The sequence below is a fragment of the Notolepis coatsorum genome, assembly GCF_963971535.1.
Source record: "Notolepis coatsorum genome assembly, contig: SCAFFOLD_1135, whole genome shotgun sequence".
NCBI lineage: Eukaryota > Metazoa > Chordata > Actinopteri > Aulopiformes > Paralepididae > Notolepis > Notolepis coatsorum.
Window position 1 is genome coordinate 1 of NW_028169256.1, and position 62,500 is coordinate 62,500.

General features: G+C 45.2%; 5 protein-coding genes and 1 pseudogene across 6 annotated transcripts; 3 read left to right on the forward strand and 3 right to left on the reverse strand.

The window, feature by feature from the left end:
* Nucleotides 1-3,271: 3,271 nt before the first annotated feature.
* Nucleotides 3,272-4,318, reverse strand: LOC311248758 (neurofilament light polypeptide-like; the record flags this gene model as incomplete). The annotated part of the gene is made up of 1 exon (XM_084339588.1): nucleotides 3,272-4,318. A coding segment is annotated over one exon (1,047 nt), but the record flags the coding sequence as incomplete, so codon positions are not given.
* Nucleotides 4,319-5,368: 1,050 nt separating this feature from the next.
* Nucleotides 5,369-11,289, forward strand: LOC311248759 (annotated as a pseudogene). Its single transcript has 7 exons — nucleotides 5,369-6,394; nucleotides 7,440-7,564; nucleotides 7,779-8,952; nucleotides 9,250-9,432; nucleotides 9,640-9,822; nucleotides 10,330-10,793; nucleotides 10,974-11,289. The product of its transcript is annotated as an uncharacterized misc_RNA (transcript).
* A 10,121-nt stretch (nucleotides 11,290-21,410) lies between these two features.
* LOC311248760 (neurofilament light polypeptide-like) lies at nucleotides 21,411-23,864 on the reverse strand (the record flags this gene model as incomplete). The annotated part of the gene is made up of 4 exons (XM_084339589.1): nucleotides 21,411-21,688; nucleotides 21,793-22,121; nucleotides 22,461-22,585; nucleotides 22,812-23,864. 4 exons carry the CDS (start codon nucleotides 23,862-23,864, stop codon nucleotides 21,411-21,413), a joined length of 1,785 nt encoding a protein of 594 aa, XP_084195715.1.
* Nucleotides 23,865-24,954: 1,090 nt separating this feature from the next.
* On the forward strand, nucleotides 24,955-30,166 carry LOC311248761 (uncharacterized protein; the record flags this gene model as incomplete). The annotated part of the gene is made up of 5 exons (XM_084339590.1): nucleotides 24,955-25,983; nucleotides 27,055-27,179; nucleotides 27,394-28,456; nucleotides 28,637-29,926; nucleotides 30,017-30,166. The coding sequence occupies 5 exons, from the start codon at nucleotides 24,955-24,957 to the stop codon at nucleotides 30,164-30,166; spliced, it is 3,657 nt and encodes a 1,218-aa protein (XP_084195716.1).
* A 23,083-nt stretch (nucleotides 30,167-53,249) lies between these two features.
* On the reverse strand, nucleotides 53,250-55,763 carry LOC311248762 (neurofilament light polypeptide-like; the record flags this gene model as incomplete). Its single annotated transcript, XM_084339591.1, has 4 exons — nucleotides 53,250-53,527; nucleotides 53,632-53,957; nucleotides 54,292-54,416; nucleotides 54,714-55,763. The coding sequence occupies 4 exons, from the start codon at nucleotides 55,761-55,763 to the stop codon at nucleotides 53,250-53,252; spliced, it is 1,779 nt and encodes a 592-aa protein (XP_084195717.1).
* A 978-nt stretch (nucleotides 55,764-56,741) lies between these two features.
* On the forward strand, nucleotides 56,742-60,776 carry LOC311248757 (neurofilament medium polypeptide-like; the record flags this gene model as incomplete). The annotated part of the gene is made up of 3 exons (XM_084339587.1): nucleotides 56,742-57,767; nucleotides 59,034-59,158; nucleotides 59,381-60,776. 3 exons carry the CDS (start codon nucleotides 56,742-56,744, stop codon nucleotides 60,774-60,776), a joined length of 2,547 nt encoding a protein of 848 aa, XP_084195713.1.
* Between the last annotated feature and the right edge of the window lie 1,724 nt (nucleotides 60,777-62,500).

Below are 62,500 nucleotides of genomic sequence, written 5' to 3' on the forward strand. Positions count from 1 at the left end.
TAAACAACGCTTTTCCTCATAAGGTATTACGCTGTGTCGAAGTGTCGAATTCTTACGGAGGTGGAGAATTATTATGGTTTGCGGATTGTACTAACGGGGAGAGATAAGGATTATATTCAGCCAGTATCTGAGACGTCGGGACCATTAAAATGACACAACGCAGAGGAATTGGATGGAGAGCCAAACAGACGAAGACGTGATACTGGCCAGATTGATCAGGATCTAACAGTTGGTTGCCGATGACAGCCGGATTTGCAAGAGATAAAAACAACGGGAACAGTTGGTTGCCGATGACAGCCGGATTTGCAAGAGATAAGAACAACGGATAAAGACTTTTTCAATAATGGGGCGACAGTGGACAACAGTCATCGGGTGTGGGAGAATCATGATCGAGCAAGGCCGGCCAGCCCTGGGAGAGAGCGTCGAGTCGAGCGGTCATGAGGCGAACCAGCGCTGTAGGAGAAACAGCGCTTAGGAGAAAGATGTGAGTTCACTGTGCACACACGGTTGTTTTGATCTTTTAAGCCAAATAAAAACGAACAGATAGTGCATCCGTAAATAAGTAGCGACAGAGATGCCAGCTGTAATAATATGAACAGAGAGCCATGGTGTTTTGAAAATCGAGGGTGTTATCAACAGGATAGAATGAAAAACAAACGGGCCGGTGAAGGAAGGCAGTGTTCTAAGGGGTTAATTCCATTTTTGTTGGTCTGTAATATAAGGGTTGTTTTCCTCGCAAGGAGGCGGGAACGTGGGACTGTGAGTTGGGAGAATCTACCTACGTTTTTCAGACCTACCGTCATTTGGCATTCAGTCTATTTTTGACCTGTTCAGTACTTGCATGTTTAGTAGATCATCTATTGTCATGTGACCTGCAGACATCATTATGACCTGTTTGGCCGACGAGACTCTAAGAGACAGTTGTTTTGTTGTTAGGCCTTGAAAAAGGAGGGCAGCGGCCGTTTGTTTGAGAGAGTAGCCATTTGCACCGAGACAAGATGGCCGCAAAGGGCCACGAGGAGGATGTAGACAAGATGGCCGCAGAGCCACGAGGAGATAACAACAGATAAGAACCAGGAAGTGACACGTCAACTAAAACACCATAGAGGAGGAGTAGGTCGCCACCTAGTGGCGGAGGGGGGGTAGTGCTGGGGAGTTTTCATTACCCATAGGGGAATATTTAGATATAGGTCTGTACTACCATCTAGTGGCGGATTGGGGGAGTGATTCAAGTTAGAGAATCTAATGAGCACAGAGAGTGGATTATTATAATAATAATCTTAGATATACAGGTTAATTAAATAGAGTTTAATTATACAATGGATTAAATAAGAATTGCACAGAGAGGAGGTGCAGTTATTTGAATTGGTTAATTATGGAATAAAGAGGGAGTTTGATCTCCAGTGGGGCCTTCTCACACCTGATAGATAGGCAGGGTCTTCAGAAGACACGTCACCAGAAAGAACTGGCGCGCGCTGGGGGTCACCCGTGGGACAAAGAGATAGAGTTGCGCGGAGTGGGTATCGGTTAGCTGCTGGTGTCACGCCGGAAGACAACAAACAGGGAACAGCCCTGTAGGACAGATATGGGTGTGGAGAAGGTGGTAGACTAATAGCAAAAAAAGGGAAGTCGAATGTACAGACGACTGCTGGTGTTGTGTTTCTGCTTTCAGCGGGGGGAGACACCGACCACAGTGGAGACGACCAGGAGACAGACTGGAGGAGGAGGAAGCGGCAGGGGCCAGGCACCGCAGCCTGGTACACAGATCATCCACGACGAGAGAGAAAAGATGGCGGCGGTGGAGGAGCAGATGTGGAGAGGACAGCCAGAGACACTGAGCAGTAGCAGACCAGGGGAGACATTTTTGCCTAGGGGACCGCACCCTGGAAGGGGACCAGCTCAGGAAAGGAGCCGTCACTGAAAGGGGCCCTTGCCCTAGGAGACGGGACCGGCCCAAGATGGGAGGTGTACTGTAAGAGGGAAGGGAGCGCTCTGATTTGGACGTGGGGTGTACCTAATAGGGGGGCCGAAGGGTTTAGGGTGTGTCGTCTGAAAAGTTGCAATCTGTGTTTTTCTCTGTCTCTCTATCTCTCTCTCCTCCCTGACCGTTGTTTATCCTTTCTGGTTTGGGTGTGATGTGGGTAATGGAAAACAATAAGGCAAAACAGCAGACGGAGGGGCCCTCATTGTTATGAGTCTATTTTTGGGTATAATTAATTGAAAAACCAAGTAGTCTGTTGATTCTGAAGGTTGATTAAGAATCAAAGGGGGGAATGAGAGAAACGGGGTTTATTCAATGTATGTGATGTATAGATTGGGGGGAGATGACCACAGCTAAAACGGTGCCGGGTCAGAGAGATCGAAATGTGCATGGTTTGCCTTAGAAGAGGGTGATAGAACAGTGGTTCAGAGCAAGCAGGGTGATTGGGAGCAGCACACTGCCAGCGAGAGAATGTTTTGAATTCCTTGTAAGAACACATTGATAAGAGCAAGTGTGGGCCCATAGAGCGAGGGAGGGGGGTGACATCCTTAATGAAAACAGTAGAAAACTGCATTTTGATGTGTGTAAAGGTTAAACGCGGTTGTCATGACAGCGCGGCACATGACAACCAGAAAGGGGTGGGCTATCATAGCTATGACGAAGATCCTATAAAGCTGACAGTGGTTCCGGGTAGGGCAGACAAAAATCAGACCAAAGAAACGAATCCCACAGGAGGGAAGAGACCGAGATACTCTCTCCTCTCATCACAGAGAGGAGGGGGGGGGAGGAAGAATGACACATCATCATTTGCTTCGGCTAACGCGAGGAGGGTTAGGCTAAAGACCAGGCCTGACCACTTTTGGACTGAATAGCAGAGGGACAATAGACTGAACACACCGAAAGATCATTAGAATAGACTTTTCAAGGACAATAACATCTGTTAACATCTGAGCTGAGGTTTCTGTTTATAGAAATAAACAACGCTTTTCCTCATAAGGTATTACGCTGTGTCGAAGTGTCGAATTCTTACGGAGGTGGAGAATTATTATGGTTTGCGGATTGTACTAACGGGGAGAGATAAGGATTATATTCAGCCAGTATTTGAGACGTCGGGACCATTAAAATGACACAACGCAGAGGAATTGGATGGAGAGCCAAACAGACGAAGACGTGATACTGGCCAGATTGATCAGGATCTAACAGTACATTCTAAATGCTAATTCTAAACACAGAAAATACACATAAGTGTATTATAAGCATAAGTCATGCACCTGCAGTTCCACTACTGACCTGCATGTCGACGACCTCAGCGCTCTGCTTGTCTTCTACATCATGTAGCTGTTTCTCCAGAGACTCGTTGAGACCTCTGCAAGCATCGATCTCCAGGAGACAGGACTGTAGCTGACGCCGGAATTCTCCAGCCTCATCCTTGGATCTTTTAACAGTGTCAGTGTGCTGGGCAACGCTCTCTGTCAGGGAACCCACCTTCCCTCTGAACCACTCTTCAGCAGACTGCATGTTACTGGCTGCCAGCCTCTCATATTGGGACCGGATGTCCTTCAGAGCCCCAGAGAGGTCTGGTGCAGTGGCCTTAGTCTCCACCGCAACCTGAGCCCCCAGCTTAACCTGGGCCTGGAGCTCCACCACCTCCCCCTCGTGGATCCTCTTGAGGAACGTCAGCCCGTCCAGCAGACTCTCCACCCTCTTCTCCGTCTCAGCCCTGGCTAAGGCAGCATCGTCTGCCCCACGTCGGCCCTCCATCAGCCGGCCCTCTGCCTCCTCGCGAGCCAGTATCTCTTCCTCATAATGGGCCTGCAAGGCGCTGAGAGTCTGCTCCATGTGCTCCCTCTGTCCTAGGGCTGCCTGCTGCTCAGCCCTGGCCTCATCCACAGCGCCCCTCAGGGCCCGGGCCTCCTGCTCGTACAGCGCCCGCAGGCAGGATGGCTCAGTGTGCCTCTGCCTGAGCATAAGGAGTTCTGCCTCCAGCGCCCGGTTCCGATGTTCCAGGTCCCGCACACGCTCAATGAATCCAGCAAAGCGGTCATTGAGGCCCTGCAGCTGGGCACGCTCTTGGGTACGCACAGTGCGGAACTCAGAGCTGATCTGGGCCGCCTGGCTGAGCTGCAGCTCCACGGAGGAGGAGGAGGCCCGTGAGGAGGAGAGCAGCGCCCGACCGGGAGAGGAGTACTGCAGACGGGAGGAGGAGAGGGGGGAGGTGTGGGAGGAGTAGACCGAGTGGGACCTCCCCATGGTCCCCACCGCTCGGGGGGTGGCCTCTACATTCCATCGTCGGTATGAGGAGGTGGCGTAGTAGGGGTCATAACCGATGCTGCTCATGGCTGTGTGTGATGTGAGGATAGGCTGCTCTCCTTCTCCTCTCTGTCTGGATGTGAAGTTGTGTGAGGGGCTCAAGTTGAAGCCTGAACTGCTCGCTGCTGCAGAGGCTCCTGCTTATATAGGAGGAGGAGGAACTCTGACGCAAGTGTTTTATCTAAACACTGACAATGCAGGATCAATAGGCTTACCCTGCAACAGAGAGAGAGAGAGAGAGAGAGAGAGAGAGAGAGAGAGAGAGAGAGAGAGAGAGAGAGAGAGAGAGAGAGAGAGAGAGAGAGAGAGAGAGAGAGAGAGAGATGGGTGCGGGTGAGGGAGGGGCAAAGAGAGAAACATGGAGAGTGACAGAGAAGAGGTGAGTGGGTTCACTACGCCCCTACTTGCATTTATCTGTCAAACATGTTTAGCAGGCTCAAGATTCAAAATGTTGTTTATTGTCATTTCTATGTACTTCCATACATAGAAAAAAAAATGAATACTGTTCCTCCAAGTGCAGTGCAACAAGGAAGGTTCAGAAAAAATAAAACAAATTGTCTATGCACATAACATCTAAAATATCTAAAAACCATTTAGGCTGAGGTATGAAAGCCATATACTGTAGGTTGACATATAAAACAGTGAATGAAGGATTAAATCAAATCAGTTAGCAGCACAGTTAATTAAAGTGTGTTGGTGAGAAAGTGGGAGGTCATAGTCTGTTCATAATCCTGACCGTCTGTGGGTAGAAACTGTCGCATCCTGCTGGAATTGGCACAAGCTGTCGACGTATAGGTGCAGATACAGCTCTTCATAGGAGTGTGGGAGCATCTAAGGTGCTGAGTCACGCCCCTCCCCTTCGTTCAATCAATGGGCCAGACAACACTGCTCCTTCTTGCCGTGCTAGCGTTGGATCCTCAGATATATAAAGGAGAGACGGTAGCTATAGAGGTACAGTCGCTGTGAGAGCCATACACCCTGCACCTGCACACATACACTAACGCATAACACTCATTATACATCCACACACTCATCCACCTCCAGCACCGTCCCCCCCATCCCCCATAGTCTGACCGGATGAGCTACCCGGTGGACACCATAGGGAGCCCCTTTAGGAGAACCATGGATAGTAGGACGACCGGTTATGGCTACGGCCGCTCCAGCGGCACCCCCTCCAGCGGATTCCGATCTCAGTCCTGGTCCCGGACACCTGGCTCCACGATGACCACGTCTTACAAGAGGAGCGTTAACGTGCCTGTGTCCCGTGCCTACAGCTCCAGAATGCTTAGCTCTGCAGACAGTGTTGTTGACAGGCACTCCAACGAAAAAGAGCAGCTCCACGGGCTTAACGACCGCTTCGCCGGTTACATTGACAAGGTGCACTACCTGGAGCAGCAGAACCAGCAGATTGAGGCAGAGATTGAGGCGCTGCGGCAGAAGCAGGTGTCTCGGACCCAGCTGGGTGATCTCTATGACCAGGAGCTGCAGGAGCTGCGCTCCATGTTGGAGCAGATCCACCACGAGAAGACGCAGATACAGCTCGACACCGATCACATTGAGGAGGACACCCAGCGGCTTAGGGACCGCTTCGACGTGGAAGCCCGCATCCGGGAAGATACAGAGGCCATCATCCGTGTCCTGGGGAAGGAAATGGGCGACTCTGAGTTGGTTAAGTCCGAGATGGAGAAGAAAGTTCAGTCTCTGCAGGACGAGATCGCCTTCATCCGCAATAACCACGAGGAGGAGGTAAACAACCTCCTTGCCGAGGTGCAGGCGTCCCAGGTGACCATGGAGAGGAGAGACTTCCAGAAGGCAGATATCACAGAGGCGCTCCGGGAGATCCGTTCTCAGCTGGAGGGATACTCCAACCAGAACCTGCAGCAGGCGGAGAACCAGTTCCTGTGCCGCTACACCAAGCTCACGGAGGCTGCAGAGCAAAATAAAGATGCCATCAAGTCCGCCCGTGATGAGATAGCAGACTACCGTCGCCAGCTCCAATCAAAGACGGTGGAGTTGGAGTCTGTCTGTGGGACCAGGGAGTCGCTGGAGAGGCAGCTGAATGACATCGAGGACCGCCACAACAACGACCTGTCCAGCTTGCAGGTAGGAAAACAATTTAGAGATATTTTACAAGGTGAATGGAGCAGAGTAGTTAATTAAGTGTTGATATATTTTGTTATCATAGCTTATATATAGTAATAACTAGTATTAGTAATATCAACAATGATACTAACCTACTACTACTACTACTACTACTACTACTACTACTACTACTACTACTACTACTACTACTACTAGTAGTAATAATAATAACAATAATGATAATAAAAAGAACAAGAACAAGAAGAAAAATAGGAGCAGTAGCTGTGAATGTGAGGAACAAAAATTGTAAAGTGCTTTTGGATAAACGTGCTATATAAATGCACGATTTACCATTTTTTATTTTACCATTTAGTAATAATAGTAATACTTTATTAAATGTTCTCTTTAGTTTTCTCCAAGGCAGACACATTTCTGTCTAGATTGCTTTTTTTATTAATCATAATCCATATAGAAGCTTCTTCAATTGTTTCACACAATGATATTGACACAGTTTCTATTTGCTAACAGAAATGTGCAAACCTGCATGCAAATGTGTATTATGACATTTATACAAATATAAGAAAAATATCAAATTAAACATAATTAATTACCCCACTCAGGTCAGTGAGTCAGAAGACTGGATACAATTTCTTTTAACATCATGTGGCCATTTTTTTAATACCATCCTGTCTCTGTCACCCTATTCTGTTCTCCTGCTCTGTTCTCCTGCTCTGTTCTCCTTCTCTGTTCACCTCATCTGTTCTCCTTCTCAGTTCTTCTTCTCTATTCTCCTGCTCTGTTCTCCTCCTCTGTTCTCCTGCTCTGTTCTCCTGCTCTGTTCTCCTGCTCTGTTCTCCTCCTCTGTTCTCCTGGTCTGTTCTCCTGCTCTGTTCTCCTTCTCTGTTCTCCTGCTCTGTTCTCCTCCTCTGTTCTCCTGCTCTGTTCTCCTCCTCTGTTCTCCTGCTCTGTTCTCCTCCTCTGTTCTCCTGCTCTGTTCTCCTGCTCTGTTCTCCTTCTCTGTTCTCCTTCTCTGCTCACTAATACGTCACACTTGGTGTTTCCTCAGGAGACCATTCACCAGCTGGACAATGAGCTCAAGGGCACCAAGTGGGAGATGGCGCGTCATCTTCGTGAGTACCAGGACCTGCTGAACGTCAAGATGGCCTTGGACATCGAGATCGCAGCATACAGGTATACAGGTCTCAGACCAGCACTTATACCTCTCTGACAGTGGGAACTCACTCAATTATTTTGATTTGACTTTCAACATTTGTATTATCGTCATGTGGACGTAACCATGACATTTTAAAGGCATTTTAGAGCCAATCGCACGTTAATGTATTTTAAATGTAATGGTTGTTGGGGGGATGATTGTATATGACGTGTATTTTTGTTTTCCCATCAGGAATCTCCTAGAAGGAGAGGAAACTCACTTCAACACGTTCCCTTGCCGCCAGGCCGTCACCTCCACGGTCCATAAGAATGAGCCGCCCAAGCTGAAGGTCCAGCACAAGTTTGTGGAGGAGATCATCGAGGAGACCACAGTGGAGGATGACACAGATAACCTGGATGAGGCCCTGGCAGAGATAGCACAAGAGCTGTCTGCCAAACTGGGAGGTGGAGGAGATGGGGGAGAGGAGGAAGGCGAGGGAGATGATGCAGGCAGTGATGAGGAAGAGGGAGAAAGTGGTGAGGAAGGAGAGGAAGGTGAGGGAGAAAGAGAGGGCAGAGATGACAGAGACAATTATGAAGATGAAGTGGGAGGCAAGGAAGGAGAGGAAGAGGAAGTAGAGGAGGCAGAAGTTGAGGAAACTGTGTTATGCTCCAAGGCCCCAGAGTCAAAGGCCTCTCCTGACAAAGAGAAGGCAGGAGACAAAGAGGGCAGTGGAGGAGAAGAGGAGGCAACATCAGAGGAGGATGAAGAGGAGGGTGGGGATAAGGATGAAGATGCAGAAATTCAGCTCTTATCTCCTAAGTCTGAATCTCTTAAGTCTGAATCTCCTAAGCTCGGATCTCCTAAGTCTGATTCTCCCAAGCCAGGTTCTCCTAAATCTGAATCTCCCATGACCGGATCTCCTACGTCTGAATCTCCTAAGATGGGATCTCCTAAGTCTGAATCTCCCAAGCTTGTATCTCCTAAGTCTGAATCTCCCATGCCCGGATCTCCTAAGTCTGATTCTCCCAAGCTTGTAGCTCCTACATCTGAATCTCCCAAGCTCAGATCTCCTATTTCTGAATCTCCCAAGACCGGATCTCCTATGTCTGAATCTCCAAAGCTCGGATCTCTTATGTCTGAGTCATCTAAGGCTGGTTCTCCTAAGTCTGAATCTCCCAAGCTTGTATCTCCTAAATCTGAATCTCCGAAGCCTGGATCTCCTATGTCTGAGTCATCTAAGGCTGGTTCTCCGAAGTCTGAATCTCCCAAGCCTGGATCTCGTACATCTGAATCTCCTAAGCTTGGATCTCCTAAGTCTGAATCTCCCAAGCCTGGATCTCCTAAGTCTGAATCTCCAAAGCTCGGATCTCTTATGTCTGAGTCATCTAAGGCTGGTTCTCCTAAGTCTGAATCTCCCAAGCTTGTATCTCCTAAGTCTGAATCTCCCATGCCCGGATCTCCTAAGTCTGATTCTCCTATGCCCGGATCTCCTAAATCTGAATCTCCTAAGCTCGAATTTCCTAAGTCTGAATCTCCCAAGACCGGATCTCCTAAGTCTGAATCTCCTATGATCGGATCTCCTAAGTCTGAATCTCCCAAGCCCGGATCTACTACGTCTGAATCTCCCAAGCCTGGGTCTCCTATGTCTGAATCATCTAAGGCTGTTTCTCCCAAGTCTGAATCTCCCAAGCTCGGATCCCCTAAGTCTGATTCTCCCAAGCTTGGATCTCCTAAGTCTGAATCTCCCAAGCCCGGATCTCCTAAGTCTGAATCTCCTAAGCTTGGATCTCCTAAGTCTGATTCTCCCAAGCCAGGTTCTCCTAAATCTGAATCTCCCATGACCGGATCTCCTACGTCTGAATCTCCTAAGATCGGATCTCCTAAGTCTGAATCTCCCAAGCTTGTATCTCCTAAGTCTGAATCTCCCATGCCCGGATCTCCTAAGTCTGATTCTCCCAAGCTTGTAGCTCCTACATCTGAATCTCCCAAGCTCAGATCTCCTATTTCTGAATCTCCCAAGACCGGATCTCCTAAGTCTGAATCTCCAAAGCTTGGATCTCCTAAATCTGAATCTCCGAAGCCTGGATCTCCTATGTCTGAGTCATCTAAGGCTGGTTCTCCGAAGTCTGAATCTCCCAAGCCTGGATCTCGTACATCTGAATCTCCTAAGCTTGGATCTCCTAAGTCTGAATCTCCCAAGCCTGGATCTCCTAAGTCTGAATCTCCAAAGCTCGGATCTCTTATGTCTGAGTCATCTAAGGCTGGTTCTCCTAAGTCTGAATCTCCCAAGCTTGTATCTCCTAAGTCTGAATCTCCCATGCCCGGATCTCCTAAGTCTGATTCTCCTATGCCCGGATCTCCTAAATCTGAATCTCCTAAGCTCGAATTTCCTAAGTCTGAATCTCCCAAGACCGGATCTCCTAAGTCTGAATCTCCTATGATCGGATCTCCTAAGTCTGAATCTCCCAAGCCCGGATCTACTACGTCTGAATCTCCCAAGCCTGGGTCTCCTATGTCTGAATCATCTAAGGCTGGTTCTCCCAAGTCTGAATCTCCCAAGCTCGGATCCCCTAAGTCTGATTCTCCCAAGCTTGGATCTCCTAAGTCTGAATCTCCCAAGCCCGGATCTCCTAAGTCTGAATCTCCTAAGCTTGGATCTCCTAAGTCTGAATCTCCCAAGCCCGGATCTCCTACGTGTGAATCACCAAAGCTTGTATCTCCTAAGTCTGAATCTCTCAAGCCCGGATCTCCTACATCTGAATCTCCCAAGCCTGGATCTTCTAAGTCTGAATCTCCTAAGATCGGATCTCCTATGTCTGAATCTCCCAAGCGTGTATCTCCTAAGTCTGAATCTCCCATGCCCGGATCTCCTAAATCTGAATCTCCCAAGCCAGGTTCTCCTAAGTCTGAATCTCCCAAGCTCAGATCTCCTATTTCTGAATCTCCCAAGACCAGATCTCCTAAGTCTGAATCTCCCAAGCCCGGATCTCCTACATCTGAATCTCCTAATCTTGGATCTCCTAAGTCTGAATCTCCTAAGCTTGGAACTCCTAAGTCAGAATCTCCCAAGCCTGGATCTCCTACATCTGAATCTCCTAATCTTGGATCTCCTAAGTCTGAATCTCCTAAGCTTGGATCTCCTAAGTCTGAATCTCCCAAGCCTGGATCTCCTATGTCTGAGTCATATAAGGCTGGTTCTCCCAAGTCTGAATCTCCCAAGCTCGGATCCCCTAAGTCTGAATCTCCTAAGATCGGATCTCCTAAGTCTGAATCTCCCATGCCTGGATCTGCTAAGTCTGATTCTCCCAAGCTTGTATCTCCTACGTCTGAATCTCCCATGCCCGGATCTCCTACATCTGAATCTCCCAAGCCCGGATCTTCTAAGTCTGAATCTCCTATGGCCGGTTCTCCCAAGTCTGAATCTCCCCAAATCGGATCTCCTAGGTCTGAATCTCCTAAGCTCGGATCTCCTAAGTCTGAATCTCCCAAGCCTGGATCTCCTATGTCTGAGTCATATAAGGCTGGTTCTCCCAAGTCTGAATCTCCCAAGCCCGGATCCCCTAAGTCTGAATCTCCTAAGATCTGATCTCCTAAGTCTGAATCTCCTAAGCTCGGATCTCCTAAATCTGAATCTCCCAAGCATGTAACCAAATCTGTCACTGAGACACTGAAGGAGGTGGAAGACGTCGTACAGGAGAAGATGGTCTCCAGCAAGAAGCCAGAGAAGCACTCTATCAAGCAGGTGACAGAGACAGAGTGAGCACGCTTCAGCCAACCAACCCAGAGAAGGATGAAGAGGAGGGAGGGGCAGAGGAAGAAACAATGATAAGCAATCAAACCAGAACTACAGTAACATATGTTGATCATAATGTAATGTACAGTCTCACATATGCCAGTCAGCCACTGTATTCCTCTACTGCGCTATAAGTAGCTATTTTGGTCCTTGCGGGTATCCATACATGTGTGTATATGACTTCTGCGCATCTGCAATAAAGTTATCTCCCTGCCCCGCCAAGTACGTTGTGGACGTGTGTCTTTTGCTCCTGCAGTCTAACTCGACAAAAGTATATGACCATATACCTAACAAGTATGTAGCTAGACATCCGTGTCATAAATATGAACAGTGCAACCAGGGCCGCCTGGGAGAAATGCGAGGCCCTGTGCGAGATTTTATATATACAGTCAACATATTCTTAAATAATAGCGCTGCCCGAGGCGGGGCATGATACAGTCAACATATAGCAAAAGAGAGAGCGAGAGAGAGCTCCCGTTCTACAGTCAATATACAGTGTACAGAGAGAGAGAGAACATGTGTTTGTCATGTGTGTGTGTGTTAGAGAGAGACTAGAGCATGTATGACAGATTCAAAAGGACAAAGATCAAAAGAGAGAGAGAGAGAGAGAGAGAGAGAGAGAGAGAGAGAGACACATTGGAAAGAAATTGAAATGCTATTTGGCCCTAAACAGAGAGTACACAGTGGCAGAATACCTGAGCACTGTGACTGAAGATCCTTGAGCACAGCCTAGCCATCGAGAAAGGCCGCCATAGGCAGACTGTGTGTGTTAGAAAGAGAGAGAGAGAGAGAGAGAGAGAACATGTGTGTTTGTCATGTGTGTGTGTGTTAGAGACTAGAGCATGTATGACAGATTCAAAAGGACAAAGATCAACACTTAAATCCAACAAGAAGAGCAGGGTATACCAGAGAAACCAAAGCAAGGAGCCAATGGCCGACATCAGCTAAATAGGCTAGCCAGGTACTCTGTGACACCAGGCCACACACAGCTTTGGCCAATGGCCCAACGCTACACAAGCTACACAAGCTACACAAGCTACACCATTCACACACAGCACATGTCGTATCTCCAAATGTTGTGAAGTAGCATATGTTTTGCCTGGAAAAAAACATTGTTATTAACAAAACATTCGGGAGGGGAAGGAAGTAAGAGTGGGGTAATGTCATGACATTTTCATTAATCTTAGTTACCTGCACGAGGGCGCAGGGCGAAAGGCCGCGCAACACAGGTCTCCACGTTGACGAAAGGCCTCAGCGCGCCTCCCTCCACCTTCGCTCCCCACCCCTCCCTCCTGGTATAGTACGGGGGGCCACGGCTCCGGCCGAGGAGACTGGGTGTGGGGAGGACGTGGTGGGCCGACAGCCAGCCAGCCAGCCCACACATGGCGTCTGGCTAACAGTTAGCTCAATCAGGCACGTGGCTCTATGTAGCTGCATACAGCCAGGTGCTCTCACCACCAGCAGGCACACACCGTTAGCGTTAGCTACTAGTAGTATTAGCTACAGTAGTCGACCAGTTTGGCTCCAGAGAGAGAAAGACAGATCCACGGCGGGTATATAATCATATGTTGACTCACGGTCACTCACCATAACGCAGTATCAACGTCACGTGGAAGGAGACTTTCTTGGCCCCACGGTGTAATTTCTTCTTCTTCTTCTTCGAGTACTTTCCGGCAGACTGGACACCTTTCGGCGTATTGCTTCTTTTGAAAAGACATCCACTCGCCTCGCCTCGCTCCTCTGGATAGGTTAGCCGTTAGCTAAGCTAGCTACTAGCCGGCGACAGCATCATGGCGACTTGGCCCACGGTGTAATTCTTCTTCTTCTTCTTCTTCTTCGAGTACTTTCCGGCAGACTGGACACCTTTCGGCATATTGCTGCCTAACAGATTTATCTGCTCACAAGTTCTCTTCTCCTTCTTTTGAAAAGACATCCACTCGCCTCGCTCCTCTGAATAGCGCTGAATTATCTACCTCGTGTGTCTTCTTCTTCTATTTGGTATTACGGCGGTCGGCGGACGGGCCGGAAACACTATCCTAAAATCTGTAGAGCAGCAAATCCGCAGAAACCGGAAAACTGCAGTCTGCAGAGCCAGGAAGTCAGACACATTCTACAAACGTGTCTAATGTGAAATATATAAGCATATAAGCAAAACTAGATTTTAGGTCTGTGATGAAAAAGGGCCTCGCGGGAAGGGGGGCCTCGCAAAAAAATAAAAAAAAAATAAAAAAAAATAATAAAAATTAATAAAAAAAATAAATAAAAAATATTTTCTTTTTATTTTTTTTTTATTTTTTTTTTGCGAGGCCCCCCTTCCCGCGAGGCCCTGTGCGACCGCACTGCTCGCACACCCCCTGAGGCGGCCCTGAGTGCAACAACATAACAAACCAATCATAAAGCTAGAGTGATGTAATAAAGATCTAAAGACCACTGTCAAACATACATAACATAACATACACAACTAAGTATACAAAGAAGCCCAAATTATGCGAAGTAAAACAATTAATTCTAATAATAATGATAATAATAATAATAAAAATATATAAATGCATGTTGAGTGAAGGCTTTAAACGGGAACTATCTTATAAATGGCCTTTTTCAGTGTTTAGCATTGTTTCCTAGCTATGTGGACTTATATTAATAATTATGATCTATGTCTCTAATTCTCATATTGGCGCATTCTTCCAATTCTCCTCTCACAATATTCACCCTCACTGAACTGAGTCATCTGAAAATGTGCTGATTTGTGATGTCAGAGAGACTCAGCTGCATGATAATCTGCTGAGACTCACACACACTCCACACAGTTCCCACCGTAGTTGGAGCCCAGGCTCAAAACGGCTTAAGATCTTGAGGTAGAAAAATGCTGTTTTTGAGTAGTTGATTAGAAATACAAAACAATGAATTAAAAAGAATAAAAAATTACAGAGGTGTTCCATAAACTCACAGGAATTGTGTAAAAGTGCCCAAATAGTGAAAGAAATTGTAAAATAGTTCCCCTTTAAATGGGCTTCGCTACAGATGCGGTCAGGAGTGTGTGAGTGAGACATTCTAGTATATTCTTTCTTTCTGCATTCACAGGTGGGATGTGTCTGCATAGCTCAGTTCGGGGGAATCTCTTCCTCTCTTATACTATGTTTGTATCTATGGAAGGGAGACACTGTGCACATGTAAATATATATAGTATAGAAATATATGCAGATGGGTGTGAGAGTGAGAAATGTTGATGACGTTATACAGTATGATGTTTTTTTTTGCCTCTTAAATTATACATATTCTTAATCATTATATTAACTCCCATTTTGGAACTCAAGAGAAATGTTTTAGAATAAATCCTCAGGTGACTTAAAGGAAAACTCCAACATTTTGGGAAATTAGCTTATTTAACATCTTCCCTGGAGTTAGACAAGAAGATACATACCTTTTTTGTCTCTCTGCATGCATTAGGCTTAGGGAACGCCCGCACCGTTAGCGTAGCTTAGCTTCATCACTGGAAGTGGAGCAGTCCTTTACCCTGAAGTTCCCTACAGTCACGAAATACACTCCAAATACAACTCCAAAATGTTCCTGTAAACATGTTGTGACCTGTGTATTTACCACGTGGAGAAATAAAAAATAATTGAATTTGACATTTATGTTTTCTAAGCAAATATACTCGGAACAATTTTTTGCCGAACCACTCTTCTATGGGCTCAGTGATTTCACGCAACGTAGTGCTACTTTCTAACGTGACGCCAGTGTTTGTTTACATTTTCATTTCATTCAAAGGATCCGAACCGATTGAAGTTTATGGATACCATGACTGTGGTAAGATTTAAGGGGCTAGCGTTACACAATAAATGAGTTATAATAATACCACAAGTGTGGATTCACTCACCCAAACCCTGAAGCCATGCATCGCAGTCAGGAAAGGGGCTAACTAGGTCGATAGTCCAGCAACGTTATGTCCTATTCATCAATCTCACAATATTCGCTAACGTTAGACAGATGGAATACAGCCTTCCATCTAAAAACATAAATGAAAACTTACCACAGTCATGGTATCCATAATAACTTCAATCGGTTCGGATCCTTTGAATGAAATGAATAGTTGAACTTTTGTTGCACTTTTTTGTGTTTATTTCATGTTTTGAAAGATTGCGTATTACTGCAATATTTATTTTTTACATAAATCATAGTGGTTCAAAACTTTGGGTCGCGACTTAATGACTAATATAAGGAAAATGTTGGGTCCCGAGGCTAGACCAGTTGAGAACCACTGCCCTAGATCAGGGGTGCCCAAACTTTTCAGGCCGTGATCCCCAAATAACGGTGTCAGAGAGCCGCGACCCCCACTATTATAAAAAAATAATATATTATAATTTTCTTTTTTTTATATATAAATGGAAATGTATGGTTGAAACATGCAAACGTTCAAACGCACACACACTAATAAGCATTGGAGGCTTTTAACCAGGGCCGGACTGGGGAGCAGCGGCGCCAGATAATTGGCATTGGGGGAGCTACGGGGGGGCTGGATTGTTTATAGCAGGTGCTAATGAATTTTAATGCAACAAACAATAACAAACAAAATAACGGCATTCAATCATTCCGGGCTAATATTAGCTACATCATTGAAAATGCACGTTACTAAATGTTTAGCGTTATACACCAATGCAAGCACAAACAACCCAATAAAGCTCGACATTATATCGGGAGTCCGGGGTGGTAATCTGACGCTCGTGCATAAAAGGTCGCTCAGTCAGTAAGATTACATTTTAAAACAACGCTTGAAAGAAAAGTATAAAATAAGTCATATTTAAGATTTCGTTTCTACAAAGGGTATAGCAACTAAATATATATATCAGATAATGACAAATAAAGTCCAACAAACCACAAGGACAACGAAAACATAGCCTATAATAATATGACTACATTTCTGACATGCACCATTCACGGTACCAGCCATGAGAGCAGTAGTCAAATGGGCACAGCGACCCGACATTAAAATGGGCACAGCGACCCGACATTAAAATGGGCACAGCGACCCGACATTCCAGTGTGTGTGTGTGTGTGTGTGTCTGTGTCTGTGTGTGTGTGTGCTGTTCACCACGAACCCCTGCAGGTGGCGAGGCGGCTGTGCTTTTCTCCTCACCTGCGGTCGCTGCATTTCAATGCCCACCGAAGCGCACTGGTCACTGGCACACTCCCAGATTGCATTCCACGTTTCAACGTTGCGTTTCTCGTTGAGGGCATAAATCCACAGGTCCACCAGGCCTTTTGCCGCCAATGACGGCAGATATGGTAGCCAACGGTACCTCTTCTCGCCCCACTACACTCTCATTGTCATTATCTGACAATCTTCTGCCGAAGATTAACCCTCCGCGGGCCTCGCCACTACCCCTTGTTGTTCTTCCTCTTCTTCTTCATCGTCCTCCTTGTCCTCGTTATCTTCCATGGTTGGCATCACAATGTCCTCCACCACGTTAGCATTTCCATTGCTGGAATTAGGAATGTGTGGATCTCTCCACCATCATCATCCACTGCTCTCCCTCGCTTTTTTCCGATAACAAACGTAAAGCGGTCCATAATTTGCTTAATATAATGCACAATTAATTTCCAAACGTATTGTATTTCACCTAAATGTCACCTAACTTAATCGATGCTTGTAATAACTGTCTGCTGCTACTAACTACTAAGTGTAGAGTTACACAACAAGTGCGTCAAAGGTCAATGAATGGAATCGTCAGTCAGTCCGATGTCTTCATATATTATATTTTTTATTTTTCATAAATATTTTTCAGCAAAACATTACTGGGGGGAGGGGGGGCTTAGAGGGGGCTGAGCCTTTTCCAGAGGGAGCTTAAGCCCCTGCTAGCCCCTCCCCCCCGCCGCCACTGGGTCTGGGGGTCCCCTACCAGGAAATGTTTTGTTACAAAGACTTAATTTCCTGCATTCTGGTGCAGGAATTTTTTTATTTGTACCCTTTAAATGCCAGTGTTTGTGATGGCATCAAAAATTATTGTTAAAAAACAGGCTAGTCTATGTATGATTAGCAACAACACTTTTGATGGATTTTCTGTTTTTTTGTAATGTCAGATTGAAAAAAATACAATCTTTTATTCAACTTCAGCCCTGATCATAACACCACGTATTCATGTTATAATTCTAACCCTTTAAGTGTGTGTGATGGCATATAATTTGCAATATATCAAATGCAAAGTAGATTTTTCTGGGGGGGATTATTACAGGCTAGCATGTGCATACAACTTGAAACCATAGGGCCACCTCTCATTTCTAAATTTTTCATTTATTGACACCCTAGTGTACAAGCAAAAGTGAGCTCCATTTTTTATTAATAGTAACATATAAACATGAAAAAGGCATGTAGGCTACTTGAAGCCTCCAGTGCACATACACTGAGAATGGACTATATGGCGAAGTAGCTAGTGCTCAGCTAACATTTATCTGCTGTTTACAGCCTCACAGCCAATAATTAATTTACGATATAAATATTTGTTCCTTTTTCTCACCTGTCATGAAATGGGTAGAGAAGATATGTATGATTTGACTTGGGGGACCAGTGTCTGCTTTGATAGACTCTCCCGTCTGCCTCTACGTGTGCCCTCTTGATAGCTGCCAGCCACTTTTTCCTCAGTGATGGCTCAGCTGGTATTATTATAAAACTTGCGATTTCTTTATTTTTTATTTAGTTATTAGTACAAAACGTAACACAGCTCTTTGACATTGTGATGCACTGAAGAAAATTACCTTTGATTGTGTTTAATTTGCCGCTTTTCCGATCAGTTTTCTGCACTAAATGAAGCGTACACAATGTACCCGGGGTGAATGTTTCCCCTAAGCCGTAGTTGCGTAGCAACAACAGACAGGAAGTTGACTTCGAGAATTAATCATTATACTGTATGCTAGTCACTTACGTAGTAGTATTCATTGTTATATATGCTCTAACATTAGATTGTAATATCTGATTTGATTATATTGCATTTTCTTGGCCCTATAACTTTAAGTATCTGGCCCTATGAAAAGGATGCAGATGTTGCCCTGCCCTCTTTATGGCAGACTGGTATCTTACCCAGATGTTGCCCTGCTCTCTTTATGGCAGACTGAAGAAGGTATCTTACCCAGATGTTGCCCTGCCCTCTTTATGGCAGACTGAAGAAGGTGTCTTACCCAGATGTTGCCCTGCCCTCTTTATGGCAGACTGAAGAAGGTATCTTACCCAGATGTTGCCCTGCCCTCTTTATGGCAGACTGAAGAAGGTGTCTTACCCAGGTGTTGCCCTGCCCTCTTTATGGCAGACTGAAGAAGGTATCTTACCCAGATGTTGCCCTGCCCTCTTTATGGCAGACTGAAGAAGGTATCTTACCCAGATGTTGGCCTGCTCTCTTTATGGCAGACTGAAGAAGGTATCTTACCCAGATGTTGGCCTGCTCTCTTTATGGCAGACTGAAGAAGGTGTCTTACCCAGGTGTTGGCCTGCTCTCTTTATGGCAGACTGAAGAAGGTATCTTACCCAGATGTTGCCCTGCCCTCTTTATGGCAGACTGAAGAAGGTATCTTACCCAGGTGTTGGCCTGCTCTCTTTATGGCAGAATGAAGAAGGTATCTTACCCAGATGTTGGCCTGCCCTCTTTATGGCAGACTGAAGAAGGTATCTTATCCAGATGGTGCCCTGTCCTCTTTATGGCAGACTGAAGAAGGTTTGTTTTGTACAGAACTATGGACTATTAACCTCTTAAGCCCTAGCCATATTTTCAGAAAATCTAAAAGTACACACCTGCCGGCCAAATCCTCCCTGCTGACCGACCATTCCATCACAGTGGATAATATAGCCGTGGCCTCATCCCCGACTGCCACGGACCTTTGTGTAGTCCTTGACGACGGGCTGAACTTCTCCGCTCACATCGCCGCAACAACCAGAAGGTTGCAGATTCCTCCTGAGCAATGTCAGAAGGATCCGCCCCTTCCTGACAAAAGAAGCCACCCAACTCCTTGTCCAATCAACAGTCATGTCTCGCCTAGACTCGCTGGTCTGCCGATCACCGCCACCAAGCCTCTTTGACTCATCCAGAACACAGCTGCCCACCTGATCTCCAACCTACCAAAGTCAGCCCATGTTACCCCACTTCTTAGGGACCTGCACTTGCTCCCCGTTGCCGCACAAATCTGGTTAAAGGTCCTTGACCTGGCATATCGCGCAGCGAAGGGAACGGCAAAATGTAAATGTAAATGTAGACATAAAATTCAGGCCACTTTTTTGTCAACCACTTACCCCGGAGTTGTTAAAATGCTCCCAACTTCTCAAATTTAAATGGAGAGACTGTCTCTTTACTGGGGGTTGAAATATTAATGAGAAGAGAGTGTTTCACAAATAAGCGTAACAGAAAGAAGCATTTTGTATAAAAGTATTCTGTACTTCTGAATGACAACTATTAAAGAAACTTGAAACTTGAATTGGCCCAGATTTAATATTTTAGTTAATATATAATGTTTCTGAGTAAGTAAAATAAAATGACATGACCGTCAACCAGGAGATCTAAAGTTAATTTCACTCAATGTTAATTTGCTCAGTTGTAATTTGCTGTACCATACATGTTGTGATGTGGTCTATTTCATTATCTTGGCATTAGTAAGGTAATAAAGGGGTAGTTCAGAATCTTTGATTCCTAGCACTATTTCTTACTCATCGATGATGTTGTCATATAGAATCCTTTCTCAGCACAATCCATGCTGTGTTCCATAATCGATAAACCCAGCTCCTCCTTATTTAACCACAAAACATATGTAAAGTTAATAGGACCATTGTAAAAAGCATTTAATCATACTCATGAACGTATTTTGCTTTAGCTGCACTGTGGTTTTCATTATTTATTCCAGGGCTTTTAGACACCACAGCATGGCCTCATTACTTCAGTGTAATTACCTACAGTAACCAGAGGTGCAGGTGTGGTTACAAATCTCGCAGGTCCAACCATTTTAATTAGTATATTTGTTTCTCTGGCCGAACTAACGTCAACGTTATTAACTTATTAATTCTGCCGCTGCACTTTATTTAAAAACAGCCAATCAAATCCCCATCAATGGAAAATTAACCCGCCCATACCCATGCTGATTGGTCCTTGTGTGAGTGTATGCTTGGGTTCATTCCAGCATTGCCTAAACACCAGCTGATGATTTCACTAATTGGCTCACCTCTTCAACTAACTCACCTGGTGCAATGTGTAGTTTAAATGAAAACTTGGCCCACGATGGAATGAGTTTTCTATCCCTTGCAATACAATTTTTTTTTAACTTTTTAGTACTTAAGTACATTTCAAAGTAGAAAGGTTTTGACTTTTACTCAAGTGTGTTCTTAGCCAGATACTCTGACTTTTACTTGAGTACGATTTTGAGATGGTACCCATACTTTCACTTAAGTATAATTTCTGGGTACTTTTTACACCCCTGGAAATAGGGCTATCCTTTAAATGCATTGTTATAATGTCCCTGTTCTATAGAGTGGCATTATTGGTATTTCTGTAACTTTGGAATCTCTCCTTTGAAATATATGGGGTTCATCCGAGGTAAGCAACAGTTGTGATTGGAGGATCAAGAAAAGAGAGGAGGGTTTGAGATAGGTCTATTCTGACTGATGTCCTATATCTCTCCCTTTCATCTTATATAAAAAATGCCTAAATGTTTTTATTTTACATTAAATATATGTATTGGACCTGTTGACATTACATAATATCACATTGATGAATCTAGTACATTCTTTGATCGAGACTAATTAATCACACACTCTTTTGTGGAATTCAGCAAGTGTTTATTTAACCATCAGAAACCACACACTCACAGTCTCACATAAAGATACAGCACACAATTATTTTCACACGATTACACTGCAGTGATTGTGTAACCATTTTATTGACTACTCTGAAAGTTGGCAAGCAATTAACCTTGATTTGATATAGTAATTGATTCTATTAGACCATGTTGTACTGAGCACTGTGTTAACAAGCACACTTGATAAGGTAAATGCAGGTATTCTACTGTATTTGTAACTGGATGGTCTTGTTGTGACTGGAGGTTGTAGTGAGTCTACCAGCTTACTTCTTACTCTTGGTCTTCTCAGTTTCATCTTTCTTCTTTTCTTCTACAGCAGGCTTTTCACTCTTTACCTCAGGTTGGGCTTCCTTTCCCTCTTCTTCCTTCTCCTTCTCTTTCTCACCCTCGTCTTTGTCGTCACCTCCTTCTTCCTTTTCTTCTCCTTCATCTGCCTCCTCCTTGCCTTCCTCAGTCTCCGCTCCCTCTACTTTGTCCTCCTCTTTCTCTCCTTCGTCTTCAGCTGTTTCTGCATCTCCCTCCTTATCAGCATTGTCACCGCCTGTATCAAAAGAAACAAAGGTAATCTTTTGTTAGTGTCAGACGTCAACAGAGTTATTCAGACCATTTCCTCTTACAAATAAACATGAAGACAGAGGTGCTGACCTTCTTCTCCTTTAGTCTCCTCTCCATCTTCCTTCTCCTCATCGCCTCCCTCCTCCTTCTCCTCCTCTTCCTCCTTTGCCTCCTCCTCCTCCTCTTCCTCAGGTGGGCTGGCCTCCTCCTGCTGTGCCTGGCTTGTGGAGATGAGGTCCTCTGTGTTGAAGGTGGTGCTGAGGAGGTGTGATGACGTCATCAGGTAGGGGGCGCGAGAGCTCAGACTGGTGAAGGGTCGGGTGTAGGAGGGTGTGGCCGACAGGGTGTGGCTGTACATACTGGACATGCCCCCAGCCACTCCCACACTGAAATGAGACTCCTCCCCATCGAGCAGCTGCCTGCAAAGGTGGAGATCATAGGAGAGACAGACGCTGAACACTTAATAAACAGTAGTAGTGGAGTCAAGTTTATTTGTATTGTCCATTATCATGGTAGCGTGTCTCAGTGGGCTTCACAGGCCGACATAGGACCCATCATATCAAGCTTTACATACAGTAACAAAAGAAATTACTGCATTTATTATTAGCTTTGTTGTTAACACTTTATTGTCCTTGAGACAGATTAGAAAAATATTTTATTTTTCCACATTTGATAATGAATGGATTTGAAATGATCTTGAATTAATTAAGCACAAATTGACATGTATTTTTCTCAGTCCTTCATTCCGTGCCTCTTACCTATATGCAGCGATCTCAATCTCCAGGGCCATCTTAACATTGAGAAGGTCCTGATATTCCTTCAGGTAATGGGCCATCTCCTGCTTGGTGCCTGCTAGTTCATTCTCCAGCTGACCAATGGTATCCTATATAGTAGGAATTAGAATGTATAATTTTTTATTGAAAAAAATAACAAAGTACAATAATAATACTTTAGATAAATTACTTTTTTATATTTATTTAGTTATTTGTATGACGATCATGAGAGGTTCCTATTGTACATTCTAAATGCTAATTCCAAACACAGAAAATACACATAAGTCTATTATTAAGCATAAGCATAAGTCATGCACCTGCAGTACCACTACTGACCTGCATGTCGATGACCTCGGCACTCTGCTTGTCTTCTACATCATGTAGCTGTTTCTCCAGAGACTCGTTGAGACCTCTGCAAGCATCGATCTCCAGGAGACAGGACTGAAGCTGACGCCGGAATTCTCCAGCCTCATCCTTGGATCTTTTAACAGTGTCAGTGTGCTGGGCAACACTCTCTGTCAGGGAACCCACCTTCCCTCTGAACCACTCTTCAGCAGACTGCATGTTACTGGCTGCCAGCCTCTCATATTGGGACCGGATGTCCTTCAGAGCCCCAGAGAGGTCTGGTGCAGTGGCCTTAGTCTCCACCGCCACCTGAGCCCCCAGCTTAACATGGGCCTGGAGCTCCACCACCTCCCCCTCATGGATCCTCTTGAGGAACGTCAGCTCGTCCAGCAGACTCTCCACCCTCTTCTCCGTCTCAGCCCTGGCTAAGGCAGCATCGTCTGCCCCAAGTCGGCGCTCCATCAGCCGGCCCTCTGCCTCCTCGCGAGTCAGTATCTCTTCCTCATAATGGGCCTGCAAGGTGCTGAGAGTCTGCTCCACGTGCTCCCTCTGTCCTAGGGCTGCCTGCTGCTCAGCCCTGGCCTCATCCACAGCGCCCCTCAGGGCCCGAGCCTCCTGCTCGTACAGCGCCCGCAGGCAGGATGGCTCAGTGTGCCTCTGCCTGAGCATCAGGAGTTCTGCCTCCAGGGCCCGGTTCCGATGTTCCAGGTCCCGCACACGCTCAATGAATCCGGCGAAGCGGTCATTGAGGCCCTGCAGCTGGGCACGCTCTTGGGTACGCACGGTGCGGAACTCAGAGCTGATCTGGGCCGCCTGGCTGAGCTGCAGCTCCACGGAGGAGGAGGAGGCCCGTGAGGAGGAGGAGGAGAGCAGCGCCCGGCCGGGAGAGGAGTACTGCAGACGGGAGGAGGAGAGGGGGGAGGTGTGGGAGGAGTAGACAGAGTGGGACCTCCCCATGGTCCCCACAGCTCGGGGGGTGGCCTCTACATTCCATCGTCGGTATGAGGAGGTGGCATAGTAGGGGTCATAACTGATGCTGCTCATGGCTGTGTGTGATGTGAGGATAGGCTGCTCTCCTTCTCCTCTCTGTCTGGATGTAAAGTTGTGTGAGGGGCTCAAGTTGAAGCCAGAACTGCTCACTGCTGCAGAGGCTCCTGCTTATATAGGAGGAGGAGGAACTCTGACGCAAGTGTTTTATCCAAACACTGACAATGCAGGATCAATAGGCCTACCCTGCAACAGAGAGAGTGAAAGAGTGAGAGAGAGAGAGAGAGAGAGAGAGAGAGAGAGAGAGAGAGAGAGAGAGAGAGAGAGAGAGAGAGAGAGAGAGAGAGAGAGAGAGAGAGAGAGAGAGAGAGAGAGAGAGAGAAAGGGAGAGAGAGATGGGTGCGGGTGAGGGAGAGGCAAAGAGAGAAACATGGAGAGTGACAGAGAAGAGGTGAGTGGGTTCACTACGCCCCACTTGCATTTATCTGTCAAACATGTTTAGCAGGCTCAAGATTCAAAATGTAGTTTATTGTCATTTCTATGTACTTCCATACATAGAAAAAAAATTGAATACTGTTCCTCCAAGTGCAGTGAAACAAGAAAGGTTCAGAAAAAAGAAAACAAATTGTCTATGCACATAACATCTAAAATATCTAAAAACCATTTAGGATGAAGTATGAAAGCCATATACTGTAGGTTGACATATAAAACAGTGAATGAAGGATTAAATCAAAAAGTTAGCAGCACAGTTAATTAAAGTGTGTTGGTGAGAAAGTGGGAGGTCATAGTCTGTTCATAATCCTGACCATCTGTGGGTAGAAACTGTCGCATCCTGCTGGAATTGGCACAAGCTGTTGACGTATAGGTGCAGATACAGCTCTTCATAGGAGTGTGGGAGCATCTGAGGTGCTGAGTCACGCCCCTCCCCTTCGTTCAATCAATGGGCCAGACAACACTGCTCCTTCTTGCCGTGCTAGCGTTGGATCCTCAGATATATAAAGGAGAGACGGTAGCTATAGAGGTACAGTCGCTGTGAGAGCCATACACCCTGCACCTGCACACATACACTAACGCATAACACTCATTATACATCCACACACTCATCCACCTCCAGCACCTTCCCCCTCATCCCCCATAGTCTGACCAGATGAGCTACCCGGTGGACACCATAGGGAGCCCCTTTAGGAGAACCATGGATAGTAGGACGACCGGTTACGGCTACGGCCGCTCCAGCGGCACCCCCTCCAGCGGATTCCGATCTCAGTCCTGGTCCCGGACAAGCCCTGGCTCCACGATGACCACGCCTTACAAGAGGAGCGTGAACGTGCCCGTGTCCCGTGCCTACAGCTCCACGATGCTTAGCTCTGTAGACAGTGTTGTTGACAGGCACTCCAACGAAAAAGAGCAGCTCCACGGGCTTAACGACCGCTTCGCCGGTTACATTGACAAGGTGCACTACCTGGAGCAGCAGAACCAGCAGATTGAGGCAGAGATTGAGGCGCTGCGGCAGAAGCAGGTGTCTCGGACCCAGCTGGGTGATCTCTATGACCAGGAGCTGGAGGAGCTGCGCTCCATGTTGGAGCAGATCCACCACGAGAAGACGCAGATACAGCTCGACATCGATCACATTGAGCAGGACACCCAGCGGCTTAGGGACCGCTTCGACGTGGAAGCCCGCATCCGGGAAGATACAGAGGCCATCATCCGTGTCCTGGGGAAGGAAATGGGCGACTCTGAGTTGGTGAAGTCCGAGATGGAGAAGAAAGTTAATTCGCTGCAGGACGAGATCGCCTTCATCCGCAATAACCACGAGGAGGAGGTGAGCGACCTCCTTGCCCAGGTGCAGGCGTCACAGGTGACCATGGAGAGGAAAGACTTCCAGAAGGCAGATATCACAGAGGCACTCCGGGAGATCCGTTCTCAGCTGGAGGGATACTCCAACCAGAACCTGCAGCAGGCGGAGAACCAGTTCCTGTGCCGCTACACCAAGCTCACGGAGGCTGCAGAGCAAAATAAAGATGCCATCAAGTCCGCCCGTGATGAGATAACAGACTACCGTCGCCAGCTCCAATCAAAGACGGTGGAGTTGGAGTCTGTCCGCGGGACCAGGGAGTCGCTGGAGAGGCAGCTGGATGACATCGAGGACCGACACAACAACGACCTGTCCAGCTTGCAGGTAGGAGAACAATTTAGAGATATTTTACAAGGTGAATGGAGTGTTGATATTTTTTGTTATCATAGCTTATATATAGTAATAACTAGTATTAGTAATATCAACAATGATACTAACCTACTACTACTACTACTACTACTACTAGTAGTAGTAATAATAACAATAATGATAATAAAAGAACAAGAACAATAAGAAAAATAGGAGCAGTAGCTGTGAATGTGAGGAACAAAAATTGTAAAGTGCTTTTGGATAAACGTGCTATATAAATGCATGATTTACAATTTTTTATTTGACCATTTAGTAATAATAGTAATACTTTATTAAATGTTCTCTTTAGTTTTCTCCAAGGCAGACATATTTCTGTCTAGATTGCTTTTTTTATTAATCATAATCCATATAGAAACTTCTTCAATTGTTTCACATTGACAATGATATTGACACAGTTTTTATTTGCTAACAGAAATGTGCAAACCTGCATGCAAATGTGTATTATTTCATTTATACAAATATAAGAAAAATATAAAATTAAATGTAAATTATTACCCCACTCAGGTCAGTGAGTCAGAAGACTGGATACAATTTATTTTAACATCATGTGGCCATACTTTTTAATACCATCCTGTCTCTGTCACCCTATTCTGTTCTCCTGCTCTGTTCTCCTCATCTGTTCTCCTTCTCTGTTCTCCTTCTCTGTTCTCCTCATCTGTTCTTCTTCTCTGTTCTCCTGCTCTGTTATCCTCCTCTCTTCTCCTGCTCTGTTCTCCTTATCTGTTCTCCTCATCTGTTCTCCTGCTCTGTTCTCCTGCTCTGTTCTCCTCCTCTCTTCTCCTGCTCTGTTCTCCTGCTCTGTTATCCTCCTCTCTTCTCCTGCTCTGTTATCCTCCTCTGTTCTCCTGCTCTGTTCTCCTGCTCTGTTCTCCTCCTCTGTTCTTCTCTGTTCTCCTTCTCTGTTCTCCTGCTCTGTTCTCCTCCTCTGTTCTCCTGCTCTGTTCTCCTCCTCTGTTCTCCTGCTCTGTTCTCCTTCTGTGTTCTCCTTCTCTGCTCACTAACGCATCACGCTTGGTGTTTCCCCAGGAGACCATTCACCAGCTGGACAATGAGCTCAAGGGCACCAAGTGGGAGATGGCGCGTCATCTTCGTGAGTACCAGGACCTGCTCAACGTCAAGATGGCCTTGGACATCGAGATTGCAGCATACAGGTATACAGGTCTCAGACCAGCACTTATACCTCTCTGACAGTTGAAGCTCACTCAATTATTTTGATTTGACTTTCAACATTTGTATTATCGTCATGTGGACGTAACCATGACATTTTAAAGGCATTTTAGAGCCAATCGCACGTTAATGTATTTTAAATGTAAAGGTTGTTGGGGGGATGATTGTATATGACTTGTATTTTTGTTTTCCCATCAGGAATCTCCTAGAAGGAGAGGAAACTCACTTCAACACGTCCCCTTACCGCCAGGCCGTCACCTCCATGGTCCATAAGTATGAGCCGCCCAAACTGAAGGTCCAGCACAAGTTTGTGGAGGAGATCGAGGAGACCACAGTGGAGGACGACACGGATAACCTGGATGAGGCCCTGGCAGAGATAGCACAAGAGCTGTCTGCCAAACTGGGAGGTGGAGGAGATGGGGGAGAGGAGGAAGGTGAGGGAGATGATGCAGGCGGTGATGAGGAAGAGGGAGAATGTGGTGAGGAAGGAGAGGAAGGTGAGCGAGAAAGAGAGGGCAGAGATGACAGAGACAATTATGAAGATGAAGTGGGAGGCAAGGAAGGAGAGGAAGAGGAAGTAGAGGATGCAGAAGTTGAGGAAACTGTGTTATGCTCCAAGGCCCCAGAGTCAAAGGCCTCTCCTGACAAAGAGAAGGCAGGAGACAAAGAGGGCAGTGGAGGAGAAGAAGAGGCAGCAGGAGAGGAGGATGAAGAGGAGGGTGGGGATAAGGATGAAGATGCAGAAATTCAGCTCTTATCTGCTAAGTCTGAATCTCCCAAGCCCGGATCTCCTACATCTGAATCTCCCAAGCCCGAATCTCCTAAGTCTGAATCTCCTAAGATCGTATCTCCTAAGTCTGCATCTCCCAAGCTTGTATCTCCTAAGTCTGAATCTCCCATGCCCGGATCTCCTACATCTGAATCTCGCAAGCCCGGATCTTCTAAGTCTGAATCTCCTAAGATCGGATCTCCTAAATCTGAATCTCCCAAGCTTGTATCTCCTATGTCTGAATCTCCCATGGTTGTATCTCCTAAGTCTGAATCTCCCAAGCTTGTATCTCCTACGTCTGAATCTCCCATGCCCGGATCTCCAAAGTCTGATTCCCACAAGCTCGGATCTCCTAAATCTGAATCTCCCAAGCCAGGTTCTCCTAAATCTGAATCTCCTAAGATCGGATCTCCTAAGTCTGAATCTCCCAAGCTTGTATCTCCTAAGTCTGAATCTCCCATGCCCGGATCTCCTAAGTCTGATTCTCCCAAGCTTGTAGCTCCTACATCTGAATATCCCAAGCTCAGATCTCCTATTTCTGAATCTCCCAAGACCGGATCTCCTAAGTCTGAATCTCCAAAGCTTGGATCTCCTAAATCTGAATCTCCGAAGCCTGGATCTCCTATGTCTGAGTCATCTAAGGCTGGTTCTCCGAAGTCTGATTCTCCCAAGCCTGGATCTCGTACATCTGAATCTCCTAATCTTGGATCTCCTAAGTCTGAATCTCCCAAGCCTGGATCTCCTAAGTCTGAATCTCCAAAGCTCGGATCTCTTATGTCTGAGTCATCTAAGGCTGGTTCTCCTAAGTCTGAATCTCCCAAGCTTGTATCTCCTAAGTCTGAATCTCCCATGCCCGGATCTCCTAAGTCTGATTCTCCTATGCCCGGATCTCCTAAATCTGAATCTCCTAAGCTCGAATCTCCTAAGTCTGAATCTCCCAAGACCGGATCTCCTAAGTCTGAATCTCCTATGATCGGATCTCCTAAGTCTGAATCTCCCAAGCCCGGATCTACTACGTCTGAATCTCCCAAGCCTGGGTCTCCTATGTCTGAATCATCTAAGGCTGGTTCTCCCAAGTCTGAATCTCCCAAGCTCGGATCCCCTAAGTCTGATTCTCCCAAGCTTGGATCTCCTAAGTCTGAATCTCCTAAGCCCGGATCTCCTAAGTCTGAATCTCCTAAGCTTGGATCTCCTAAGTCTGAATCTCCCAAGCCCGGATCTCCTACGTGTGAATCACCAAAGCTTGTATCTCCTAAGTCTGAATCTCTCAAGCCCGGATCTCCTACATCTGAATCTCCCAAGCCTGGATCTTCTAAGTCTGAATCTCCTAAGATCGGATCTCCTATGTCTGAATCTCCCAAGCGTGTATCTCCTAAGTCTGAATCTCCCATGCCCGGATCTCCTAAATCTGAATCTCCCAAGCCAGGTTCTCCTAAGTCTGAATCTCCCAAGCTCAGATCTCCTATTTCTGAATCTCCCAAGACCAGATCTCCTAAGTCTGAATCTCCCAAGCCCGGATCTCCTACATCTGAATCTCCTAATCTTGGATCTCCTAAGTCTGAATCTCCTAAGCTTGGAACTCCTAAGTCTGAATCTCCCAAGCCTGGATCTCCTATGTCTGAGTCATATAAGGCTGGTTTTCCCAAGTCTGAATCTCCCAAGCTCGGATCCCCTAAGTCTGAATCTCATAAGATCGGATCTCCTAAGTCTGAATCTCCCATGCCTGGATCTGCTAAGTCTGATTCTCCCAAGCTTGTATCTCCTACGTCTGAATCTCCCATGCCCGGATCTCCTACATCTGAATCTCCCAAGCCCGGATCTTCTAAGTCTGAATCTCCTATGGCCGGTTCTCCCAAGTCTGAATCTCCCCAAATCGGATCTCCTAAGTCTGAATCTCCTAAGCTCGGATCTCCTAAGTCTGAATCTCCCAAGCCTGGATCTCCTATGTCTGAGTCATATAAGGCTGGTTCTCCCAAGTCTGAATCTCCCAAGCCCGGATCCCCTAAGTCTGAATCTCCTAAGATCTGATCTCCTAAGTCTGAATCTCATAAGCTCGGATCTCCTAAATCTGAATCTCCCAAGCATGTAACCAAATCTGTCACTGAGACACTGAAGGAAGTGGAAGACGTCGTACAGGAGAAGATGGTCTCCAGCAAGAAGCCAGAGAAGCACTCTATCAAGCAGGTGACAGAGACAGAGTGAGCACGCTTCAGCCAACCAACCCAGAGAAGGATGAAGAGGAGGGAGGGGCAGAGGAAGAAACAATGATAAGCAATCAAACCAGAACTACAGTAACATATGTTGATCATAATGTAATGTACAGTCTCACATATGCCAGTCAGCCACTGTATTCCTCTACTGCGCTATAAAGTAGCTATTTTGGTCCTTGCGGGTATCCATACATGTGTGTATATGACTTCTGCACATCTGCAATAAAGTTATCTCCCTGCCCCGCCAAGTACGTTGTGGACGTGTGTCTTTTGCTCCTGCAGTCTAACTCGACAAAAGTATATTACCATATACCTAACAAGTATGTAGCTAGACATCCGTGTCATAAATATGAACAGTGCAACAACATAACAAACCAATCATAAAGCTAGAGTGATGTAATAAAGATCTAAAGACCACTGTCAAACATACATAACATAACATACACAACTAAGTATACAAAGAAGCCCAAATTATGCGAAGTAAAACAATTAATTCTAATAATAATGATAATAATAATAAAAATATATAAATGCATGTTGAGTGAAAGCTTTAAACGGGAACTATCTTATAAATGGCCTTTTTCAGTGTTTAGCATTGTTTCCTAGCTATGTGGACTTATATTAATATGATCTATGTCTCTAATTCTCATATTGGCGCATTCTTCCAATTCTCCTCTCACAATATTCACCCTCACTGAACTGAGTCATCTGAAAATGTGCTGATTTGTGATGTCAGAGAGACTCAGCTGCATGATAATCTGCTGAGACTCACACACACTCCACACAGTTCCCACCGTGGTTGGAGCCCAGGCTCAAAACGGCTTAAGATCTTGAGGTAGAAAAATGCTGTTTTTGAGTAGTTGATTAGAAATACAAAACAATGAATTAAAAAAAAATAGAAAATTAGAGAGGTGTTCCATAAACTCTGTGGTATAATATGTCCTCATGTAAATATATCCCCCTCCCCTGTGTTCCCTTTACCTGTGCCCCCCCCCCCTCTCTGTGGAATAAGACACCCCCCTCCCCTGTGTCCCCCAAACCTGTACCCCCTCCCCCCCATCTGACCTATCAAATGGGACCACACACCCCCTTTGTTGAACTATAAAGGGCTCCTCCCGACCACAATCGAGGTCTTACCTGGGTAATTTCAGCTGATCACCTGGGGCGAGAGCCTCAGCCATTCTCTCTATGTATTCTATCTGTTTGGTTAATAAACCTTGTTATTATCCAAGCCTCGGTTGACTGAGACATTCTTCATCAGGATATCTACAAATATCCCACAATTGGCGTCTACGAACTTGTGACAGACTTTTTGCGTCCTCCCGGCATGCTGTATCGTTTCATCTATACAGAGAAAAGTGAGTATATAGACTGGTCGACCAAAAATGTATGGAAAGGAATTGAAACCTTCCCGCTTTTCTCTGTGCCAGGTGAATATTACAGAATGTTGTCAAATATTGAGATCATGGCTGAGTAAGGATAATGTGCATTAATATATCTGATCTGTATTGAGAATCGTTACCAGGGCGCGCGTGCACCTGGGTCCTTTATCAGGCGGTTCTGAGAGGATGGGTTATAGTGCTATTCCCAAAAGTTTAGGCACAAAGGTTGAAGTGCTATTCCAGGTCGAGTCGGAGCCGACCAAAAGCTAAGGCACACAATACAGGTTGTTGGATTGCTACCCCAAGTCTAATTCAGACTAAAATATAGGCAACAAGGCAAGAAACGTGGGCTTATTAGATGTGATATCCTTGAAAACGCTACTCTGTTAAAAAAACGTTCTGTGATTCCTTTGCAAAGAGGCGGGAAGTTAGGACCGAGAAGCTGATGGAATCATAATTAGAAATTACCAGAGTAGCGTCATAATATTCATTGTTTCAACCTCAAACTAAGCTCACAATCTCTTCCATTTCCTGAAAACGATGTATTTTGGATTAAATTAACCAATTGATCAATACAGATAGCGGGAAGATGATCACGCGATGTCCTAGTTAGTACATGATTACGCGATGTCCCGGGAGTACGTAAATGTACATTAAACGGGACATCAGTCGCGGAAAGTACATTAAACAGGACGTTAGTCACGGGTTAAGAGGCCGAGAGTATGATTAAAAGGTATATATAATCTAATATATCGCTGGTAAATTTCGAAGTCAGGTTCGGTCGTTATGATTTTAATAACGATGTGTAGTTATATATCAAGGGTATGAATGCCTTGTCGCAACAGATGTTGGCCGACTAAACGTACAGCGATCCAATACAGTCAGATATACACACACGTTAACTTATATGTATTAATGTTTGTTTGTCTGTTTTAAGTCTCGTTTGTATGTGCACAAGTATTATAGGACCCGTCGCGTTGCTTTATTGAGTCAAGAACCGGCTGCGGATAGCGCGACGAGCATTGAGAGACGAGTTACCGTTATACAAAGAATAACATTGAAGTGCAGTTCACGGGAACAAACTAGGATAGTAATTTCCGGATTCCGCAGAACACCGGCCCACGGGAACGGCCATTTGGGGAAGTATAGTTTTATCGTTTCACTTTGTTTACGTTTCACATATGCACAGGCGCGTTCATTCGGTAACAAAACGCTGGTATAGGAATTCCAGGCTATTGAGAGCTCGTGGGAAAAATACTGTATGAATTGCAAAGCGTTATTTCCGAGGCGAATGAGAACACACGAACGTCGCATGGAGCAATGACGTGACGCTATGCGCGCCGTTAAGTTATGATTTTATATTAAACTATCCATAGGCAAACGTAAAGTTTAATATGCCCAAGGCCGAAGGTATATGAAATCCACGTGTAGTATATGTTTTATTTGTATATGTATGTGCGCGCTGCTATTGGAAAGTGTTGAGTTGCGGTGGCGAGATGCAGAAGAGTGTTTCCAGGATTACATTATCCCAGACCACCGGAGAAACGAACCGAACATTGCATTAACGACACGTAACGTGCTACAGCCTCAGGAACCGACGTCAACACAAACAGCTTTCCCCGGTGAGTATGAAAATCATAAATATAGATGCTTTGATTGATTGATTGAAAACTTTATTAACAGATTGCAGAATAGGTACAATACAGCACAGCTCAACACACAATTGTTAAGGGGATGCAGACCAGAGAGAGACTTTAGTCTTGTTTACATCAGGGTCCCCCATTTTCAATACCAGATTTGTTTACATCAGGGTCCCCCAGTTTCAATTTATCAGAACATATTATGACATACATGACAGACAGATAGTCAGTACTGCTACATCTATACATTTATGACATACCAGATTTGCAAATTCAGTACTTTTTGTGATACAAAAGGAGTCAAGAAAAGGGAGTCATTTGACGTAGAAACTGTACATATACACAACTATCAGTTAAAGCAAATTACAACTATCTCAGATCACTTGAGTGTTTATGTTGCTTTAATTTACACATTATAAGTCACATAAAGCTAATTACAATGTCTGTTTCAGAATTATAATACATCTGTGGGCGTACCTTGTAGTCCACATAAACAGCGTTAGATTAGGCTTTATAAGCTTTTAATGTTAAAAAACTTGGGCACAAACAACATAGATCATGTTTAAAAGTAAGATGTTTAGGTTATATTCACTTGAGTTAATGTGTTTATCTAAAGAACCAATGAAAGATAACTAGCCCTTTCCATTGTAAGACATTTTTAAACATGATTCAAAATGTGTGGTTCCACATTCATATGATGCTTGTGTACATATGCGATATGATTGATAAATGATAACACTATCATTACATCCAAGAACGGGATGGATGAGATCTAGCTAATGTTTGTTGAGCACACAGACAGTCAAAGAGGATTCACCCAGGTCTTAGAAAAGAGTGGAAAATTAACATGTGTTTGTATTTACAGATCTGGCTCTGAGGCAAGATGCAAAACAGTGAATGACTACACCCAAATTGTATCACAAAAGACAGAAAATCCAACAATTTGCATGTCAACCGAGAGACAGTGCAGAGCTGAGAGACAATCGATTGACCATTTGGAACAAATCTACATCCAAAACACCCACATGTAAATTTCTTCAGAGTGGGCACTTGGGAGACAAAGCAATGCAAATGCCTAGACTCGTGACCACAGACTTGATGAACTCACCTGGCGGTGGATGGCAACAGAGAACCACTTAATTAACATGAATTAGACACCGGTGATGAATTTGCAGTTATGAAAATCTACCTAACTCCCATACTAACAATAACTAACCAGTCGTTTTCATCATCTCTTTTCAAAAGGCACATGAATTAGAGAAGTGCCCGAGATGAAAGATTAATGATGAAAACAACTACTTACAATCCCCTCCTTCTATTCTCTGTTTATAACCAATAACATGCATGACTATTCCTTAGACTATTCTTTTAACAACTAATACTTTCCATGACTGCAAAATTATCAACCACCAAAATTGCAGCACAATTATCTAAATGTACAAGATATCAACAACATTGATCATTTAGCTGACACTTTTATCCAAAGCGACTCACAGGTTCTGTACGACAGGACATCAGGCAAGGCACACCTCTATCAGCTGAGTAACAATGGTCATCAAAGTGTTGAGTGCTACAGTGTAGGTTAGTTTATTAGGACAAATGCATGACAGTAAGGTTAGTCAAAGCGTAGATGACAAAACGAATGATTGTTTTTCATGCAAAATTAACTGGCTACCTAGATTTTATGTTTTTTCCCCATGCTATGCTATGATGAGCCACACTGAGATGTGAAGAACAACCGAGAAGTCATGGCGAGGTAAGTATCTTGAAGAAGCACACCATCGTACGCGGCCTGAGGTAAGATCAACTTCAATTTAAGACCATCAGAATATGAAGACAAGGAGCTATTTTATCTGATTCAAAACTTTGGCCATTCATTTACAAATTTTATTTAAAGCCTAATGCTGTAAGATCTAGTTAGATACAAAATCTGATAAAATTGTAGTGAATGTGACCTTCTTGACGTAAGGAATCACTGCTAATGCAATTGGCTTGCATTTCCTATTGTCAATTAAGTGATTTTATTTACAATGAATTGAATAAATCCCAAAATGATTTTCCACTTTAGCAGAAAGGCGTTGAATCATTTATGTGAGGAGTTTTCTAAGGCAGTGTTTATCACCCTCAGATCACGAATTGGTGAGAGGACAGGACGAGTGAGACGACGCGTGACCTGAACCACGAAGCTGCGGACACAACCAGAGGCGACGACAACAACCGTGGGAGAACCATCCAACCCAGCCCACAGACATCCCCAAGAAAGTGGAGCAGGGGACCACGAAGGAGACTGACCAAGGAGACACTGACGAAGAGGAGAGCAACCTTTTGACGGCCTCCACCCCGGCACTGCAGACCACGACAGACCGAGATCAAGACGGAGTCTAACGTGGCTCTGTCGGACCACGGCGGGGAGCTGATCGTGGAGTCGGACAGCGGGATGGTGATCCACGAGACCCACGGCCTGGAGTGCAGCGAGTGCGGCGAGATCTTTGGCAGCATCGCCGACCTCCACCAGCACTTTGAGATCCACAAGGACATCAACCCGTACATCTGGGTCCACTGTGGCGAGAGCTTCGCCGTGGAGGCCAGCCTAAAGCAGCACATGAAAATCCACACGAAAGAAAAGGCGTACGCCCCCACCGGGGTCGAGATGGTCGGCAAGGGCGTCATCGACGCCTTCAACCTCAAGTCTCACCAGATGCCGGAGAAGCCCCATCAGTGCTCCGAGTGTAGCAAGAGCTTCGCGGCGGCCATCTCTCTCAGAGAACACATGAAGATGCACTCGGATGACAAGCCGTACAAGTGCACCCAGTGTAGGAAGAGCTTTGTACGCAGGAGGCATCTGAAGAAGCACCAGGAGCTCCACACGCGCGAGAAGCCGTACACCTGTGGCCAGTGCAGTAAAGGCTTCACCACATCCTCCAACCTGAAGCAGCACCAGAAGACCCACGGCGCGGGGGCCGGGGACAAGCCCCGTCGTAAAGGCTTCGCCACCGCGTCCAGCCCCAAGCAACACCAGAAGACCCACGCCGTGGGGGTAGTAGGGGACAAGCCCCATCGATGCACACAGTGTGCGAAGTGCTTTGCAACCGCGGCTAACTTGAAGGAGCACCAGAGGGGGGTCCACTCGGGAGAGAAGCCGTACAAATGCAACATGTGCCGGAAGAGTTTCGTTCGCAAGCGCCACCTGAAGAAGCAAACCCATCACCTGCAAACGGGAACTGAAGTCCCCGACCATCAAGGTGGATTCCCATGACAAGATTGTCATCCGTGTGAGAAAGAGCGTCCTACTGACTAGCCACTACACCGGCGGGCCCTCGCCCTCCATCAAGTGGTACCGCAATGACGAGGAGAGGACAGCGAAACCAGCACAACACATTCAAAAACGCCCTGACCACCATGTCTCTGGGCCTGATGGGGGCCAAGCGTGAGCACAGTGGCAGACATGTGGTGGTGATGGAGAGCAGCGCAGACAAGTGACCCTTGACAGGGAATGGACGGCGACCAGTGAATATTCCCGACTGCATCGTCAAGAAGAGACACATAGCAAATGAGACCTGTGGACCAAGAGACTTCTGAATACACATTGTCCAAAATTGTTATGTATTTATTTACTTTTTACTGTCTTACTGCCACACGACAGGCTCACAGAAACATCAACTGAATGTACGATACGTTCAACACACAGCAGGTCACCACAGAAGGACACATCCCTGGCAGAGAACAGATGGTCAACAGCGACGCAGCAACTGTCAGATTCACAAACAAGAGATGTTTCACAAAGTTCATATGTATCAAGAAAATTATGAACTAAGAATATGATGAAATACAACCAATAAGATTGCAATAACCAATTTATAATAACAATAAGGAATGATCACAGAGTCACATTGAAAATTATATTGTTAACAGGGCAGAACCAGTTGGATTGTTCCAAGACACCAAGTTTGTTTTGACCATTGATAGTATGCACCACAGAACAATGCATAACGATTATCATAATCACCTTTTATATTAACCACTAGGTTAACGGTTTTCAATTTTATTTTAACACATTAGCCACTAAGGTAATGTCTATTGTATGTATTTATTTAATTTTTATGTGTTACTGTTTGGCCCTGCCACACGACCGACAGAGAACACCTTGTCAACAACGACGCAACATCATTCAGATTAATACCTTCACAAGCAGGAAACTTTTCACACAATTGTATGTATCTGCAAAACGATGAACTGGGGATGTGATGAAAAGAAATCAATGAGAAAGCATTAACAATGGTTAGTAATAATGAGCTAAAATGTATTGCTGAAGGAAGAAGTGACCACATGATCACATTACATCACATTTGAATTACTTAGGGTACAAAATTGTATTGTCAGACAAGAAAGAATCAGTTGTTTTATTCTCTCATAGAAGAGGACATGTAACGTTGTTTTGCACCTGTATGGTGAACCATTGATAGTATATGCACTAGAATTACATACAGAAGCGATGCATAAGACGTTTTATCTCCTCATTTATAGAGAAGAAATGGAGAAAATTGCCTGATTCTAAGTAAAGACCAACAAAACTGAGGCAATCACAGATGAAAGTGACACTCAAACTCAGGGTAAATACAACTGGTTCCTAAGTAATTTCATCAAGAATCATCATAAAACGTGCAAAAATATATATATATATTTTTGAACAGTTTCCCATAATCAATCATGTTAGTTTTATTAACCACCAGGTTAACGGTTGTTAAAATGTTTTTGTACACATCAGCCTTATGTGTAAATCCTATTCCTAATAATTATGCAAACAATTTTGTTTTTTCACCCTGTGCACTCTGACCACACAGACAGTGCATGTATTTAATTGGTTTATTACAATGCCTGTATGCACAACGATCACATTAGCTCCCCAGAGTCACGACATGAACGACTGAAGGTATGCCAAGATATTTGCACAGCGATAGCTTCAAATGATTATGTTAATTGTTGTTTGATATCAGAGATGAGGACCACTCATTGATATAGGTATTTTGAGCGATTAATAAAAGAAAAGGGTGATATCTATTCCCACATCTCTGATATCAAAATAACACAGACCGCAGTCCAGTCGATCATGTCATGAATCATGTATGTAAATAATTCTATTAATCATGTATGTAAATAATTCTATTTTAAACTATTATCCCCACTTTTACCTGTTCCAAACAATCCTGGTATATTATACATTAATCTCACCCACATTATAAGAAAGAAAAGTGAGTATTGTGGTATAATATGTCCTCATGTAAATATATCCCCCTCCCCTGTGTTCCCTTTACCTGTGCCCCCCCCCCCCTCTCTGTGGAATAAGACACCCCCCTCCCCTGTGTCCCCCAAACCTGTACCCCCTCCCCCCCATCTGACCTATCAAATGGGACCACACACCCCCTTTGTTGAACTATAAAGGGCTCCTCCCGACCACAATCGAGGTCTTACCTGGGTAATTTCAGCTGATCACCTGGGGCGAGAGCCTCAGCCATTCTCTCTATGTATTCTATCTGTTTGGTTAATAAACCTTGTTATTATCCAAGCCTCGGTTGACTGAGACATTCTTCATCAGGATATCTACAAATATCCCACAACTCACAGGAATTGTGTAAAAGTGCCCAAATAGTGAAAGAAATTGTAAAATAGTTCCCCTTTAAATGGGCTCAGTATATTCTTTCTTTCTGCATTCACAGGTGGGATGTGTCTGCATAGCTCAGTTCGGGGGAATCTCTTCCTCTCTTATACTATGTTTGTATCTATGGAAGGGAGACACTGTGCACATGTAAATATATATAGTATAGAAATATATGCAGGTGGGTGTGAGAGTGAGAAATGTTGATGACGTTATATGATGTTTTTTTTGTTTAAGATAAAGGGGGGGGGGGCTCTACTCCTGCTCTTTTGAAGTACAGTAGCCTCTTACTTGATATGGGAAGAGCCAAAAAGAAACTACTAACAAATACACAACAGACAGTGAAGAAAGAGAAATACATTTGGTGCAATGAACTCATGACCAACATACAGTACCCAAAAGAAAATAAAGCTTAAATAAACCTGAAGAGACTCCTAGCCTTAAACATGCTTTTTCATCAACTGTGAGTGCAATTGAAAATATAAACAAATGTGCACACATGTATTCTTGCATGCATAGGATGGACTTGAATTTAAATACTGAACATAAATGAGGTGCTACTGTGTGCAAACCCATGTCTTTACTCACCACGAATGACTTCCCAACAGCATTTGCTCAATAAATGTCATATTGAAGTTAAAGAAATAGAAACAGCCTCGTGTCGTTTCCTGATTGTGTTGTGAGAGAGAGAGAGAGAGAGAGAGAGAGAGAGAGAGAGAGAGAGAGAGAGAGAGAGAGAGGAAGGAAGGAAGAAAGATAGGAACACTCAAACATTTTGAGAAATACTTTTATTTGCCATCTTCCTAGCCAACAAAAGTGAATATACAACTTCCCATAACTCTAAAACTGATGTACAGAGAAGTAATCAGTCTTCTTGTATGACTCTGGGGAAGTCAATACATGTATTTAAAAAATGCAATAAATTTATTTCCCAGAGTGTTCTGTAGTATAATTTGCCTCCTAAATTATACATATTCTTAATCATTATATTAACTCCCATTTTGGAACTCAAGAGAAAGGTTTTAGAATAAATCCTCAGGTGACTTAAAGGAAAACTCCAACATTTTGGGAAATTAGCTTATTTAACATCTTCCCTGGAGTTAGACAAGAAGATACATACCTTTTTTGTCTCTCTGCATGCATTAGGCTTAGGGAACGCCCGCACCGTTAGCGTAGCTTAGCTTCATCACTGGAAGTGGAGGAGTCCTTTACCCTGAAGTTCCCTACAGTCCCCTACAGTCACGAAATACACTCCAAATACAACTCCAAAACGTTCCTGTAAACATGTTGTGACCTGTGTATTTACCACGTGGAGAAATAAAAAATAATTGAATTTGACATTTTCGTTTTCTAAGCAAATATACTCTGAACAATTTTTTGCCGAACCACTCCTCCCTGGGCTCAGTGATTTCACGCAACGTAGTGCTACTTTCTAACGTGACGGCAGTGTTTGTTTACATTTTCATTTCATTCAAAGGATCCGAACCGATTGAAGTTTATGGATACCATGACTGTGGTAAGATTTAAGGGGCTAGCGTTACACAATAAATGAGTTATAATAATACCACAAGTGTGGATTCACTCACCCAAACCCTGTAGCCATGCATCGCAGTCAGGAAAGGGGCTAACTAGGTCGATAGTCCAGCAACGTTATGTCCTATTCATCAATCTCACAATATTCGCTAACGTTAGACAGATGGAATACAGCCTTCCATCTAAAAACATAAATGAAAACTTACCACAGTCATGGTATCCATAAACTTCAATCGGTTCGGATCCTTTGAATGAAATGAATAGTTGAACTTTTGTTGCACTTTTTTGTGTTTATTTCATGTTTTGAAAGATTGCGTATTACTGCAATATTAAATTTTTTACATAAATCATAGTGGTTCAAAACTTTGGGTCGCGACTTAATGACTAATATAAGGAAAATGTTGGGTCCCGAGGCTAGACCAGTTGAGAACCACTGCCCTAGATCAGGGTTGCCCAAACTTTTGAGGCCGTGATCCCCAAATAACGGTGTCAGAGAGCCGCGACCCCCACTATTATAAAAAAAAAAAAAATTATAATTTTATTTTTTTTAATATATAAATGGAAATGTATGGTTGAAACATGCAAACATTCAAACGCACACACACTAATAAGCATTGGAGGCTTTTAACCAGGGCCGGACTGGGGAAATCATTCAGGCCAGGAAATATAGTGCAAAATATAGCCCCCAGTCAGACCACTTTTTAAGCAGGGGGTCTGGGCAGCAGCGGCGCCAGATAATTGGCATTGGGGGAGCTACGGGGGGCTGGATTGTTTATAGCAGGTGCTAATGAATTTTAATGCAACAAACAATAACAAACAAAATAACGGCATTCAATCATTCCGGGCTAATATTAGCTACATCATTGAAAATGCACGTTACTAAATGTTTAGCGTTATACACCAATGCAAGCACAAACAACCCAATAAAGCTCGACATTATATCGGGAGTCCGGGGTGGTAATCTGATGCTCGTGCGTAAAAGGTTGCTCAGTCAGTAAGATTACAATTTAAAACAACGCTTGAAAGAAAAGTATAAAATAAGTAATATTTAAGATTTCGTTTCTACAAAGGGTATAGCAACTAAATATATATATCAGATAATGACAAATAAAGTCCAACAAACCACAAGGACAACGAAAACATAGCCTATAATAATATGACTACATTTCTGACATGCACCATTCACGGTACCAGCCATGAGAGCAGTAGTCAAATGGGCACAGCGACCCGACATTAAAATGGGCACAGCGACCCGACATTCCAGTGTGTGTGTGTGTGTGTGTGTGTGTGTCTGTGTGTGTGTGTGTGTGTGTGTGTGTGTGCTGTTCACCACGAACCCCTGCAGGTGGCGAGGCGGCTATGCTTTTCTCCTCACCTGCGGTCGCTGCATTTCAATGCCCACCGAAACGCACTGGTCACTGGCACACTCCCAGATTGCATTCCACGTTTCAACGTTGCGTTTCTCGTTGAGGGCATAAATCCACAGGTCCACCAGGCCTTTTGCCGCCAATGACGGCAGATATGGTAGCCAACGGTACCACTTCTCGCCCCACTCCACTCTCATTGTCATTATCCGACAATCTTCTGCCGAAGATTAACCCTCCGCGGGCCTCGCCACTACCCCTTGTTGTTCTTCCTCTTCTTCTTCATCGTCCTCCTTGTCCTCGTTATCTTCCATGGTTGGCATCACAATGTCCTCCACCACGTTAGCATTTCCATTGCTGGAATTAGGAATGTGTGGATCTCTCCACCATCATCATCCACTGCTCTCCCTCGCTTTTTTCCGATAACAAACGTAAAGCGGTCTATAATTTGCTTAATATAACGCACAATTAATTTCCAAACGTATTGTATTTCACCTAAATGTCACCTAACTTAATCGATGCTTGTAATAACTGTCTGCTGCTACTAACTACTAAGTGTAGAGAGAGTGCTTAGAAGTAGAAACTGGCGCCAGCTAGACGTTAACGTCAAAGTATGACGCATGCAATCACACTTGCAACGATATTACGAACGAACCAATCAAATCACACAACAAGTGCGTCAAAAGTCAATGAACGGTCATCATCATCACTTATGTAAATAAAAAATATGATTTAATAATTTAGTTTAGTTACATCAGTCAGTCCGATGTCTTCATATATTATATTTTTTATTTCATAAATATTTTTCAGCAAAACATTACTGGGGGGAGGGGGGGCTTAGAGGGGGCTGAGCCTTTTCCAGAGGGAGTTTAAGCCCCTGCTAGCCCCTCCCCCCCCCCCCCCCGCCGCCACTGGGTCTGGGGGTCCCCTACCAGGACATTTTTTGTTACAAAGACTTAATTTCCTGCATTCTGGTGCAGGAATTTTTTTATTTGTACCCTTTAAATGCCAGTGTTTGTGATGGCATCACAAATTATTGGTAAAAAACAGGCTAGCCTATGTATGATTAGCAACAACACTTTTGATCGATTTTCTGGTTTTTTGTAATGTCAGATTGAAAAAAATACAATCTTTTATTCAACTTCAGCCCTGATCATAACACCACGTATTCATTTTATAATTCTAACCCTTTAAGTGTGTGTGATGGCTAGGGATGGGTACCGAATTCTGTACTTTTGAGGCACCGAACCGAAACACGTCGGTACTACCGAGTATCGAATCAAGTGAGAAACCAAAAAAATTAAAATAAAAAAAAATAAAAAAATAAAAATTATAATTTTTTTTTTATTTTCTTTATTTTTATTTTTTTACTTTTATTTTTATTTTTTTTTTCATGTCAACATTCACACGCACAATATATGCTTACCTAGGATTTGACTTGATTCAACAACAAAGCAGTCGGAGCAATGACAAGCCGAAAACTGTCGAAATTGTAGTTATTTGAAGTTTGGATTTCTTTTTTTTACGACTGAGGCTACGTTTAGACGGAGAGAGTCTGAACAGAAACCGCAAAAGTCGTCTTGCGGTTTCACTTTAAATTTTGCGTTTAGACTAGTGTTTTGGGGTGGAATTCTCCGTGCAGACGAGGCTGTAACGACGGAGCCCCGCTGTCACACGATTGGCGCATATGTCACATGACGTGCTGTGAAGACCCGCCCTACTCTGCCTCTGATTCGCAGACTGTGGATGGGGAATGTGATTGGACCAAAGCAGAGTCACTCACAGACAGTGGGTCCAGTCACGCCGCGGGACAGATTCTTGTGTATTTAACCCTTTCACTGCCACACGACAGCCGGTTGTGTGATAGTAAAGGGTTAACCTTCTGTCGTGTGGCAGTGAAAGGGTTAAAAGTACTGCCAATGTAGCCTTCAGGTGATCGCCATGGATAGAATCAGACATGCTTTGTTTACGCTTCTAGGCTACTGGCGCATGCCTGTGATGTAAGCAGTACGCGCGACCAGAGCCATGACAACCCTTTCGTCATCGTTTTATGCGGTTTGACAGTTTAAATGAGAGCGCGAAGGTTTATCGTTTCTAGGAATTCCACCCTGGAAGGTAGTCTCACTTTTTTGCGGTTTCACCCCGTAAAAACGCTGTTTCCGTATAAACGAAAGGCACATCCGAAAAAAAAAATTTGCGGATTCACCTGCTAGCGTTTCCGTCTAAACGGGGCCTGAGGTAGGTAAATTACATTTCTTGAGACTAAAGTACCGAAAAAAGGTACCGTTGGGTACCGGTATCGATTCACAGGTACCGGTATCGGTTCAAATGTGAAAGGTACCCATCCCTAGTGATGGCATATATTTGCAATATATCAAATGCAAAGTAGATTTTTCTGGGGGGGATTATTACAGGCTAGCATGTGCATACAACTTGAAACCATAGGGCCACCTCTCATTTCTAAATTTTTCATTTATTGACACCCTAGTGTACAAGCAAAAGTGAGCTCCATTTTTTATTAATAGTAACATATAAACATGAAAAAGGCATGTAGGCTACTTGAACCTCCAGTGCACATACACTGAGAATGGACTATATGGCGAAGTAGCTAGTGCTCAGCTAACATTGATCTGCTGTTTACAGCCTCACAGCCAATAATTAATTTACGATATAAATATTTGTTCCTTTTTCTCACCTGTCATGAAATGGGTAGAGAAAATATACGTATGATTTGACTTGGGGGACCAGTGTCTGCTTTGATAGACTGCATCTACGTGTGCCCTCTTGATAGCTGCCAGCCACTTTTTCCTCAGTGATGGCTCAGCTGGTATTATTATAAAACTTGCGATTTTTTTATTTTTTATTTAGTTATTAGTACAAAACGTAACACAGCTCTTTGACATTGTGATGCACTGAAGAAAATTACCTTTGATTGTGTTTAATTTGCCGCTTTTCCGATCAGTTTTCTGCACCAAATGAAGCGTACACAATGTACCCGGGGTGAATGTTTCCCCCAAGCCGTAGTTGCGTAGCAACAACAGACAGGAAGTTGACTTAGAGAATTAATCATTATACTGTATGCTAGTCACTTACGTAGTAGTATTCATTGTTATATATGCTCTAACATTAGATTGTAATATCTGATTTGATTATATTGCATTTTCTTGGCTCTATAACGTTAGGTTATGGCTATAACCAAGTTCTGTTAGTTAGGGGCGACGCTTGGCATCACCTTACTGCACTATCTCGCATATGTGCACGCGCACTGAATAAAGACCACAATGTACCTTTAATCCCAATATTCGTCTGACCACACCCCTCATCAGCTTACCTTCATAAGCAGGTGTGTGGTCACCTGCTCTCCTCCTTCCCAAGCTTTCACCACAAGGTGAGGTCAAGGGCTGCAGCGGCCGTCTGATGCCAAGCGTCGCCCCTAACTAACAGAACTTGGTTATAGCCGAAACGTTCTGTTTCGTTAAGGGGCTCAGCTTGGCATCACCTTACTGCACAAGGGGAGGCCAAGCGGAGCCGCTGGCTGACAAATACACCCCGCTGACAGCCCCCCAAAACCATCAGAACAGGGAGGGCCGAGCCCCCCCGACCCCCCCTAATGGAGGGTATCCCCCCTATTAGGGGCTTCACGGGAAGGCGACGGACCCGACCGTGCGAAGAGGCACTCAAGCAACTCAACGCACAGGGTGAGCAGACCGTGGCTTGACCCCACGACTACACACACGCACAACCCGCATGCCACCCGGGAACGAACGGAGGAACAACCTCGTTACTGCCCCCAGAATCACGGGGTCAAGGGCAAACCCAACCCTGTGGCAAGGCCGTAGCAGCGGAGCACGAAGGAAGACCCAGACCCACCAAAAGGACTGGACTCCCTAGAATGGGGGCCCGGAGAAGTCCATGATGCTAGCATCAAGACCCCACCAGGTGGGCACGTAGTGCCCCGCCCCCCACATCGCCAGCGTATTCGGACAAAGACCCCTCAGTTACTGCACCTGGTATTCCCAGGCGGAATCCCATCCAAGTACTAACCAGGCCAGAACCTGCTTAGCTTCCGAGATCGGACGAGATCGGGCGTGTTCAGGTTGGTATGGCCGTAAGCCGAGCGGGCCCTGTCCCCCCAATAGTACACCGCCTGGCACACTGACCCTGCAGAATAGGCAGTCAGCATGGCCGTAAGCACACCAAAAAAGGTTAACCAACGGAAGCAGGCAGCGCACCGGGGAAAAACCAGGCAACAGGCTGTTAACCATAGCCTGGAGACTGCGGACGAGACAGGCGCCAGAGGGGACAGCTGAACACAGCCGCCCCGGCGGAAGGAGCGTAAGCTGGCGGTGTTGCATGACCAAGCCTCCATTTAAAAAAAACCCACCCAGAGGGGTCGAGGCAGAGAAGGCTGACACGATTGGCAGACGTCATGAACATGCAGGGGCACCCTCAACCGGTGAACCCGGGAGTTGACACTGCTCCAACACACCAGGGAATCAACCACCTCGGTGTTACCCAATGCGGTGGTTGTTCCTATAACCCCTCAAGAAAAAACTCCAAAACACACCTGCGGGTATACACCGGCTATACCGCAGTACAAGTGTTTCAGTTTTCAAAAAAGGTTAACCCAGGCCTACGGGTCGACGAAACATTACTTCGGACCGGGCCTGGCGGTACGGGAAGCACAGGGTCACCAGAGGAGGTCAAAACCACCCCCACAGGCCCCTCATCGCCATGCGTGAGAGAGGAGCGAAAAAGAATGGAGAACCAGCCCCTAAGCACACCGTACTTGGTATTCCCAGGCGGTCTCCCAACCAAGTACTAACCAGGACCAACCTGTGTAGCGGCCGAGATCCGACGAGATCGAGCGTGTACAGAATGGCATGGCTGTAAGCCATTACGACAGTGCTGAGTAAAAACGTACCCAACCAGGGTCTCCATAGCGCTTAACCCTGTGACACCCAGACCGACCTGGCATTTTTCCCCCTGAAAAAAACCCAAGTCCCTCAGGGTACCAGAACAGCAGATCTGCATCCCCGGCGGACAACGGGTTCAACTGATCTGGACCAGCGTGACCAGAACCAGTCCCGTGCCCTAACCACGCCGACATGCCTACTCCAGGAGAAGGGCAGATATGCGTGTTGATCTTAACATGAAAAGAAGGCGCCACCCAGACGTTCGGGCGAACCGCGCCTGGTGGCCCACCCCAAGGGCGTGAGACCCCTCTACATATGTTCAGATCCATTCCGTCATCATCCCCCAGACATGAACGAGAATCCGTCGAAAAACCAACCCAGGTCATGGGATTTGGTCGTCGGAAGAGGAAAAACCCCCATCTCAGTTGCTTTATAAAAACGCTGTTTCAACCATAAGCAACCAAGGCGTGCCAGTCAATCGCCTGTTTACAGCGAGCTAGCACCATACGTGCGTCGGGACACACCCCCATCAATGAACAGGCTATTTAGACCTGTCATTGAATCCCCAAGGCGCCCAGGGGAACGACAAGAGGGGTGTGACACTCCCTAACTCCAACACTTCTGGAATAGAAAAGAAGGAAGCATCAACAGTATGTATCCCAGTCTACACAGCCGGGGTAAAAATGTTCACATTTTTACATCCCACCACCCTCCCATAGGAAGGAGACGGGGATCCCCAGAGAGACTTCCCACGCGAGCTGTACAGATTGAAAAGAATATATTGCACCTTGAGCCATGTAAAAAATTGGTTTTAGGGCTCTCCGGGGAAGAGGCACTGAACCCATACACACTCAATAATCGAATTGAATCGAATACATATACAATAGAATAGGACCCTTCTAGAGGGTCCACTCACTTTGACAATCTGAGGAGGAAGGCTCTGTACTCTGATGGAGGCTCCCTCACATGGAAGAAGGAGTCCGAACTCACAGAAGGCCCGAATAGGCGCTTGGTGAGGAGGAGCCCTGACCACCCCCCCGAAACAGATCCATCACATGGACCTGAACAGCACACGGAAGTCCTACCAACAGAGACGCGCACGGTGACGTACTCTATGGCAGGGGAATTCCTGCGGTACACACGCCCAATATACCAGGCCGTGGGACCAGGAAACTCCCTCCCCCCCCCCCCCCCCCCCCCCCCGTAACGTGCCGAACCGCCACGTGACGGGAACCTTGAAGGACAGGGGGTGTACCCCTGACCGACAGAAACAAGGGGGAGAGGAAAGGTTACCAGTTCACCCCTTTACGACCCCACACCCATGATACGATGTAATGACAAAAAGAGAATATGACACAGTCATAGTCAGCTCTATGAAGCGTTTGACAGCTCCACACAGCGCATGAGCTAACCTGCTATCTGATTTTTACTAAGGAAAAACACAGAATAGAGAGGGCTCTAAGAGCCCCGGTCCAACATACACATGTGCTTCTGTGGCCAGTCCAACCCAGTTGTAGGTCACATGACACACACAACCCATCATCACCTACAAAAAATGGCAAAAAACACTCAACAGAGGAACGCCGTTTTTCACAATGAGAGAATACATCATTCTCGATTAGTATCGGCCACAGGCCTTGCTAAGCACACATGACAGCGACCAAACCATTTTTTCTTTTAGGAAAATAAAGTTTCTCCAGCAGATTTAGCACAACCTCAGCAATCAAGCTAAGAGTTACATCGCATCCCTACCACACAAAAGACACAATTAGTGCACAAACATGTCTGATAGGAGGATGAAAAAGTCCCCAGGGAACCGGGGGGAAAACACAATCCTCTTATTTTACCCTCAATACGGCCAGTTAAAACAGGAAAACCTGTTAATATGTGAACACACTGTTCATTGTCATCACAGGCTGAGAAAAGAACATTCTTTTACTCACTTGTCACCAAGCATAGCTTCATAGGTTAGTTACCTTAGTTGTGAGTACACGGTACATATAAACACCATGATGTTTCTCACACAACAACCAGATCATTACATCCCGATTTGCACGGAGAAGCTAACTGCCAGTGACAAAAACAGCTCACACATAACCCGCGCCGTATCCCAAATGCATTGCAGCAACACACGTTTTGGGAAAAACATCGTTATTCACAATACATTTAGAAAAGTAAAACCAGAAAACGTGTTATAAGGTCTGGTCAAACCTGTTCCTACCCGGAACGTAGATCAGCGAAGTGCAGTCACAGACACCGTAGGAACACAGCCGCTCCTGTGTTGTTCGAACTGGACAGCGTCGCTGCTCCAACCCGCACTACAGTCCTTTGTTGATGCAACCTTGCCGTCCTGGCTCAGGGCAGGGTCGACGAAACATCCCCTGTCAAGGATGACGTCGTAGTCAAGAGTGTAAAACATGTTAAAATCAAAGCACGTTCAACAGAATAGCATCAAGCTAACGGCCGCTCCAACCGTTCGGGCGCTAATGCTCCTGCTCGCGAGACGCCGAGCTAACTGCGCACGCGACCAGAAGCAAGCTCACAGCGGCGCGCGAGAAGCTAAAGCTACCCCGCGCCAGGCCATGGCCTATAGCAGCAAGCTAACGTTACCTAGCGATCACGCCATGCTAGCGCCGCAGCTAACAGCTGACTGGCTAACAGTAAGCCCAACCTAAGCAGGCCATGCAGCGATCCAGCAGTCTAACGCAGCAGTTAACAGCTGACTGGCTAACCGCAAGCTATGAACATGTAAACAATGACATAACACTCACCCAGACAGGCCGCCGTTCTGAACCTCTCCTCACTTTTTTAGAGAAAAGAGAAAACAAGATGTCAACACCGCTTCACAACGGTGATTTTACCAACACCCGACGGAATCAGCACAATACCAACTGGCCTGTGTAGCTGACTTTGAACATGAATCTGCCGCTATCGCACATCATGCACATATCCCCTCGTGAAGGAATACTCTCATTTGGATATGAAAGATGGGGCCTTAACACGGTGACAGAGAGAATCCACTCGTCCAAAACACACAGGGATCACCAGTGTTAATGGTCGCGGCCCACTAGTTAAAACTATAATGGTCTTCAGACCAAGGCCTTCTGTCGCCTAGGTGGCTGAACAAAGGACCCTAGCCTGGGGCCGGTTTCCATAAACATTGTCAAGTAGCCCCCATAGCACTAACAGACAAGTGGAGCCTGCCAGCAAAACACTACTCACCCAACCTGGAACGCACCGCTTCTCACAACAGCGGCATGTCCGACAGTTCAACTGTGGCCTGACAGGTTTCACCCCAACAAACACAGCAAGGAACTGCAGTTGAGAAGCATGCAGCGGCGTGCTCCCAATACGAAAACCGGTGGAGGATTTTTAGAATGATCAACATCTTCCAGACACTCCAGTACGAAGACAATATCGCCGTATTTTCTCGAAAATAGTGAGAGAGAAAATAAAGATATGATGTCAACGTATCCTTGTTTCCCAAAGCTGTTCCTAATCCAATTTCTTCCATCATGGTGTCAAGTGTGGGGATCTACCGAGGCACTTATTCCTTGTGGTGAAAGCGAGAAGGAGGAGAGCAGGTGACCACACACCTGCTTATGAAGGTAAGCTGATGAGGGGTGTGGTCAGACGAATATTGGGATTAAAGGTACATTGTGGTCTTTATTCAGTGCGCGTGCACATATGCGAGATAGTGCAGTAAGGTGATGCCAAGCTGAGCCCCTTAACGAAACAGAACTTTAAGTATCTGGCCCTATGAAAAGGACGCAGATGTCGCCCTGCCCTCTTTATGGCAGACTGAAGAAGGTATCTTACCCAGGTGTTGGCCTGCTCTCTTTATGGCAGACTGAAGAAGGTATTTTACCCAGGTGTTGCCCTGCCCTCTTTATGGCAGACTGAAGAAGGTATTTTACCCAGGTGTTGCCCTGCCCTCTTTATGGCAGACTGAAGAAGGTATTTTACCCAGGTGTTGCCCTGCCCTCTTTATGGCAGACTGAAGAAGCGAAGGTATCTTACCCAGGTGTTGGCCTGCTCTCTTTATGGCAGAATGAAGAAGGTATCTTACCCAGATGTTGGCCTGCCCTCTTTATGGCAGAATGAAGAAGGTATCTTACCCAGATGTTGGCCTGCCCTCTTTATGGCAGACTGAAGAAGGTATCTTATCCAGATGGTGCCCTGTCCTCTTTATGGCAGACTGAAGAAGGTTTGTTTTGTACAGAACTATGGACTATTAACCTCTTAAGCCCTAGCCATATTTTCAGAAAATCTAAAAGTACACACCTGCCGGCCAAATCCTCCCTGCTGACCGACCATTCCATCACAGTGGATAATGTAGCCGTGGCCTCGTCCCCGACTGCCACGGACCTTTGTGTAGTCCTTGACGACGGGCTGAACTTCTCCGCTCACATCGCCGCAACAACCAGAACCTGCAGATTCCTCCTGAGCAATGTCAGAAAGATCCGCCCCTTCCTGACAAAAGAAGCCACCCAACTCCTTGTCCAATCAACAGTCATGTCTCGCCTAGACTCGCTGGTCTGCCGATCACCGCCACCAAGCCTCTTTAACTCATCCAGAACACAGCTGCCCGCCTGATCTCCAACCTACCAAAGTCAGCCCATGTTACCCCACTTCTTAGGGACCTGCACTGGCTCCCCGTTGCCGCACAAATCTGGTTAAAGGTCCTTGACCTGCATATCACGCAGCAAAGGGAACGGCAAAATGTAAATGTTAATGTAGACATAAAATTCAGGCCACTTTTTTGTCAACCACTTACCCCGGAGTTGTTAAAATGCTCCCAACTTCTCAAATTTAAATAGAGAGACTGTCTCTTTACTGGGGGTTGAAATATTAATGAGAAGAGAGTGTTTCACAAATAAGCGTAACAGAAAGAAGCATTTTGTATAAAAGTATTCTGTACTTCTGTATGACAACTATTAAAGAAACTTGAAACTTGAAGTGGCCCAGATTTAATATTTTAGTTAATATATAATGTTTCTGAGTAAGTAAAATAAAATGACATGATGTACCGACCGTCAACCAGGAGATCTAAAGTTAATTTCACTCAATGTTAATTTGCTCAGTTGTAATTTGCTGTACCATACATGTTGTGATGTGGTCTATTTCATTATCTTGGCATTAGTAAGGTAATAAAGGGGTAGTTCAGAATCTTTGATTCCTAGCACTATTTCTTACTCATCGATGATGTTGTCATATAGAGTCCTTTCTCAGCACAATCCATGCTGTGTTCCATAATCGATAAACCCAGCTCCTCCTTATTTAACCACAAAACATATGTAAAGTTAATAGGACCATTGTAAAAAGCATTTAATCATACTCATGAACGTATTTTGCTTTAGCTGCACTGTGGTTTTCATTATTTATTCCAGGGCTTTTAGACACCACAGCATGGCCTCATTACTTCAGTGTAATTACCTACAGTAACCAGAGGTGCAGGTGTGGTTACAAATCTCGCAGGTCCAACCATTTTAATTAGTATATTTGTTTCTCTGGCCGAACTAACGTCAACGTTATTAACTTATTAATTCTGCCGCTGCACTTTATTTAAAAACAGCCAATCAAATCCCAATCAATGGAAAATTAACCCGCCCATACCCATGCTGATTGGTCCTTGTGTGAGTGTATGCTTGGGTTCATTCCAGCATTGCCTAAACACCAGCTGATGATTTCACTAATTGGCTCACCTCTTCAACTAACTCACCTGGTGCAATGTGTAGTTTAAATGAAAACTTGGCCCACGATGGAATGAGTTTGAGACTATCCCTTGCAATAAAAAAAAAGTTTTAACATTTCAAAGTAGAAAGGTTTTGACTTTTACTCAAGTGTGTTCTTAGCCAGATACTCTGACTTTTAGTTGAGTACGATTTTGAGATGGTACCCATACTTTCACTTACGTATAATTTCTGGGTACTTTTTACACCCCTGGAAATAGGGCTATCCTTTAAATGCATTGTTATAATGTCCCTGTTCTATAGAGTGGCATTATTGGTATTTCTGTAACTTTGGAATCTCTCCTTTGAAATATATGGGGTTCATCCGAGGGAAGCAACAGTTGTGATTGGAGGATCAAGAAAAGAGAGGAGGGTTTGAGATAGGTCTATTCTGACTGATGCCCTATATCTCTCCCTTTCATCTTATATAAAAAATGCCTAAATGTTTTTATTTTACATTAAATATATGTATTGGACCTGTTGACATTACATAATATCACATTGATGAATCTAGTACATTCTTTGATTGAGACTAATTAATCACACACTCTTTTGTGGAATTCAGCAAGTGTTTATTTAACCATCAGAAACCACACACTCACAGTCTCACATAAAGATACAGCACACAATTATTTTCACACGATTACACTGCAGTGATTGTGTAACCATTTTATTGACTACTCTGAAAGTTGGCAAGCAATTAACCTTGATTTGATATAGTAATTGATTCTATTAGACCACGTTGTACTGAGCACTGTGTTAACAAGCACACTTGATAAGGTAAATGCAGGTATTCTACTGTATTTGTAACTGGATGGTCTTGTTGTGACTGGAGGTTGTAGTGAGTCTACCAGCTTACTTCTTACTCTTGGTCTTCTCGGTTTCAACTTTCTTCTTTTCTTCTACAGCAGGCTTTTCACTCTTTAACTCAGGTTGGGCTTCCTTTCCCTCTTCTTCCTTCTCCTTCTCTTTCTCACCCTCGTCTTTGTCGTCACCTCCTTCTTCCTTTTCTTCTCCTTCATCTGCCTCCTCCTTGCCTTCCTCAGCCTCTGCTCCCTCTACTTTGTCCTCCTCTTTCTCTCCTTCGTCTTCAGCTGTTTCTGCATCTCCCTCCTTATCAGCATCGTCACCGCCTGTATCAAAAGAAACAAAGGGAATCTTTTGTTAGTGTCAAATGTCAACAGAGTTATTCAGACCATTTCCTCTTACAAATAAACATGAAGACAGAGGTGCTGACCTTCTTCTCCTTTAGTCTCCTCTCCATCTTCCTTCTCCTCATCTCCTCCCTCCTCGTTCTCCTCCTCTTCCTCCTTTGCCTCCTCCTCCTCCTCTTCCTCAGGTGGGCTGGCCTCCTCCTGCTGTGCCTGGCTTGTGGAGATGATGTCCTCTGTGTTGAAGGTGGTGCTGAGGAGGTGTGATGATGTCATGTAGGGGGCGCGAGAGCTCAGACTGGTGAAGGGTCGGGTGTAGGAGGGTGTGGCCGATAGGGTGTGGCTGTACATACTGGACATGCCCCCAGCCACTCCCACACTGAAATGAGACTCCTCCCCATCGAGCAGCTGCCTGCAAAGGTGGAGATCATAGGAGAGACAGATGCTGAACACTTAATAAACAGTAGTAGTGAAGTCCAGTTTATTTGTATTGTCCATTCTCATAGCATGTCTCAGTGTGCTTCACAGGCCCACATAGGACCCATCATATCAAGCTTTACATACAGTAAAAAAGTAATTACCGCATGTATTATTAGCTTTGTTGTTAACACTTTATTGTCCTTGAGACAGATTAGAAAAATATTTTATTTTTCCACATTTGATAATGAATGGATTTGAATGATCTTGAATTAATTAAGCACAAATTGACATGTATTTTTCTCAGTCCTTCATTCCGTGCCTCTTACCTATATGCAGCGATCTCAATCTCCAGGGCCATCTTAACATTGAGAAGGTCCTGATATTCCTTCAGGTAATGGGCCATCTCCTGCTTGGTGCCTCCTAGTTCATTCTCCAGCTGACCAATGGTATCCTATATAGTAGGAATTAGAATGTATAATTTTTTATTGAAAAAAATAACAAAGTACAATAATAATACTTTAGATAAATTACTTTAGAAATCAAGTAGGCCTAGACACTTTCACATCACATCTTAAGCCATTTTTGTTACCAAAGATTATAGATTTTTTTTATTTATTTAGTTATTTGTATGACGATCATGAGAGGTTCCTATTGTACATTCTAAATGCTAATTCCAAACACAGAAAATACACATAAGTCTATTATTAAGCATAAGCATAAGTCATGCACCTGCAGTACCACTACTGACCTGCATGTCGACGACCTCGGCGCTCTGCTTGTCTTCTACATCATGTAGCTGTTTCTCCAGAGACTCGTTGAGACCTCTGCAAGCATCGATCTCCAGGAGACAGGACTGAAGCTGACGCCGGAATTCTCCAGCCTCATCCTTGGATCTTTTAACAGTGTCAGTGTGCTGGGCAACGCTCTCTGTCAGGGAACCCACCTTCCCTCTGAACCACTCTTCAGCAGACTGCATGTTACTGGCTGCCAGCCTCTCATATTGGGACCGGATGTCCTTCAGAGCCCCAGAGAGGTCTGGTGCAGTGGCCTTAGTCTCCACCGCCACCTGAGCCCCCAGCTTAACATGGGCCTGGAGCTCCACCACCTCCCCCTCATGGATCCTCTTGAGGAACGTCAGCTCGTCCAGCAGACTCTCCACCCTCTTCTCCGTCTCAGCCCTGGCTAAGGCAGCATCGTCTGCCCCAAGTCGGCGCTCCATCAGCCGGCCCTCTGCCTCCTCGCGAGCCAGTATCTCTTCCTCATAATGGGCCTGCAAGGTGCTGAGAGTCTGCTCCATGTGCTCCCTCTGTCCTAGGGCTGCCTGCTGCTCAGCCCTGGCCTCATCCACAGCGCCCCTCAGGGCTCGGGCCTCCTGCTCGTACAGCGCCCGCAGGCAGGATGGCTCAGTGTGCCTCTGCCTGAGCATCAGGAGTTCTGCCTCCAGGGCCCGGTTCCGATGTTCCAGGTCCCGCACACGCTCAATGAATCCAGCAAAGCGGTCATTGAGGCCCTGCAGCTGGGCACGCTCTTGGGTACGCACAGAGCGGAACTCAGAGCTGATCTGGGCCGCCTGGCTGAGCTGCAGCTCCACGGAGGAGGAGGAGGCCCGTGAGGAGGAGGAGAGCAGCGCCCGGCCGGGAGAGGAGTACTGCAGACGGGAGGAGGAGAGGGGGGAGGTGTGGGAGGAGTAGACCGAGCGGGACCTTCCCCTGGTCCCCACAGCTCGGGGGGTGGCCTCTACATTCCATCGTCGGTATGAGGAGGTGGCGTAGTAGGGGTCATAACCGATGCTGCTCATGGCTGTGTGTGATGTGAGGATAGGCTGCTCTCCTTCTCCTCTCTGTCTGGATGTGAAGTTGTGTGAGGAGCTCAAGTTGAAGCCAGAACTGCTCGCTGCTGCAGTGGCTCCTGCTTATATAGGAGGAGGAGGAACTCTGACGCAAGTGTTTTAGCCAAACACTGACAATGCAGGATAGATGGGCTTACCCTGCAACAGAGAGGGAGGAGAGGGAGAGAGAGAGAGGGGGGGGGGTGCGGGTGCAGGAGGGCCAAAATGAGATATGTGGAGAGAGACAGAGAAGATGGAGCGGGTGGACTACGCCCCACATGCATTTCACTGTAAACATGTTATTTTGTTTGTTGTTATTTCTTGTACTTCCATACATAAAAAATGAAATACTGTTCCTCCCAGCACTGAGTTGTGCAAAAAGAAAGGTTAAAATATAATAAAAAATGTATATGCATATAAAATATTCAATCTAAAATATCTAAAAAGCAAATAGGTTGAGACATATACTGTAGGTCGACAAATAATCAATGAATAAATTAAATCAGTTGGCAGCACAGTTAATTAAAGTGCGTTGGTGAGAAGGTGCAATTTGTGAAATGTTTCACTTCAATGTTGGCATTATGTTGGAGGTTTATAGTCTGTTCATAATCCTGACCACCTATCGATCGAAATTGTGTAGCATCCTGCTGGATTTGGCACAGACTGTCGACGTATAGGTGTACAGATAGTGTGGGTGCATCCGAGGTGCTGAGTCATGCCCCTCCCTTGGTCCAATAGTGACCAATCAATGGGCCAGACAACACTGCTCCTTCTTACCACCTCGCATATATAAAGGAGAGACGGTATCTATCGCGCTACAGTCGCTGTGAGAGCCATACACCCTGCACCTGCACACATTCACACATTCAACACGCACACACACTCATACACCCACACACTCGCATCTATCTCCAGCACCGTCCCCCTCATCCCCCATAGTCTGACCGGATGAGCTACCCGGTGGACACCATAGGGAGCCCCTTTAGGAGAACCATGGATAGTAGGACGACCGGTTACGGCTACGGCCGCTCCAGCGGCACCCCCTCCAGCGGATTCCAATCTCAGTCCTGGTCCCGGACAAGCCCTGGCTCCACCATGACCACCTCTTACAAGAGGAGCGTGAACGTGCCCGTGTCCCGTGCCTACAGCTCCACGATGCTCAACTCCACTGACAGCGTTGACAAGCGCTCCAACGAAAAGGAGCAGCTCCACGGGCTTAACGACCGCTTCGCCGGTTACATTGACAAGGTGCACTACCTGGAGCAGCAGAACCAGCAGATTGAGGCAGAGATTGAGGCGCTGCGGCAGAAGCAGGTGTCTCGGACCCAGCTGGGTGATCTCTATGACCAGGAGCTGCAGGAGCTGCGCTCCATGTTGGAGCAGATCCACCACGAGAAGACGCAGATACAGCTCGACACCGATCACATTGAGGAGGACACCCAGCGGCTTAGGGACCGCTTCGACGTGGAAGCCCGCATCCGGGAAGATACAGAGGCCATCATCCGTGTCCTGGGGAAAGAAATGGGCGACTCTGAGTTGGTGAAGTCTGAAATGGAGAAGAAAGTTAATTCGCTGCAGGATGAGATCGCCTTCATCCGCAATAACCACGAGGATGAGGTGAACGACCTCCTTGCCCAGGTGCAGGCGTCACAGGTGACCATGGAGAGGAAAGACTTCCAGAAGGCAGATATCACCGAGGCGCTCCGGGAGATCCGTTCTCAGCTGGAGGGATACTCCAACCAGAACCTGCAGCAGGCGGAGAACCAGTTCATGTGCCGCTACACCAAGCTCACGGAGGCTGCAGAGCAAAATAAAGATGCCATCAAGTCCGCCCGTGATGAGATAACAGACTACCGTCGCCAGCTCCAATCAAAGACGGTGGAGTTGGAGTCTGTCTGCGGGACCAGGGAGTCACTGGAGAGGCAGCTGAATGACATCGAGGACCGCCACAACAACGACCTGTCCAGCTTGCAGGTAGGAGAACAATTTAGAGATATTTTACAAAGGGGAGTGGAGCAAAAGATGTTATTCCTGTATTCTTATTTTTTATTATGCGTAAATGTGGATAGCTGATCATTGAGCTTATACTGTAACTTAGGCTTAATAGTAAATAATAGTTGTAGCACTAATAACAACAACAATATTACTACTATAACAATACTAATTATAATTATAATAATAATAATAAATGATGATAGGAAGAAGAAGAAGAATAGGAGCTGGAGCTGTTAGTAGTAATAATAATAATAATAATAATAATAATAATAATAATAATAATAATAATAATAATAATAATAATAATAATAATAATAATAATAATGTATGTTCTCTTTATAGTTTATAGGCTATTTCAATATAGTGACGCAGTTTATATTTGAACAGAAAGGTGCAAACCTGCATGCAAACGTGCATTTTGACATTTAACTAACTATTCTCAGCACTTTTCAATAAAAAAAATCATATTTAAGCTTTATTTATATATAGCATAGAAATGAGCATATTCTGCTGTGTAATATTATAGCGTTCAGTAATATGTTAAAACATATTTTGGCCACAGACGTGAACGCCTTGTAATACAAGCTGGTAAGATATAGGGGGTTAAACGAGGACACAATACTGCGGACTGCTTTTCTTTTCTTTTGCCGAGTCAGAGATGCGGCTCGATGCAGGGAGGCATCGTCATCACACCACTGAAAGGTAGAGGGTGCCCTTGAGACACAGCATTCACCCTCTGAATAATGGTGTATCAGAGCAGCTGGCAAATTTTTTTTCTTAAAGGGTTTTGTTTAATTTTCCACTCTATCCAGTACATTCAAATGAAAACTGAAGGTTTTCAGAATTACTGTGAATTATTATGAGACTAAACATAAGCCCATCATACACCTTGAAACATAACATACGTCATTCAGGGCAGTGACTGCATGACATCTTTTATTTTATTTTATTGTATACATATACCTATACTTTAGAATCCATCCTAGGCTATTTCCATCACCCTGCTCTGTTCTCCTGCTCTGTTCTCCTCCTCTGTTCTCCTGCCCTGTTCTCCTGCTCTGTTCTCCTCCTCTGTTCTCCTGCTCTGTTCTCCTCCTCTGTTCTCCTCCTCTGTTCTCCTTCTCTGTTCTCCTCCTCTGTTCTCCTGCCCTGTTCTCCTGCTCTGTTCTCCTCCTCTGTTCTCCTGCTCTGTTCTCCTGCTCTGTTCTCCTGCTCACTAACGCATCACACTTGGTGTTTCCCCAGGAGACCATTCACCAGCTGGACAATGAGCTCAAGGGCACCAAGTGGGAGATGGCGCGTCATCTCCGTGAGTACCAGGACCTGCTCAACGTCAAGATGGCCTTGGACATTGAGATTGCAGCATACAGGTATACAGGTCTCAGACCAGCACTTATACCTCTCTGACAATGGAAACGCACTCAGTTGTTTTGAGTCGAGTTTAAAACATTTAATTGTCCTCATATGGACTTAACCATGACATTTTAAAAGTGATTTAGGGCCAATTGCAAGGTAATGCATTTTAAATGTAAAGGTTGTTTAAGGGGGGGGGGTGTCATTGTATGTGACTTGTATTTTTGTTTTCCCATCAGGAATCTCCTAGAAGGAGAGGAAACTCACTTCAACACGTTCCCTTACCCCCAGACCGTCACCTCCAAGGTCCACAAGTCTAAGTCTGAGCCGCCCAAGATGAAGGTCCAGCACAAGTTTGTGGAGGAGATCATCGAGGAAACCACAGTGGAGGATGACAAGGATAACCTGGATAAGGCCCTGGCAGAGATAGCACAAGAGCTATCTGCCCAACTGGGAGGTGAGGGAGAGGAGGAAGGAGAGGGAGATGACACAGGGGGTGAGAAAAAAGAGGGAGAAGGTGATGAGGAAGGAGAGGAAGGTGAGGGAGAAGGAGAGGGAAGAGATGATGGAGAAAAGGGTGATGATGAAGTGGGAGGTGATGAAGAAGAGGAAGGAGAGGAGGCAGAAGTTGAGGAAACTGTGTTATGCTCCAAGGCCTCAGAGTCAAAGGCCTCTCCTGACAAAGAGAAGGCAGGAGACAAAGAGGGCAGTGGAGGAGAAGAGGAGGCAGCAGGAGAGGAGGATGAAGAGGAGGGTGGGGATAAGGACAAAGATGCAGGAAGTGACAAAGGATCCAAAAGCGAAGATGAGAAGGAGGATGAGGGAAAAGAAGAGGCAGATAAAGGCAAAGAAGTAGAGAGCGAAAAAGATGAGAAGGCAGGAGACACATCAGAAAAAGACAAGGCAGCCGTAGTCAAGACAGAAACCCCTGCTGAGCCTGAAGCCAAGAAGGAAGAGTCTAAAACAGAGGCTCCAAAGTCTCTGAAATCTGAATCCCCCAAATCTGAATCCTCTAAACCCAGATCTCCTAAGTCTGAATCTCCCAAGCTTGGATCTCCTAAGTCTGAATCTCCCAAGCTTGGATCTCCTAAGTCTGAATCTCCCAAGCTCGGATCTCCTAAGTTAGAATCTCCCAAGCTCGGATCTCCTAAGTCAGAATCTCCCAAGCTCGGATCTCCTAAGTCTGAATCTCCCAAGCTTGGCTCTCCTAAGTCTGAATCCCCAAAAACTGTCTCCTCTAAAGCTGAGTCCCCAAAACCAGAGGCAGAGAAATCAGAGAAAAAGAGTGATTCAGCAGAAGACAAGAAGGCAGACAAGAAAGATGTTACCATGAATGGAGATGTGGAGAAGAATGCCCCTGAGGACAAGGGAAAGAAGGATGAGGGGAAGGAAGAAGATGATGTCATCGCTAACGGGGTAGATGAGAGTCTTATCAAAGAAGACCCTGATCAGAAGGTGGTGATAACCAAGACAGTGGAGACCATCACCACTGGAGAAGATGGGGCCAAGCATGTCACCAAATCTGTCACCGTCACCGAGACAGTGAAGGAGGTGGAAGACGTCATGCAGGAGAAGATGGTCTCCAGCAAGAAGACAGAGAAGCACTCTATCAAGCAGGTGACAGAGACAGAGTGAGCACGCTCCAGCCAACCAACCCAGAGAAGGATGAAGAGGAGGGAGGGGCAGAGGAACAAACAAGCTAGAGTGATGTAATTAAGATAACCACTATAAAACATACATAACAAAGTATAAAAACCCAATTTATGCAAAGTGAAAAAAAAGAGAGAAAAAAGAGAAAAAATAAAGCTAAAATAAAAAGATTAAGTAAAAATGCATGTTGAGTGAAAGCTTTAAATGGGCATCACTGCAGATGTGGTCGGGAGTGTGTGAGTGAGACATTCTATTATATTCTTCCTTTCTGCATTCACTGGTGGGCGTAGAAGTGTGATGCGTCTGCATAGCTCAGGGGAGGCGAATCTCTTCCTCTCTTACACTATGTTTGTATGTATGGAAGGGAGACACTTTGTAAATATATAGTAAATATATATATGTATGCGGGTGGGTGTGAGAGTGAGAAATGTATAGTAAATATATATATATATATTTGTTGGTGGGAAAGTGAGAAATGTTGATGACGTTATATGAGTTTTTTCTAGTTGAAGATAAAAGGGGGTGCTCTACACAGACACCTGCTCTCTTGAAGAAGCCTTACTTGATATGGGAAGATACCAGCTGAGCCAAAAAGAAGATACTAACAAATACACAACAGACAGTGAAGAAAGAGCAAGCCATTTGGTAAAATGAACTCATGACCATGCATCCAGTACCCAAAAGAAACTAAAGTTTAAATAAACCTGAAGAAACTCCTAGCCTTAAACATGCTTTTTCCCTGTGTCTATTATCTTTACCTAATGAGTGCAATTAAAATAATAAACTTGTAAATGCGCACACAGTATGCATAGGATGGATTTTAATTGAAATACTGAACATAAATGAGGTGCTACTGTGTGCAAACCCATGTCTTTACTCACCATGAATGACTTCCCAGCAGCATTTGCTCAATAAATGTCACACTGAAGAAAAAAAATAATTGTGTCATTTCCTGATTGTGTTTTACTGGAAATAATATGTATCCTACTTGCTGACTTATTGGTCATAGACCCATTTGAATGTTGGGATGCTAAGACAAAGTGAGTACAAGGGAACTACAGTGTGCAGACTTACTTCTTTATTTCATGTAATTTATTTTAGTCAAGCACCTGCCTGGAAGGTTTTGAATGTGCATGACTACTTTTTTATCTGGTTCATAGACCCATTTTAAACACACAATCATACTTCTTTAACCATTGCAAGGACTTATTGGTCATATATCCATTTAAAATACAGAATTCTACATTTTCAACCATTGCAGGGATTTATTATGCTGTGATAAGCATTTGATTAAGCTTACTGAAAGGTTAAACGTTACATTATGTTTAATGTAAATGTTCTGCACTCTGATTCTGGTGAATAGCTCATATCTGCCACTGATCTCTAGAAGGTCAGTATTCACATCATGTGTCGCTGAGGAAGGAAATACATTTGCCAAGAATCATAAACCATTTAGTTTTGTCGCTGTCTCAAACTTAATATAGCCTATAACACTGAATGCAGGGTTTGAGAAGCACAGCTGTGTGTGAGTGTGTATATACATAAAGTATGTCTGTGTGTTTGGGGGGGGTGCATGTACTGTATGTGTCTCAGTGCCCTCAATACTAAATGAGAGAACGGAGGCCGTCCTGGACCAAGATAGATTTGTTTTCTATATAAAAAGATGAGAGGAGCAGCCTGATTCAGCACCAAGGACAGCTCAGCATGTC